General features: G+C 41.5%; 3 protein-coding genes across 3 annotated transcripts; all 3 read left to right on the forward strand.

The window, feature by feature from the left end:
• The first annotated feature begins 4,164 nt into the window (after positions 1-4,164).
• On the forward strand, positions 4,165-6,579 carry LOC134023826 (uncharacterized). Its single transcript, XM_062466183.1, has 6 exons — positions 4,165-4,271; positions 4,432-4,703; positions 4,793-5,013; positions 5,198-5,407; positions 6,162-6,321; positions 6,443-6,579. The coding sequence occupies exons 1-6, from the start codon at positions 4,165-4,167 to the stop codon at positions 6,577-6,579; spliced, it is 1,107 nt and encodes a 368-aa protein (XP_062322167.1).
• Positions 6,580-9,407: 2,828 nt separating this feature from the next.
• Positions 9,408-13,698, forward strand: creb3l4 (cAMP responsive element binding protein 3-like 4). The gene is made up of 10 exons (XM_062464900.1): positions 9,408-9,766; positions 10,351-10,509; positions 10,768-11,035; positions 11,192-11,340; positions 11,601-11,690; positions 11,911-12,017; positions 12,188-12,256; positions 12,433-12,517; positions 12,648-12,741; positions 12,991-13,698. Exons 2-10 carry the CDS (start codon positions 10,354-10,356, stop codon positions 13,320-13,322), a joined length of 1,350 nt encoding a protein of 449 aa, XP_062320884.1. The 5' UTR covers positions 9,408-9,766; positions 10,351-10,353; the 3' UTR covers positions 13,323-13,698.
• Positions 13,699-21,707: 8,009 nt separating this feature from the next.
• LOC134023079 (atrial natriuretic peptide receptor 1-like) lies at positions 21,708-60,250 on the forward strand. The gene is given in 24 exon segments (XM_062464901.1): positions 21,708-22,489; positions 23,072-23,310; positions 23,312-23,867; positions 32,779-32,966; positions 36,203-36,316; positions 39,745-39,880; positions 48,638-48,732; positions 49,529-49,664; positions 49,771-49,855; positions 50,007-50,127; positions 50,400-50,474; positions 51,420-51,497; positions 51,682-51,786; positions 51,870-51,941; positions 52,572-52,731; positions 53,123-53,278; positions 55,062-55,230; positions 55,557-55,703; positions 55,846-55,969; positions 56,294-56,362; positions 56,652-56,826; positions 56,978-57,076; positions 57,510-57,727; positions 58,871-60,250. Coding segments are annotated over 23 exon segments (3,303 nt in total). The 5' UTR covers positions 21,708-22,434; the 3' UTR covers positions 57,659-57,727; positions 58,871-60,250.
• The last annotated feature ends 10,790 nt before the right edge of the window (positions 60,251-71,040 follow it).

The following is a 71,040-nucleotide window of genomic DNA, read 5'->3' on the forward strand; positions in this document are numbered from 1 at the left end:
AGCCTATCATTTCACCCAGCACCAATATAGAAAGTAAATTGCACCAATATAGAAAGTAGACAAACAGCTGTATGCACCACCAGATAGATTCAACATTTCAATGAATCTGAGATATTGTAAGATACCCTACTCTACCTTATTATCTTAGTTTATGTCTATAACATAATTTCTGAAACATTTACAATTACGCAACCTCTACCTCCCACGAAGTAGGCTGCTTTTCCATCTTCACGAGCCTTCTTTATCGCGGGCCACAGCTTTTGTCTATTCTCTCTGTCCTCCTTAGTCAAGTCCTCTGTGAAGCGCAGTCCCTTGCTCTGAAGGAAGTTGTTATTCTTTGCAGCCTTCCAAATTGCATCCCTGTGTCTCCGGGATATAAATCTGATAATGATACCCCGGGGCTTCGGGTCATCTTGTCGCTGTTTCCCTACACGATGTGCAACGTCAATGGCATCAGGAAGCTTCACCCTCTCCTCTGGTAGCACCTTTTGGCAGATATTGATCACCTCTGCCCGCACATTTTCCTTTTCCACTTCGGATACACCATAGAGCCTTAAATTCCACCGACGTCCATAACGCTCCAATTTCCGACACTCGGTTCACACATTTCGTCGTAGTTTCCTCACTTCTCTCCACACGTTTTTCGATGGTGATAAACTTCTCATTCAAGCCCTTTATTTCGACACAGATGGATTCCACCATTTATTCAATTTTATCACTCATAGAGTTGATGAGGTTAATCAGGGTGCGAACGGCGTCATCTGAGTTAAGCTCACTGCCCAATCCAACATGAGAGATGGTCGTTTTTTTTAGCAATGGGTGGCTTACTTGGCGTTACCGGCAATGGAGGGAAATCTTCTTCGCTAACCCCTTGCACGTTACACTCCATCCCAACAACACACCTGCTAGCGATCATGACTATGTTCAGTTTGAGGTTTACCTGGAAAACTAACAGAAAGGAGTCACACATCACGTCTTCAGCACAACAGGAAGGTGAGTCAAACACAAACATACAATGTGTTACAATATTTATGACTCCCCTTGGAAACAATGAGTAAAAAGTGTTAACTTGTTTTGTTTTTTTGTATTAACTTTGTTGTAATTCAGATAAATGTCTGATACACACACATACAGACACATACATCAATAGAGGGCTGGGGTTAAACCCCAGATGGACCCTAAAACATGTATTTCTGTCAGAATCTATTTTAGAGAGAAGATGAAAAGGAGGCAACCTCCATTAACAGACTCCGGAGTGAGGCGGAGGGCACACTTTGCATTAGAAAAACGACTCCATGACATTGCAGACGACTCTCAGTTACCAGAACAGGTGGTAGAAAACAGGGCAGACTCATGTGTTAACACCAATGACAGCGATGGCAACCATGATTGTGACTCTACTCAGGTTGAGGATGACAATTCAGATGACCATCACACAGACATAGAATGGGGGGAAGAAGAAATGGTTTCTGAGTCTGATGCTGACACTGATGAAGAGCATGTGAGCCTTTTGGACAGCTTAGCCAATTGGGCTGTACAGTTCAGTATTTCTTTGGTCGCGCTCACAGCCCTCCTTACCCTGTTGAGGGTATTCCACCCAGAACTGCCAAAAGATGCTAGGACTGTCCTCAAAACTGAAATTACAAAATACAAGAAAAATGTGGTGGGTTGTATCATCATACAGGTATCTTGGCAGCGCTTCGTAACACCTTATCTCAACATATACGCAATGTTGCTGATGGCTTTAAATTCAAGCTGCAGATTAATATTGATGGGTTACCACTGTTTAAAAGCACAAATATTCAGTTATGGCCTATTTTAGGACTTCTGTTAACCCTTGTGTTATCTTCGGGTCATTCTGACCCATCAGTCATTGTGACCCACCGTCGTATTGCGACAGATTTACCGCATACAAAGACAAAGTGAAGCATTTTCTTTTAACCGTTGGGCTGTCTCAGACCCCCCACATTGCAAAGGTTAAAAGAAAATTATTTTAATTTGTTTTTGTATTGGGTAAAATTGGGTAAACACAACGATGGTTCGTTATGAACCTTTGGGTCATGTGACCCGAAGGCAGCACGAGGGTTAAGTGTTCCAATGAAGGAACATGTTGTCATAGGCATTTTTTGTGGCAGTAAAAAACCTTATCCAGCTGAAGAATTTTTGCGAGACTTCACATGTGAGTTACAACAGCTACAGAGAGGTTTTGATTTCAGTGGGAAAAAAGTGTTCCTTGAACTGGTTTCTGTTGTGTGTGATACACCTGCTAGGGCATTTGTAAAAAACACAAAGGCTCACAATGGATATCACGGATGTGATAAATGTTCCCAGCCAGGTGTTTACATTAACAGACGAATGACTTACCCTTTAAATAATTACATGTTACGGACTGACTCATCATTTTCAGAGAGAGCTGATGAGGATCATCACCATGAAGGACCTCATGGATTTTCTAATTTAGATGTTGGTATGGTAACTTGGTTTCCCCTTGATTACATGCACCTTGCATGTTTAGGTGTAATGCGACGATTGCTAAACATTTGGCTGAGGGGCCCTTTGATGTTTCGTTTGTCCTCTAGTCTTGTTGACAGGATTTCAGAAAGTCTAACTCAGATGCGTAGGTATATACCAGCAGAGTTTGCAAGGAAACCACGATCCCCTCGAGAATTAGATCGTTGGAAAGCTACAGAGTTCAGACAATTTCTCTTGTATACAGGCCCTGTTGTTCTGGAACCATATTTAGACAGTAATTTATATAACAACTTCATGTTGTTATCTACAGGTATTTCAATCCTTGTCAGTCCACAGCTCTGCTCTATGTATAGTAAATATGCAAACACGCTGCTCAGCACATTTGTTAGTCATTTTGGGGAGCTGTACGGCAGAGATGCCTTAGTGTATAATGTCCATTCCTTGGTCCACCTGTCTGCAGATGCAGATGTGCATGGTTGTTTGGACACTATCTCAGCTTTTCCATTTGAAAATTACCTTCATAAACTGAAGAGGTGTGTTAGAAAGCCTGAATTTCCTCTTGCTCAGGTAGTAAGAAGGTTAGCAGAGGTTCAAAAGATCTGCAGCATTGGTTGTCAAGAGGGTCTAAGAAGGCAACATTATGTTGGACCTGTTCCTGATGGCCTTCAAGCTGAAACACAGTACAGAGAGCTACATACTAAAGAATGGACAATGAAAGTGTCCACAGGCGATAATGTTTTTGCTATAGGAAGAGATATCTGTGTTTTACATAACATCACTCAATCTGTGGAAGGAATTTATGTAGTATTCAAAGTTCTCAAAAATGGAAAAGTTCTTCAACTATCCCATGGGCTCAGATTTTCTTAGAACATTCATTGTGTCTCAACCAACAGGACCTTTTAAGGTAGCTAAAGTGTCAGACATCTCCTTTAAGTGTGTCCTCTTACCCTATAAAGATAGGTTTGTTGTCATGCCTTTTTTACACATGCATAGTGACAGGGCATAGTTGGAGTGGTGGGTATAAGGAGGGAGGGTGGGGAGTTTGAGTAGTGGGAGACTAATGACTAATAATAAGACAAATGACTGCCAAGACCAACAGAAAAAACAGCACATTTACTCCAAATGAAAAAGGGCCCACAAAGGGTTCTGGATACTTGTGAATTTTAATGATGTAAGTATCTTCAACGAAAATGGTTGTTAAGACGTACAGAAACTAACTACAATAAGTGCACTCAATACGTGTTGAAAGTCAGACTCTAACAACAATACCTAACGACTACAAAGACAGACAATTAATGAATGGAAAACATTTTGGGTTATTATTTCCAAAGAAATTATGAAATAATGCTCATTTTAATCTGTAGCATTTTCTTTTTCAGATGTATATAGTTGTGGAATTTACTGAAACAAAAACAGTAAACATTATATCAGACTCGTGGTTTGAAGATGGTATGACTTGGTGGCCAAACTACAAAAGTGATGAACGCATCAATAGAGCTGTCCAAAAACGGGAGGAACCAGGACCAGACTGGAAACAGTATGATGTTCGAGTCCTTTTAAGAGCTGGTACGGAATCATTTAGAAAGTTAACTTAATAAGGCACTGAAATGATTAAATCATGAAATATTTGAAAGTTTACAGTTTATTATTTACTAACAATTCAGATTTTCAAAACTTTTATCAGGTGACTACATGAAGGCAAAAGAAAAGCTGAGGGTCTCACTGATCTGTAACACTTCAGAGTTACAAACTGATGACGAGGAACAAGTGATTATGAGGAAAAGAAAAAGTAAGCCAAGGTAAGAGAAAATCTGAGGGCCTCACTGATCTGTAACACTTCAGAGTTACAAACAGATGATGTTTTTAATTAGGATAAGTAATGAGCCAATGTTTTTCAATTCTAAACTAGTTTTTATGTTGCACATACCAGATTGTTATCTCTTTTGCTTTGCTTGTTAGGATCATTTTTGGTGATACAGACTCTGACAGTGAGGCAGATGAGTGGAACAAGAGAAGACGCACCTCCACTCCATTGCCTCCTATTCCTCCACCTACCCTCAATGAAGTTTGCCAGACCACTACTAGACCTCTGCCAGGCCCGAGGCATACTACAGCTCCTGCACCACTTGTCCCTAGCCCTCCACCTTACATTCTTCCAAGTCCTCCACACCACTTCTCTGCTGGACATCGTCCAGATTTGAGGAGGCAATCTGACCGTGGTTGTGACACAGGTAGGCCTACTTCAATAAACAATTTCATATCACAGGTCTTATCAAATGTCTTTGTTCTTAATGTGCTCAATTTACCTACCTGTCCTCAGCTCCAATGTCACTGGTTGACACCCCTACGCGTCTGCCCTCAAGTCCTGTGTGCCGGATCTCTGCCACCCCTCTGTCAGATGATGGCCAAGACCACCTTTTCGTCCCTAGCTTTAGACTGGGGAAGACCGGCACTGGACCTGTTCCTTGCTCCATGTTTCCCTGCTCCAACACACCTGATTCAATTAAATGGGTTGTTATAACGACCATTGATTCAAATCAGGTGAGCTGGATAAGGGAAACATCTAAAACATGCAGGACAGCAGCCCTCGAGGACCAGGGTTTGACACCCCTAATATATATCATACTTCATATGATAGATGGATAGATAATGAAGAGAGGAATAGCATGTAACAGCTAAAAGTAACACTTTTAATTGTTTCTTAACTCTTTCTGTAGCGGCTCAGATGCACATCCTGACCCTGCTGGAACACATCAAGCAGCAGCAAATGCAACTTGCTGCCGCTGTCAACAGTCTTGCTGCAAGAGTGGGTACAGAAACTCCAGTGGCTGAGATGCCGGACAATATGAGTTTCCCACTGGCCACCATGTCTGAAGTGGAGGAGTTGGAGGAGTGGCTGAAAGACTCGAGGAATTCTCATGCTAAGCAAAACATGGTATAAAGCCAACAACTTCATTGTCTTTTTACATCATCACCTTTAAAGCGACATCCATCACTGCTGTTTAGTCCAGTGGTTCTCAACCCTGGTCCTCAAGTACCCCCTGTCCTGCATGTTTTAGATGTTTCGCTGCTCCAACACACCTGATTCAAATGAATGGGTTGTTATCTAGTTATGCAGAAGCCTGTTAACGACCATTCATTTGAATCAGATGTGTTGGAACAGGGAAACATCTAAAACATGCAGGACAGGGGGTACTTGAGGACCAGGGTTGAGAACCACTGGTTTAGTTTACTGGGTGTTAACCCTTGTGTTCTCCTCGGGTCGTTCTGACCCATCAGTCATTGTGACCCACCGTCGTATTGCGACAACTTTACCGCATACAAAAACAAAGTGAAGCATTTTCTTTTAACCGTCGGGCTGTCTCAGACCCCCCACATTGCGAAGGTTAAAAGAAAAGTATTTTTATTTGGTTTTGTATTGGGTAAAATTGGGTAAACACAATGATGGTTCGTTATGAACCTTTGGGTCATGTGACCCGAAGGCAGCACGAGGGTTAATATTGTTTAGCTGGTGTTGAGTGCAGGTTTCTGTTCAGATAAACCCAGCATTTGATGCAGAATTGCAAACTTCATAGAGTTCACAAAGCAACATTTTTAGACCTGATTCCTTGAGCCAACAAAACTGTGCATAATTGTAGCAAATATTTTGTCTTTTGATCTAGAAGAAACCTTTTTTTTTATCTTGTCAGATTTCTGCGCTTGGTGCTGTAGGAGGACAGAACACCAAGAGAATATCCTGGAATGTTCTATCAAAGATTTTCTCTGACACAGTGGCCAAAAGAATTAATTGGAAAGGAGTAAATGGCAAAAAATGCTTCAAAGAAATGCTCACAAGAACTCTGTTAATAAGTAAGTATTGTAAAATACAGTAAAGTAGCTGTCAAAACAATGGAGAATTAGCTGGAATAAGTGGAACATTCAGAATCTGTTAGTGACAGTTTATTAAGTGATGGACAATCTCCCTCAACAGAAGCTGTAAGGAAGAATCATCAGAGTGCACCGGACAGTGAGATTGACTCTTGCGCCATAAGATGGTTCAACCTGGCATCTGACCGGGGAGGCGGCCACAAAGACAGGGCGATGGCCAAGGAGACATCAACCTCTTAAAGTTTGTGTTTTCTGTCTAACATTGTTCATTCCTGTTTTATGTGTGCATTTAGTATTGTTAAAGTGAATCATTAAACTAGGACATGGTTTTCTTCTTTTCTTCTTCTTTATCCATTTGATTTAATGAAAGATGTTTATTTGTATTTTATTTTTTTATATAAATGTGTGTTTTTTGTTATAATGTTTTAATTTTTGAGAATGTACATATATTTAAACTAATGGCTTGAAAATTAATAAAAGTTTTTGATTTGAAAATCTTCGTTTTTTTTTCCTTACAGAGAACTAACTGAGCATTAACTAACATATATGGGGAATATAACCTAAATCATTTGGAACTGGCCCAGTGTCGGTCCGGATGTGAACCACATCCGTAAAACGGATTCGCGCCGGTATTGGCCCATTGTGCCGTTGGACACCGGCCCGAGTCCGTTTTACGGATCTGGCCCAGACTTTATGGAGGCTCTGGGCCGGATCTGGGCCAGATGATTTTTGCTATCTGGGCAACTTTTCGCTTCAATGCTAGGTGCACTCGGTTTTTTCTGTACCGGTTTAGGCATCTTCGCAAATGCAAATCCACCTATACAATAAACTTTGTAAGTCAAAATGGTAAAAAAAAAGAATACTTCTACAATTTTTAAGAGCTAAACTTTAGTTCCATACTATAAAAAACTATGCATACAATAAGAGATAAGCAAGAGCTCGGAAAAAGTTGACTCGTCACGCCGCCATCTTGGCTCCCGGTCCGGGAGTCTCCCGCATTTCAATAGCGGCTCCCTGACGCCCGCAAATGCTGTACAATCTCCCGGAAATTGTATTTCGAGCGAGCGACTGTCTAATGGTAATTTTTAGGTGCATATCGCGCGTCCTGAGTGCGTCGGGGGGGGGGGGGGGGGGATGTCTGCATATCACTTTTTGACACAGGTCGACTTTAAAATTATGTAACTTCAGTTGTGATAAAGATATCTGACTGATTTAAACAGATTTGTATCCAGGAGAGTTTGTAGTTTCCAATATGTATAATACCCAGAAAGTAAATTTGCAATCATAGGGTGTCATTTATTGACAAGGTTCTTCATATGAAAATAATGAACTATTATTAACAACTATATTTACTCAGAGTATCGAAATGCAAATGTAGGCTACCTATACTGACTTCAGTTATTACAATTAATGATATACGCCACTAGGAGGCGCTGATAACAACACAACGATGTGCATTAGAGACGAGAGTCTACAACGGTGGCTCATGTGTACGCTTAAATTCAGTTACTCTGAGTAAAATAAATTGTTACTAATTCATTACGTGTGTACAAGTCTGCTTTACATAACAGTCACACCATTACACTAAATCGACTACTTTGTATGGTGAGCTTGTAGTGAGACATCAAAAGTGTGGTTTGGAGTTAACACGAACAGTTTAACTTATTTTTTTAAATAAAAGTTTATAGCCTGTTCACCTATTCTAAAATGGCCGCGGGGCAGTTACACGACAGTAAACAAAAGCTGCAAGACACCCAATGCAACTGCCACGAGACACTTGCGTACCACTATCAACAGAACAGTAACTGTCATGTACCAGTGGAGGCGCTGTCACGTACCACTAGCTACTGTCATGTACCAGCGGAGGCACTGGCATGGCATGTACTACTAGCCACTGTCACGTGCCAGTGGAGGCACTGGCATGTACCACTAGCTACTGTCACGTACCACTCGCTCCACTGTCACGTACCACTCGCTACAGTACAGTACAGTTTCGGTTCTAACCGCTACTGTTTTTTGTTTTGTTTTTTTAGGCTAGTCAGGCCAGGAAAAATAAATCTGTTTCCCTCATTCCCAGTAGTAAGTACGACAAGCAAGGCCGTAATCATAATATATATTTGGGGACACACATCCCCCCCGCCCCCCCCCCCTCCCAATATTCAATCTGGTCAAAATGTCTCCCCCCCCCCCCCCCCCCCCCCAATATATTGATATAAAAATATTAATAAAAATATAAATGTGCTACGCTACGACAGGCAACCACCCACACTGCCCAACATGATCATAAAAAATTTAATTTGTCCCTCCCAATGTTAACTCCATGGCTATGGCCTTGAGGACAAGGGTTTGGACACATTAATTAATGTTGAAATACTTGTATAGAACAGATTAGAATGCAGTTGTACACAGACTGGGAGAAGCAGGATTGCATGAGCTGTCTACCGCTGTTATAGGCCCCTCTTGCAAAAGCACTTCTGTGTTGATCTCTTCTGTTTTCCCATTGTTAAAGACGTATGACGCATCAACTTCTCTCTGCCTGGGTTAGTCACTGGAGTCAAATACTTTGACCCTGACGGTATTGAGTCGTATTAGACTGAAGAGATTCTTATGAAGTAGTAAAGCTCTCTCCCCCCAACGTTAACAGTTAAAGAAAGTAGGCTACACTTTGTAGCCCATAATATTAGACTTGACAGTGGACTTCCGTTCTCTTGGTTGAAATGTACTTAGGTCTGTAGGTCAAACTTCTCACAACAGAAAAAAGTGAAAACACGGGATATGCAATGTCATAAAAATCAATCATTATGGCATCCAATTGTGTGGGAATGCGTTTTAATGCTTTCTGACATGCAGTTTGTGTTTGCTTTTTCTAACAGTTAGCCTATCTTAAAAGTGGTATTCAGTCAATTTATGAAATTTATGAATATTTACATAGGATATAAAGAACATCAAGTCAAACTACAATGGTTCTGAACGCCTATTTTTACGCCCACTCTGAAGTCTATTGGTTACTCGGTTGACAATGCCCAATCAATGGCGTTTGTGTGGGAGGTTCTACGACTTTCGCAGCCTCTGGAGATAAGAGCAAGGATTTTGTTGAGCAACGTCAGATCCATTTGACTTTTTCTAAAATAGGCCTATATTTTTTCGACAAAAATCTAAAGGCTGAAGTGATATCGAGATTGTAGCCTGTGTCAGCGGTAAAATACAGTTGCGCCCCGATGACGCCACGACGTTCTCACTTGAATGATTGACGTTTTACGAAAGAATTGCCAGCTGGACTACTGGAGTTTGTCTTATGTTCTTCCCCCAAAATCATGAGAGCATAATTTAAATAAATTCGCATTTTGGTACCACAGGAAATAACTTGGGAATGTCTGGTCCGATCACTCAGAAGAGTAATCCTTTCTAAAAGAGTGATAGGCTACAAGTAAGTTGATCCTGCTGATACTTGAGAGGCTGTGCCTAAATACAATGTAACTCCTGTTTATCCGGCTTGACAGGGATCCTTATGTTGACGTGGTGTGACTTGGGGTGTATAACTTTAAACGCTCTTTGGGTTAGGTGCTAATATTGTACAATTAAGGCAATTTTCTTATTTTGTTGTCTAACGTCATACCGTATCTTAGGTATCATACTCACGGCAGCACGAGTTGCTTAGACTATTTTGTATATTAATCATAGACTTGATAAGTTATTACACATAGGCCTACCTGTCAATTTTGACCATGTGTGTTTTAGTGCGTGCGAGAGAGGGCGTGTGTGCGTACGTGTGTCATACCAGGATGCTGATATCCTCTTGCGAAAGAATAAGTAAAAGTGGCTCTAGAAAGGGCTGTCAACGTTGTTGACATTTTGACACTCTCTCTATAGTGCTCTACCATAATCACCACCACCACTACATTATTAGCTTTCAGCTAACTTTTTGGTCAGTAAAATAATTCATAAAGTTGACAGACTAATTTTGGTATTACTTGGACTGCATACAGAGGCTAAGACAATTTTCTTTTTAAGGACATGGATGCAGAGAACGGAGAGATGTTTTTCCACAACAGAGAGGAAGAGATCATCACAGGGGAGACCTGGAGTCTTGATGCCCCATTTTCTTGCTCCGATGTAATCTACACTGCGTCAGAGAAAGTCCTGGAAGAATGGAAAATCGATCCACATTGTGTATGTTTTTGCATCTTGACCTTTGTGTAATATATACCATATGAGCAAACATAATCCAACCAGTCTAATGCCTGAAGCATTGTAGGACATTATTGTAAAGATACTTCAAGAATAATCCAACCTTTTTGCGATGATCTTTGAACAATTTGAACAATTTAAAAGATTTAATCAGGTCAAAGAAACTATCAATCACATTTACCAATGAGTGATGTCACTTTATTCAGACTGATTTTACTACCAAATGTCTCTCCGTAACAGGGTTTGAAAGACAGTGAGTCAGAGGATGTACTTCATGCCATCAACCCAAATGATGTCTTTCCCTCCGGGTCCCCTGACGAGAGCCTCTCAGAAAGCGACAGCAGCCAGTCAGAAGACCCCTGCACCGAAACCACGGTGTCAGTAGCTACAGCTGAGCCTGCTCACTCCCCGAAAACTATCTATCAGGTGGTCTATGACATCAGCACCTTGGGCAACATAAAGGAGGAGCCACAGCAACACAGTGTTGATGTCATATCCATAGAACTAGGTGAGACATTTTTGTGCGCGTTTGAATAAACACCACTTGGAGTTTGACACATTTTTGTCACAAATTATTCAAGTCTGGAATTTAACTCTCAACCTTGTCTCCTCTCTCCTCCATTTTTCCTCTTGCATTCTGTCTCTCATGTAATTCCTTCCATAGATGAGTGGAGTTCACAGATTCTCATGTCAGACTCATGTATCGTCAACGAGTTGCCTTCAGTGTCTGCCATCCGGCTTAACCATGACAATGTTAGCTCTCTGACATCTTCAGCTTGTAACACAGCCCCATCCAGTCCAGACAGCCCACTGGTGAGACTCCCTGTCAAGGGACAGTAACTGTATGCTAAACAGGATGATTCTCTACCAAAATGTAGTCCGCCACTCTTTAATCCATAGGACTGAGGCATATTCAAAATGATTTAGGAAAGATAGACATGAGTTATCGTATTGAGATAAACTAAGGGTCTGGAAGGGTCTGGAAGCTTGAGTGATCTAGTCTCCCTTTAAGGGATTATAGGGGGGTGGGGGTGGGGTGGATTCTTCTGAAGCCAATCTTCTCCCCTGATCAGCTTTACCCAGACCTGCAGCTGACCGAGGAAGAACAGAAGCTGCTGAATCAGGAAGGGATCTCTCTTCCCAACAACTTACCCCTCACCAAGGTGAGACGTTGACCCTCTGAAGGAGATTGGAAAGAAACACGGATACCAACGGCTCAATAAATGTCATGCATGCTTCATACACTTAATATCTGATATAACAAAATTGTATATATTTTTTTTAAATGTCAGCGATTTAACAATGCCGCTTTATGAGATACTTCTCCAAAACGGACATTCTCACCTTACTAAGTGAAACATTGAACCTGATTTCAACTTAAAGGCAGAGGAGAGGGTCCTGAAAAAGGTCAGACGCAAAATCCGTAACAAGCAGTCAGCGCAGGACAGCAGGCGCAGGAAGAAGGAATATGTAGACGGCCTGGAGGGCAGGTACTGTACCTATGAAGCACTTCACTACGCTTCACTTCCTTGCGTTTTCTTTTGCACTGTAAGAGTTGAGATGTATAAGTTATGGTACAGTGTCTCTGAAGTGGGATCAGTCACTGTGACAGGCCCGTTGTTGACATTCGTCCAGTCAGCAATACTGTGTGTTTCTTCAGGGCGGCGGCGTGTTCATCTCAGAACAAGGAGCTGCAAAGAACAGTGGAACAGCTGGAGAAACACAACATGTAAGAATATAAAGTGATATTTTGACCTCAAACCAGTTTTACATGGAATGTGGAATGTGTGTTACTTGAATCCTCCTGCCTGTTAGTGTGTACTTTGAGAGCAAGTGAACTATGTACACCTTCAGCCTAGTATTATATTAAGTGTTCCGTTTAGTATTATATGTGTGCACACGCAGGTCTCTTTTGGCACAGTTGCGTAGGCTGCAGTCTCTGATCAAACAGACAGCCACCAAAGCAGCACAGACCAGCACCTGCATCATGGTAGGCTTGATGAAACACCATATTATTATAAAGATCCTATGTGTTAAGTGTCTGATCTTCATTACTTGAAGATCAAGATATTGATCTTGACCTACTGGTATTCTACACGTGTTTGTTTGTGGTCCCCCAGATCATCCTCTTCTCGCTGGGCCTCATCCTCTTCCCCAGCTACAGCCCTTTCAGATGGAACTCAGTCTTAGAGGATGACTATGCCCCAACAGGAGGTCATATTTTGTCTATATCTCCACGTCTCCAAGTGCAGCTCCTATGTTCAATCATATTTATATACTATTAGACTATGTGAAGATATGCTTTATAAACAAAACAAGTATCTCTGTTTACTGTACATAGGTCCATACTCAGTTCAGCTTGAATTTGCTTAAAACATTAATAGTTGACAAGTTATCAATACAAATATAACCTCGTAAATTTGTAATTGAATGTGATTTTGAATTCAATTTTCAAAACTTCAGTCATCTCTAGGAACATTCTCACCGATTTGGATTCATCCCTGCAAATAGCAGATGATGTGGACAACCCCACCATCCAACCAAATTCTTTACCAGTCTCCTCTGACATTGGGCAATCAAACTCACAGGATATCGCCAGCGTTCTCAAACCACCAATTGACATTCCAGAAATCACTGACTCTGAAGGAATGGCCCTTGAGGATAGCCAACCAGGGAACAGCTCTGTTTTAGTTGACAGACGGACTGAAACCTTGCCTTTGGATCTGATGTCAATCTCTGGCAAAGGAGGCACAAACCTTGACCCTACCAAACCAGCTCACGCTGACGAAATGTAAAAAGTTTGCATGAGCGTTCATATTTATGTCCAGCATTTTGCTGTGTTGTAAGGATCTTTACCCCATGCACTCTATTCAACTGCTATAACCATTGCCTTAATGCAGTCTTTGCTTGTGTGAGCAGGGTTTTAACCATCTGTCGTCATGGTTTGACAGGATATTTTCTAATTTGTGTGGGAAACTCACACAAAGATTTTTCTTATATTTTTTATTTAAAATGTTTTGGATAATGCTTGCAGTTTTGACCTTGTAAGTGTAAGTTCAGTTCAATATGCAAACCTACCGCAAGCATGTCTTCCTTCAGAAATGCAAGAGATATAGTTTTAAATACATTATCTTATCATAGTTGTGGGAATAAATCATCTTTGTAAACTTATTGTAGTATAAGGTTAATTGTGTTTATTAAAACAACCAATTTAGTAGTCTATATTACACGGTGATGAAAAACATGGACATAACTCTATATGAAGTGAAAAACAATGACCAATGTGGCTTTCTGGACTTCACTTGAGACATGTTTTGCAGTTCTCATATCTTATGCATGTGTTTATAAACGGTCTTTGGCCCGTAAAGCCTATTAGATAAATAGTGTGTGCAATCCAAACATGTCCTTATCTGAAGCATAACACAACAGTCTAGTACACAACACAGAACATGTTATCTTCATGTTTGTGGTGATGACCTTTGCGTCCTGTTTCATATTTCTTCAGTTTGTATATTTATTAAAGGGGAACAATTCTAAAAAGCCTGTTCTGTTTAATTGACTGAATTAAAAGGATTGTATTTTATTGTTTTTTATTAATAAGCGTAAATTTGCAGCAGCTGTGATCAACTAAATTGTTTCTACCACAGGGACATTTCTGTGTACGCCAAACAACCGACAAACCGATTCTTTTTTTCTTGACCTTCTTACGCCAATTTACTTGAGGTTACTGCACCACAATATTAAAACTAACCAAGGATCACAATGTTGCGAGTAATTAGAACTCCCACAATGAAGTAAGTAAATTGAACTTGTGCCTTGTAGTTTTTCAAAAAAAAAAAGACTAGGTAAATACACTGTTTAAACACTAGCTCAGTTAGTCATGACATTTCAACAATTACGAACACAAAATCGTAAAAGCTCATTTTATATTATGCTTCTACTTTCAGTGCGAGCTAGCGTTGCCACACCATTTGCCTGTTGCAGATATGGATGAGATGGCATTTAGGGAAGCTCTATGTAAGACAAATCTGGAGCTAAGTCCTACCTCTTCAGAGTAGGTGGCATTTTATGTAAACCTGTCACAGCACACATGGGCCTGGTGGTCAGCATGTGCTGTACAAACGATCAAGATCGTTCGGAAGTCAGAGGCGTGGAGGCCCCCTGGCAGTCTGAGACCCCGGGGCGGTGCCGGCCCCACTGGCCTGGTCCATAACCCATTGTATATGACCATTTATCGCCATAATTGACCGTTCAAATACACATTGATCCAGTCCCTACATGAGTTATGCTACTCAACCACTTGGTGGCAGCACTGTTTCATACAAAGGTTTTATGTGGTTTTGGTCTCCTCATGTTCTTTGAGACATGTTGATGTAGACAGACAAGTACTGTTCAGTTTTTTATTATGTGCTAACAGTTTAGAAGCCTATTTTAAACAAGGTCCATTCACTTGAAATGACACAGATTGGTGTCATTGCAATTAGGCAGTTTGCCAAGTTTTTCCATGTGGGTGAAAATGTTTAAAAAATGTTTTCCCTCTTGAAATTGGGCTCAGTAACGATCAACATCATTGACAAGCATATCCTTTCAAGTGTAACTGAGTGCGTAATTGTTCTGCACACATAGATCATAGAATAAAAGCCTATGTGGGGATTCTAACATGCCAAGTCTCTCTCTTGCTCTCATTAGATAATTGATGAAGTGAGACAGGTGGGCTCCTACAGGAAAGGTACCATGATAACAGGGCTCAGCGTAGCAGACCTGGTCGGCATTCTCAAAGAACTGAAGGCTATTGTCCACAATGCACCACACTTATAAAGCCACAATGCACTACAAATGGACCATTGAAAGTGCTGTGACAGCCATGCAATTACTTGATTCAGTGGAATATATTTCTTCATTAGCCTTTTTTATTTCCTTAGTGGATGTAGGAGTGTCTCTGGGAAATAGGGTTGTTCAGACCCTGAAGACATAGAACCCCTCAGAAGGTAAATCACAGGGTTGGTACATATAATGCACCTAAATATATCCCCAGAAATTATGATCTTAAAATCCAGCATCTGCAAAGTGTCACAGAAAACTCAACATGCAAAGTAGCAGCAGCTGCAATGTTTTTGTTTCTGTTTTGATTTGTTTCCATCAGGCTCCATCTTTTCATTTACCATAAAGAGGTGTGAGCGAGCAGTAATAACACACAGGTGTGTGTTCGTTGCTTGGCATACACTTGCGCTGTTTTATTTGGAGGGCCTCATTTAGCTTTACAGTGTTTGTATTGCTTACAAATCAAATACATGTTTGGTAAGTTGTGGGAGCTGAACACTGCACTTTGGAATACTCACAGACAGAACATTATACATTAACAAAGTACATAGTTACATTAAAAACAAGGACAGAAAATGAGCATTTTTTTCATTGCAAAGCCCATGCTTTCTAATCAAACAGTGTTTAGTAGGAAAGTGTAATGTAAACCCTATGGTGGTATGGGATTGCTTTGAGACAAGCTCAGCAGACACCACATTCACGGGGGAGGGGGGTCACCCTATCTGGTGATTTGGTAGTCTACGGCACAGATATTGCAATTTTCCCTTTTTGAAAGTGGAAGTGAAGGTGCTGCAGAGTTCCTTGGCTGTGAAGCACCCTCGCTGGTTTGAAGAGAATGCCTCCCTCTCCACGCAGGCCAACCCTTCATACACGTACTCAAACACCCACACCCTCTTTACATTCTAATTGTAATTGTAATGCATGTAGATTTTAATGAATACAAAACTTCAACTAAAGGTACACCACACAATCAAGGAGCAGAATCCTAGTACCTAGTTTTGATTATGAGAGAAAAAATCCTGTTGATGTTTAGCTAATGCTGTATGCCCTCCTCATGGAAGCAACAAAACACATTTCACCTCATCTCAGAATGTGTCTGTGCGTTCTCTGGTCCAACAGGGTGAAGGTAGTGAATCCTCTCTCTGAAAGACCTGAGGAACTGCTTTGAGGGATTTGATCCCCTAAAGCGCTGGAGTGTGTACCCTTTTGACATTTTGAACTCTTTGAATTGCATTGCTGCACTATGCTACAATGCAGAATCAATCTCAATTTCTCCTTGTACTTGTCACTGTTGAGGCCAATTGTATTTTTTGTTAAGTTGGTGCATTGTGCCAGAGTACAGGCACATGAAAGGACTTCCAATACTCAGTCTTGCCTTTGACAAGCTAAAGTTGCCGGAAAAAACGGGTTAATGGTTGGATCGCCCAGATGTTCTAGACTTCATTTTTTACCTAGGGAAATGGTGTAGATGTAGCCCCAAAACTCCACAGGCTCCACCAGTTCTTTTTTTAACAGAACAAGATTTTAACAGATCTATAACAACAAATCAGTGTTCAGATGTGGAATACCCATAAGGGCTGTTTGCCACTTGCTTGTTCAGCCTCAAATTGTCTTCAGCAAGTCCTCAGGACTTGGGAAAGCACTGACAGGTCGAAGTGCACGTGTGGTTTTAAAAACGCCTGATTGCTTCTTTCTCTCTCCAATTTTTCTTTTCTCCTCTCTATCTCTCTCTGACCAGGCCCACTCTGAAATCATGAACAACCCCAGCAGGCAACCATTACCCTTTACCCATTATGTGGCCTAAAGGTTCATTAGGCAACAGATTACCATGAAAACAGGTCGGCCCCTTGAGTGGGCCTACTCTTGCCTGCCTCACACACCCCTGTGAAAGGAGACACCACCCCTCTACACACCCTTTTGATGCTGGAGCAACAGGCAGGGAACCCTGCTTGTCTCTCACATATGTTTAGTCCTCCACAGATGTTCATCATACATAGGCCTACTGCCTACAAGCAAGGTGTGTAGCAAAGCATTTGTATGGGTAGTCCCAGAAATATACCCTCAGCATATGAGATCAGAATCCCTGTACCTGAGAGGTGTGACGTCTAATAATCTCTGTCCTCTCTAAGGGACACTTTGTTTTTGTTAGGTGGTGGTCTTTGCCTTGAGACACATTCCAAGTACGGTCTTAATTTCAACACACAGTCTGAGTATTGTTCAACCTTATGAAACCACATTAATATAGAATCTTCAGTGACAGGCTTTTTAGTGTAAGACAAGACTTTGGCACATAATCCAATGAAACTTGTGAGTTTTTAAACTGGAGGACTGTGTGTTTGACAGCCAAGACCTTGGTTAGGGTCCCCATCCACAGAGACAACCTGGAGATCTTGGCTCTTCATGGAGATTATATATGTTTACAGTATGCACCTTCCTGCCATAGTAAATTCCTTGTTTGTGCGAATGAAGCTGATTCTGATTCTGAAAAGGCAGTAGGACGTTCATCTCTCCCTAAGTAATGAAAACGTCTAGTGCCAGATCACAACAATTATGGTTAAATACAGTCATGGCAACTCTTTTCTTTCTGACCCCATCTTCATGTGAAGGCCACCGTCTAAGAGGCTCTTTGTGAAACTCCTTAAACTGCAGGGGGGTGAAGTTAGAGATGGAGAAGCGGACACCATGATTGACGAAGATTGATTCTGATCTGTCACCAGAGAGAGGTGACGTTAAGTGAGTTACACCAATTAAGATAACTGCTATCGGTTTCCTCTAACAACCCCTGGTATAGACATGCCAGTACAAAGGCTTGGTTTTTGGTCGATATCTAAGCCAGATTGCTTCTTGAAATTGTGCGGTAACTGCAAAGGTGTTATTTGTGACGATGAATGTGTTCAGAAGGCTTGAGCTCGAAAAATACTTTATTTATAATTGGGTTGCAGAGACTTGTAGATTTCATGTGATGTTCCCATACACCCAGTAAAGCTTGTGGACATGTAATGCTGGCTTCAGGGGGTTGGCTAAGGCTTGAGTCAACTGTACTTGAACTGACATTGTTCCTCTCCTGAGCTCCGAGAAATAACGTTTTTTAGTTTTGTAAAATATTTTGTGAAGATGATTCACTCTTAAGTTTTTTCTCTTAGCACAGTTCTTACTAGTTACTGTACAGTAAGCTTTATTTAACAACCACCCCATAATGAGACAGTGGGTGAATCATTTGTTTAGTGGTTATTTTAATATTTGCCTTGAATGTTGAAGGACTCGTTTGAAAATAAGTTTTCTTTTCCCAATGTTGTGCTTTCACAATTAGTTCATTGACAGAAGTTGAGAATGTTGTACATTGTTGTTGCCAATATATTTTATTATAAAAAATATAAACCAATTGATTTCAAAGATACATTATTTGAACTACTATGTGGATGCTACTGTACACACAGCTGACCTGCAAACTGTCCATAGTCCAAATGTCAAGCCAGTGCTTAGTCTGGGACAAAATTCTGCTTTTGTGTTGTTCAGACGTTTAGCAGACATAGGGCTGTTGTGTTGCTGTATACCTTTAATAACAAGGCCTTAATGAATTAACTTAATTACTCAGCGATGAAGCAAACAAATGTCATCATCAGTTAGAGGCACCGGAGGAACAGCTGAGAGCCGCGAGCGATCTGCAATTACGTTCTGTGTCCGGCTCATATAATTGCTCAGGTTTTGTCAGGGCAGGCGAAGAGATCTTTATCTTGATGCGAGTGATAAGGAATACCATCCCCTTTTTGGTAATCAGTGCTTTGACGTGATGGGTTTCGGAAATTGTCTCTTGTACAGAAATGTGTATTCAGATGGAGGAGTGTATGTTATTTTTGAATCAGAGTTGATGGTGTTGTTGGTTAGTGAACAAGGGGATGTATTCTACCACAGACAATGAACAGGTTTTTTAATATTTCACTTTTCACTTTAAATAATTGAAGTGTGTGAATATGCCTATGGTATTGTTGATTTGCCAGCTGACTAAACACAACCTGTTCAAATGATATAGGAATAGAGCAGTTAAAGCACTTAGGCTTTGTTGACAAGAGATTTACATCAGCACTTCCAAATGTTCTAGTCTATATCATTTTTATGGGAAGCTTATGAATTAAAATGGGGGTACCTGTTCACTCAAAATTAACCTGTGATAAAGATGTTCTGATTGCTTTGTACCACATGGGCTTATCAGTAACCTTGTCAGGTAGCCTTGTTTGAGAGTATGGAATGATGGTATTGTATTTTCATATTTGAAACACAGTATCAACTGGACTGTACCTCAACATAAGATTTTTCCATGGCCTTGATTTACTGATTGCAAAATGGGTTATCTGTGCATATATCTGTGAGGTATCTGCAATACATGGACATACAGGTATATATATGTGAGGTAGCATGGAGGCCTAATGTCACAGAAATCCTAAAATCCCTTTTGACATTTCCCAGCTGGCATTTGAAGGTTGAGGACATTAAAGAGAACAACAACCTCATTCCTATCTTTAACCAGTACATTCCCCATTACTATTACATCAACATTGCTGTCATGGATGAAATGTTGTGCTTTCTTTTTCTTTCTTTTTCTTTATTTAAAAATCCCTCGTCTATTCTAAGAATGGTTAGTGCTAACCCTGTTGTGTGCAGTGTAGTGGTTCACTATGTCCCTCCAGGTTTCCAAGATGTTTGTATTTTAAAACAAGTATACTAAACATTTTCTTCATATACCACGAGGGAAGGGCGTCTGTTTCTTTTTAGAAACATCTTATTGTCACCACAGTGGCTCTCAAACCATCTGGAATGGAATTAAACATTTATGCATTGAGTCTACTAGATAGTTTTCCATACTTACAGTTTTGTAGTTACATTTAGTCATTTAGCAGACGCTTGTAGGCTTCTGAGTATGATTGCCCCCCATAAAAAGGTTCTACGACATTCAAACATTTGAATGTTTCTGCTCCTGCTTCATGACTGTTTTTGTCAATTGAATTAGATTGAGAGTAATTGTGAATATAAGGTATAAAATGTGTGGTATGACCACAATGTGCTGAGTCAGATTTATCGACCTATCTCTCAGGAACCTTTTCCAACTGCTTTGGCAGTCAGAATCTTTTGGGGAGAACAGTGATAACAGAAGCATTTTACATTTTACCAACTTACGTTGGTAAGTTTCCTAAACTAGCACGATGCCAATCTGGTGCCAAGGAATATTAAATATGCCAGTGGAGTTTTCTTTTTCCAATCCAATTTCTATACCAGAAATAAAGTGCTTACACTGGAAAGGATGTGTCATGACTATGGATAATGAAAGGTAAAAGGTAAAAGAAAGCAGAGTTTAGGTAAAGACATTTGAGACTATGTTGCTTCCAACACAGACAGATCATCACTCCTTAAATTCCTTAAACCGTCAGCACCAGGCACATACAGTATAATATAATACACCACCACTCTTTAACCAGTGTCGAGGTCTAACCTGTTTGTTCTCTGAACTTATTTTCACTGTGCTTATGGATTTGCTGTAAAAGGTTTAGAGAACACCCGCCTTGAAGAATAGAACGGGAACTAAAGCCAATCTTAGACCCCACATTATATACAGAGAAGATAACATACAAGAATGAAGAGTATGCTACCATGGAATGCTATTATGTACAGTCACTTAACATCTGAACATGTTTCCATGTCAATGTATTAACGTTACTGAGTAACAATAAACACATACTAGGCTATGGTTTATCTAGATTGTTTATATAATTTGCTACAGTCATAAGTAATTTACTTGAACTAATAATGATTTTTTATAAGTCTGTGGATCAAACTTCTGCAGACATGACAGTGAAAATACACTTTACAATACAACTCTGTATCTGTGTCAATTGAAGCAGATTGTAAGATTTGCACATTTCAGCAATAAATGTTTATATGAATAATCGATAAAGTAGGTTTTATCTGGTATTATATGTGTAATGTGTTATAGAATGTAATAATCTAATGTGACGTGTAATATAACGTGCTATATACATTGGTTAAACTGCGTAATTTCCTTAGTTTACTCCCGGTAATTTTCATGATGTTGCATAAATATTACAATAAGGATCTTTAAAAACTATATAATATATACCCATATAATACCCATCTATCTTGAGTTCAATGGACAAATCCATCAAGCAAAATAAGCACAGTTCTTCAGGAGCGGAGGACTGGGAGAATATACTATTTTGTAAAGATCCACTTTGCTTCTTTGTGTCTCCCTCTCTCCTCATTCTCCTCCTTTCCTTGCCCCCTCTCACCAGTGGAAACGGAAGCCTGTCCCTGTGCCTGAGCGAGACGCTACCAATGAAGTGAACATACGCGCACACTGCTCCAGGCAGTCAGTCTTCTCAGACTATTCAATGCTGCCTCTAATGCACAGGCTAACCAGGGCACCACTGCAAATTACAGGACTTGTTCCACCGTGAAAACTGCAAGACTCCAATCCTGAATCACTAAACCTCAACTATATCATCTTGAGGCTTATTCTTAAAAATGTTGAGCCATGAAGATATTTATGTATTTCACCTGTAGCTGAAGATTTCTCAATCCATGTGTGCAACTCAACTCAGCTTGTTTTCTTTCTCCATCGGTTGTTGGATTCTGTTTAGGCCTTCCTCAAAAGCTGGACCTTTAATAGGCTATGCTCCAAAGGTGATGTGGCTGCTTTCATGGACTTTTAAGTTTTATCCTCCAAAAATTTAAAATGACCTTTTACGGATTTAAGATATACAGTTGTCTACCTTGTCTGTAGGCTACTGGGATTTAGATTTTGTTGACTTCTCTAATGCTTATTTTTGTTTCAGTGCTTAATTTCGTTCACGCAAATTTGTTGACATTTATAACGTGATGGTACTCACCGCTTAGCATATTGCTTATGTTACAATATTACGATCAGTCTTTTAAAAGTCAAATTAAAGACTAAGTAGACTGACAATTTTTAAGAAATTGAAAGTCCAGCTCATGGGAGTGTGTTTGGGCTAAATTGCATTCTGACGCGCGTTTTGCCTCTTGGTTACGTAAAACGGTCACAAGGTGATACAACTAATGTTCGGACATCGGAGGATAACGCCAGGTAATGGGGGAAAAAACCACTTCGAAGGTACGGTAAATCAGATTCATTAAAGTAATTTTCACTTACATATTTTAGGTCCTAATCATTTATTGACAGCGAGTTCTTGACTTCAGAGACGCTTTTGAGCACTCGATTGAATACGAGTCCGTTTTCTGTCCGCATGTTATTTGGCAGGCAAGTAAGCTGTAGTAGACTTCCGAAATTAAATGATGTCGTCAGATAAATGTTATATCTGCAATCTCAAAAACATGTTTCGGTGACATCTGGACACATCTGTTTCAACAGCAATTTACGAAATGTATAGGCAGATGCACTAGCTATCACTTTTTAATTATGTTTGCGTTCAGATGCTTCCTTGAGTCTCGCAATTTAATAAATAATCTCTAGACCGTGGTGCAAAGGCCACTCAAAAGCACTTGAACAAAGTTGTGACAGTCAACTCAACCATGACAAAGAAAAACAACTCTGCACTGAGAGACAAATGACTTCATTCTTGAGGTTAGGTTTGGATGTTTAAACAATAAGCATTGGAAATGTGTTTTACATAAGTTCTCAATGTACCTGCTTAATGCATGTAACCTCAAACGTCTCCTCTCTGTGTATCTTTAGGTCATTTGGATAAACTGACTTATCTCTGGTTCAAGGATGAGCATGCCCTGTTGTCAGGAGGGAGCCAAGCTGGTTCTGCTGCTCCTGCTGCTGCTTGGTCTACAGTGGGTTCAGTCCAAGTCCTCAAGGCACCATCACTCACGACGACATGCCCAGGAACACGGGAACCACCGGAACATCACACTGGCTATCATCCTTCCACAGAGAAACACTGCCTACCCCTGGGCCTGGCCACGAGTCGGCCCCGCTTTGGAACGAGCCCGGAGAACCATCAATGCCAACCCAGCCCTCCTCCCTGGTCATCACCTGGTCTATGTCTTTGAGAACAGTGAGAACGAGGAGGGTATCTGTTCGGAGTCCATCGCCCCGCTCATGGCAGTGGACCTCAAGTTAGCCCACGACCCCTGGGCCTTCATTGGACCAGGATGCTCCTACACTGCCTCCCCCGTGGCCCGATTCGCCAACCACTGGGATGTCCCCATGGTCACTGCGGGAGCTCCAGCTGTGGGCTTTGATGGCGCCAACCTCTACCCATCCATCACTAACACTGGTCCCACGCACAAGAAGCTGGGCAAGTTCGCCCTTCACATCTTTAAACACTTTGGCTGGGAAAAACACGTTATGCTCATGTTCAGTGACCACAAGGCAGACGATCGGCCGTGTTACTTTGCTGTGGAGGGCATTTACACAGAGTTCAACAATGCGAACATAACCACCATGGAGCGAGTGTTTGAGGAGAATCTACTACCAGTCAACTACTCTGACCTGGTCCACGAAATCCATCAGGAAGGGCGAGGTCAGTCCTTCTTTGTTGATGTTTCCTGTTTCAAGTTTGTGAGTTACAAAGTACAAACAGGAAACCATTCAGTTGGACCACATTTCAGAATAAGTATTCCTTTAACTAGCATTCCTAACATTTTTAGTTTGTTGATGTACAGGTGTATGAATGAGACAACTTCCTCTTCATCGACATTGAACATACTATGTTCCTACATTCTTTCAAGGAGTACAAATATCCTAACCAGCTGATTAGGGTGTATTTGAAGTTTCTGCTGTAAGTGTTTGGTTAATTAATGGCTGGACCATCTATTGGTCAAAAAGCCCTTGACATGGTTTCCCTGGTTTCCATGGTTCGTCAGATGAAAAGTCGGCAATAGCAGATTTGTGTGGGGGTATTTATATCTAATCAGGGTAACATAGGCATTTTTACAACCCTTTATTTCTCCAAACCAGGTAGGCAATATCATTATTGTCCCTTTATTAGGCCATTGCATGGCACACAATATATTTGTGTGCTCAATGGCACTTTGTTTATCTCTAAACAGTGATTCATTTCCCCCCCTGTGACTTTCTTCGGCCCCTGGCCTCTGAGAAGGATTCTCTGCAAGGCTTGTTAAGTAGGGGCATTAGCCGGTGAGCCTAGCTGCAGGGCACCATTGCACCAGTAGCCTGAGCCAGAAAAATGAACTAAATCGATGGAGGCAGAGCCCAGACAGTGCCGCAACTTCACTGCCTCAACAGACGGAAAATCTGTGGCAGGAGATGATACAGCAGTTTTGTGGCTCTGTCTGTTTTATTATTCCGGAGCCCATTTAAAGATCCCTCACTAGGAAACTGCACTCACTTAGAAACAATATAAAAACACTCTTTCGAGTGGATACTGTAGTGTTTCCATTGATTGGAAGCATTCTGGAAGGTTATAAATGGTTGTTCAGAGTATGTACCGTAAAACTGATTGTGCTATCTCTGAACCCATCTGTTTCTTTTTCAAGTCCAGCACGCACACCACAGATAGTAGCTTTTCAACTGGTTCCAAATGAGCTTCACTGTCTCGTTTCCCACAGGGGCATAAAAACGTCTCACTGAAAGACATTTATTAACAGAGGTCATGGGCCCTGCTACCTTATAAGGGAGCTGTGTTCTGCATATCAGATTAGTAGGTATTTCCTGATAAACATAATCCGTCATTGGGATCATTTCTTCTGGGCCTTCTGCTTTGTGGTATACATGCAATTAGTCATATCTAACTAGATATGAGCAAATAAAAGGTTCAATTAAAACTGGTAACCTGGGTACACATTTAGTTAGTGATATTTTTAAACTTGAGTATGCCACTAAGCTTGTGTAGAATACAAAAATAAAAAGAACCTCCCGCCCTCTCCTTTTATCAGCTTGATCCTGTGCCACCAACAACTTCATTTTATTTGCCGGATGCAAAGTCACACTGTCAGTCTTTGTAAACATACAGCTTAACCAAATAAGTAGAGAATGTACCTTGTGATCAAAGCATGCACCACGTCTTACTGACTGCACTGTTGGACTGCACTGTATTACATCAACAGCCATTGACAAACCTCCAAAATAATTTTGTAAGAACGCTTTTATAAACTTTAAGCCCTAGAGTGAGAATCATTACAGATTCACCTTTTATGGTGTGATCCTTTCCAGGAGAAAATCGTATTCAAAATGCCAAAACAGCACCAACACTCATTAGTTTTTACGCTGTGATTGGTTAGATGGATAATGAAAGGAAGTGAGGATGGTGAGAAACTGGCCTCGGGGACTGAGCGGGGTGTGAGTCTGCAGTGAGAGATAATGTCCTCTGTCCCCGACTGTCACACAAACACACGCACACACACAACACACGCACACACACACACGCCCCCCCCCCCCATACACACACACACACGCACACACCCATGTCCTGTCACCAGTGGTGCTGTGACCTTTTCCTCAGGATTCATCAACAGAGAGGAAATGTTTCACAATGTCCCTTTACCCAATCACACCCCTCTACTTCATCCATCCCTTGAGCCCCATAAATAAATACTCATCATAGCAGGCTCCCACTGGGGCCACACTGGTTTGGGGAATGGGTAGACAAAATTGTACTCTATTAGCACTGTACCACAGGATTTGGTTGTCAGCCATGTCTGCCTGAGCTACTCCCACTGACATTTAAATGATGTCTGACTGAATCCTCAAAAATGCAGGGAGAGGATTGACAATGTGGAAGAAAAAAAGATTGTTAGGTAGGAAAACGTGTCTCTTACAGATTAGGTTATCAGGGTTACTTGTCTGTGGAGAGACAATGAGCTGCCCTGCATTTAATGAAATGGAGAGGAGATTGCACTCGAAAAGCCCTTGAGCTTATTGTGAACTTTGACCCTACTTCCAATTTTTTACAAATTACAAGGAGCCACTACAGACACAGCGCTCTGTTCAATGCTCCGTTGATTTCGGGAAGAATGACACAGACCAGTATCTAAGAACCAAAACTTTTGGGAAACAAATCTATACCATAATTGAGCTTCACAAATGAGTACAAACCTTTTTTGAACTAGTCTCACCCACAATTGAGCTGAAAGCTTCACAAATGACTACAACTCCCAATAGTATTCCCTGGTGGGGCAGCTCTTCAGGCAAGATGGATGTTCTTTCCTTTGGTATCATCAATGTTCATGGCACTCAAAGCCAAGTCAGAGCATTGTTACATTCAGCTTCTAATGAAAGTCTGATTGGAGACAGAGGGCAAAAAATGTTTTGTCCAAAGCCTTTATAAACTGCATGTTTGCATTGCATTTGACTTGAAGTCAATGAATGTTTTGACAAATTGTAGATTTTTTTGTAGATCAGTTTTAGTGAAAGGATGGGATAGGCTAATGACAGAACAACTGGAGCATATCTTGTTACAAGAAATGTGTGTCACTAGAAAAGTAGCTGGTGGCTGCAAATTGGGGAGTGTCACGAGGAAAAGTAAATGCTTGGTTGGTCAGTTGGACATCTGTTTTCAGTTATTCATTTGGTTTCACAAGAGGTATTCATATGCATCTGTGTTCTGTACAATATACAGGCTTTATTTCCTGACTACATTCACAGTCTAACTTAATCGACATATTCATGGAATTTCTTAAAGGTCCGCCTCTAATTGAAACCCAGTGGACTGGGTGTGCATGACGACTAGAATTCTGTGGAGGCAATTTGTCGAGTTTGTTGCTTCAGTCGTATCTTGTATCTCGACACATCTGTTGTCTTGGACACCAGATTCCTAATTACATTTTAGTGTAGTCAACCTCATCAGGATTATGAACTATTTACTTTATGCTGATGAGAAAAGTCAGCTGAAAAATATATTTTTACTTGTAATGCAGAGTTGGGTCAGGAAACTTGCTTAAGCTTAATCCTGCACAGGACATTTTGAGTGTTCATTTAACACCAGGAATGTTTCTAATACAAACACTCATATACGTCCATCTCACTGAGAGTGAATCTCATGCTCAACTAAAAATTAAATTAACACTTAAAAAACTAGTATACAATAATGGCTAAATTATGCTATTTACGCTTAACACTTTGTGTAAAAATATCACTTTAAATGACACAAATTACATTTCATTTCCAGAAACAACTGGGTATTTAAGGTAAAATGTTCTCTTGCAAGGGAATTATATGATTGATTTCCCTGTCAAGCAAGGTTGTCTGCAACATTCTTATGTATGGCATACAGGTAGCTGGCTAGTCAATGTCTAAGAACAAAAGTTATAATATTTTCAGAATATATATATATCAAATAATTATTTTATTGATTTAAAATATTTTTTTTTGCTTCTTCCAAAAAATTGGCCGTTAGCGTGTATAGCACCATTTTATTATTCATAGCAACCAATCAGAAACGAGTACTTAAAGCCGTTTAATAAAGGTACATATGTATTGTATTTATTAGATGCATAAACAACAATCCTTCATACATTTCATTCATCAACCTCAACATTCTATTCACCTCCACCCCCACAGTCATGTGCTAATCAGGTATATTGTGCTCCAATCGTGCTGATGACAGACCACATGAAGCCACTCAGCAAAGGAAATCAAATTATGAAGGAAGCAAGGTAGAAAAGAGTCATGTTGTAAGTGAGTTTATCCTCTTTGGGCTAACTTGATGTTTACAAAAGTAAACTCTAAAAACATTATTCCCAGGCTCCAAAGAAGAACTGTGAGAGAAGTTGTAGAAACATATAAATATACTTACTGTAACCATAAACAGACTTACAAACAAGTGTAAATCCTGAAACACCCGACACGTGTCACTGCAAGCAAATCTCTTCAGCACTGTGTCAGAGGGCCTATTACTGTGGTAGCCCCTGATAATCAGCCTTTCCCCCACTTGAACCTCCCCAGCCTATGGCCCCGAGGCTTCCCAAAAGAGATGACGCAAGACCCCGGTCAACTCCTACCTATCTCATCTCCTGTCGCCATGGTTGCTGAGCCAGCAGGCGACCACGCTGAATTAAACTACCCACGAGGCCGTGCCCGAGCCTTCCTTTTCCTGCTCGTTTCCCTCTGTCCATCTGGCCTTAGTTAAAAATTAATATCCTGGAATCTGAAGAGCAAAAAAGGGAAGCAGGGAAGTACTTACAAGGATTCTTCACACCTTTGGGAGACACTGGTGGTACCTGATTTGCATGAATGCACACCAAATCCAAGCCCACGGCAGGTTATTTTAGTAGTTTCAGATCTGCTGTCAGTAAAGGGAAGCGAGAGCTCGTCCAAGGAGGGGGTCGACATGACTTTTGTTGTTGCTTGTGGCTTCGCTTTGAACATGTTGGTACTCTATGGAAATGTATTTGTGATCTGTTCATATTAAGATGGGAGTCACAGAGGAGATTGGGTTGTTAGTCTGCGTATTACAGAGGCAAGGCAGGAAGCCCCCAGCCCTCCATCAACGTGCGCAGACACATTTCTGCGTACACACAACACAAATACATAGACTAGATCATATCCACATTACGCATTTAAGTCCCAGTGGATGTCGAAATAGCAGACATTCCCTTCTGAGAATGATTGATTGAAAGAATAAAAAATAAAATTGGCCTTGGTCTGGGATGCTTTCTACATTCTCTCGCATTTCATTTAGATACAACTCTTGCATTCATGTTGAAACATTAGCAGTGTTGAAATAGCACTTGTTATCATTTCAACTGTGAAACTTAGACATCCAAGTTATTATGGGAAGTGAGATTATGTGAAGATAATGGTCTATTTTGCTAAATGATGGAAAAATGGAATGGTCGTTTTCTCCCACCGACTGAAAAAATAGTTATCAGAGACAACAGAGAGAATCAGTATTCAGAGTTTTTTGTTTCAAAGTGACAGATGTCTTGTGTGGGCTGAACTTTACTCTCATTATTTCATCATTTGTTACAAAGCTTTTTTCAAGATTTTCCAACTCTTTTTTTTCCTACTTTGATTAGACAAAGTTCTGTGCAGTTCTGTGTGTAGCCTGTACTCTTTTAAAGGAAACTACTTTGTTCCCTGAAGAACTGGCATATTGATAATAGTAGCCTTCTGTAACATATGCTGTGTTCTTGAGGAAAGGAAGAATAATATATGTAATATACTGTTGGAGGTCAGTAGGGTAACTATACTGACACACATGGGAAGATAGTACTGGCGGAGAGGAATTCATAATTAAATACTATTAAGTAAAGGGAACTACAAGAGATGTAATTAGAGTGGCAACATGCACTTGCTGTAGTAACTCCATGCTCCCAGACACAACAGTCTGCCTAGTGCCAACCTCCATCCCTACATCCAGACTCTGGTACTGAAAGTATTTAGCTCGTATACATTCATGTCTGCTATCAGATGAGAAATGTGTAATTATGATGCAATTATAGATCTTTCAGTTAGCCGTATAACTTAATTCAAGCACCAGGGATATACAGCAGACACAAATTGTGTCTGTTAGGCTATTATTTTGGGGAAATACTTTTGAACCAGGTGCTTGTAATACTTGTTAATAAACAAGTAATACGGGCCTTATACACTTTACATGTGTTAATAAGACTATATAAGTGTTAATAACAGAAGTGAGGGTTAGGACTAGGGTAAGTGTTATCGTAAGTGTTAGTTAATAGGTAATAAGGGCCCTATAAGATGCCTAACAGAAATGTGTTAAGAAAATTTACTAACTTACTAAGGCATTATCACTTATTAACTCATGCTTATTACAAGCACCTGGATCTAGAGTTTTACCTGTTTTTGTTCTTCCAATTGAAACACTCAGACAGCTTGTTTGGTATGTGAATGAGTGACAAGATAATTCTGCAGAATTGTTTATCTACATAGAAAGGTTGAACGAAAATCATTTGTTCTTAGTGGGTGAACTCTACAGAGATAGAACATCTTAATTCAAGTATTATCAAAGGTAACAGGTAGAGTAGAAATTACATAGTCAGTGTAACCTGCCTGTCATACATTCCTGCCAGAAAGATCCAGGATCTCCGAATTATGATAAAGTAACCAAATTGTTCAAAGTCTTTAGGAATTTAGTTCATAGCATCAAAGTGTGACTGAATCCACTCAAGAAGCCTGACCTTCACCTACAAATCCCTCAGGTGGAAACGTGGCATTCATTTGATACCTCTTACAGGAAGAGTGACAGAACACCTGATCCCTAGAATTGACTTGACCTGAGATTGAAGATACCAGAAATAACCCAGATGTCTGGTAGAAAAGCCCCCATTGATTGCCGTAACCTTCTTATGAAAAGATAGCGATACGGAGGAAATTGGCTCGATTCCTTTTCTATCAATTTCTCCCCTCCTCCCCTCTGTATTCCTCTTCATGGCTCCTTCCTTTTCGTGACCCATTTCCTTTCAAGCAAGGTTATACGTACCATTTGAGTCAAAAGATGAGAGAGGAAAATCGACTTCATTTGACTGCCAAACTTTGGTATCTGGCTCAACTGGAGATGTTTACTGTTTGAACAGCATCATTTACGTTGAGGAAGTAAGGAATTTATTCTACACCCATAATGGAGGGACTGGTATTCATCTCCTGCTGAAAAGGATGTCGGGCACCAGTTGAAAGAACTATGTTAATCACACAAATACAAACATCTTTCAGATGAAAGACATTTCATATAACAGCCTCCCAGCCTCTTACCAGTGGATATGAGTTTCAGTTTCAAGGGTTTAATCCTGAACTCTGCTCGTCTTGTGAAAGAAGTCCCATCTGTGCTTTTCAAAAAGTGTCGTCTTTTAGCACATGTAGGTACTGGTTTACAGCGACTTTAAAGTTTATGTAAAAGTCACTGTATTCATGTTTTGCGGTTGAAATTGAATACATTCTTCTAAATAATGTAATCATAGGTGTAAGACTTACTAGGTGCTTACTAGGTGTGAGACAGTGCTAACATAACGTTCCTTCACGGAAACCCTTGGATCATGTGGTAGTTATAAGCTGAGCCTCTGGGCTCTGACTCTTCTCACCTACGGTATGGTGTTTCTGATCTCTTTTAAACCTCAGGGTTTGTTGGTGTGGTTTCACTCTTCGCTTCCTGCTCAGGGCCATTAAAACCTGAAACAATAGATTTGCTAAGCCAGGAAACGCAGACTGCAGGAAAGTCATCTCGCCTCTTGAGACTTCCTAAGCCAACCAGCCAGGTTCTGTGAAGCTAGACTGTACCACACGAGACAAGATAAAACAGATAGATGTCAGAACAAAGGTTTGCTGGGACACAACACTGAAGTGTTTGATTTTCAGTTTTAGAAATACATGTTTCCCAACTGTAATCTTAACTTTAGCTAAAGTGTTGCTCTTTCAAGAAAGCAAAAGTATAGATAATGAATCCTTGGTTTGTGATGTGCACACTCTTACCATAATCATAACACAATGCCTAACGCTGTCTTAGCCAGAATGGTCCCTTTTCACATTTTCCTTCCAAGCACGTTGCCAGCACTTACGGCTCCTAGCCAGCCCAGCTTGGTGTGGTTGCATGTAAAGGTTACAAGCAAGAGATAAAGTTCAGGTCCAGCGCACTCCCAGTTCGCACTCCGGCATTGCCTCAGTGCCCAGCAGTCATTAGCAGAGCTAATGTCAGGGCGGCCGGGTCTGGCTGTGATCTCCCCTGATCAAGGCCCAATGGAGCCCCTCCTCAGCTGGGTCCTCTGACAGCTCTGCTGCTCCTCGCCACAATTAGCCTCAGGTCACACACTGTGTATACCCTGTCATCTCTCTTGTAGACCCCCTCCCCCTCAACCCCTCCCTCTCCCAAGACCCCCCCCCCCCCTCCCCCAGGTCAAGTCCACCAGGCCTGGTGAGTCACAATCCCTCCTCATAATCACGTCCAGAAGTAGCTGTGACGGGTAGCAGATAGTAGTCTAGGTGCGAGACAGACAAGTGGGCGGCTTTGGCATGTCCCTACAGTAAAGAGCTGTTTACATTCTGGCTCAGCGCAAGTATCGTTTAATTGGAACCGTACTTCAAATGTGTTGTATTAAGAATGACATTTGTTTCCAGCAAACAGACCCCGCTGTGATCACTGGCACTTTGCATTCTGGAAGCCTGCTGAGTCAATATTGTTTCTTGCATTTTTTAGACCGGGTATGCAAACGAGTCATGTCAATCTGGCACACTCCTAATGTTAATTTCTCTCTAACTTTTGGACTTTCAACTTTGTTTCATAAGAAAAAATGGGGGAAATGTTCATGAAAGCATGAATGGGAGGGTAATGGGAACACTTGTGTTTTAAAAGTGTGTCTAGAGGGTTAGATTGACAACCTCCTTTGATATTTGAATGATGTTTTATACCATCTTTCCCTCCCTCCCCCTCTCCCTCTCCCCCTCACACTCCCTGTCTCTCTCTCTCTCTCTCTCTCTCTCTCTCTCTCTCTCTCTCTCTCTCTCTCTCTCTCTCATCCTAGTGGTGTATGTGTGCTGCTCCCCTGACACCTTCAGGCAGTTGATGATTCACTTCCGGCGGGCGGGGCTGCCCCAGGAGGACTACGTCTTCTTCTACATTGACGTGTTCGGGAACAGCGTCAAATCCCAGCATGCTCAGCCCTGGGCCCGAAAGGATGCTGATGATGCTGTCGCCAGGGAAGTCTTCCAGGTAAGGATTAAGAAAGCCAGAGATGCATGGAATTATGATTTCTGCTTCGTCCAAATCAACCAGGAAGGGTTGACTCAAAGGAACCTGTAATTATTATTGCTCGGTAGTCACAGTCAGCAGTTTCTCCCTTGTCAAGTGACAGGAATGTCACAATAACCCATCTTTCTGGTAGTCTGTTTAATCAATGTTAGAACATGGTCGGATGACCTCCAAGCCCACCCTAATAAAGACCACAGGCAGTGACTGTCATTCTAGTTGCCTTGGCGAGAAATCCTTAAGCTCATGCTGATACAAGGATGTTTAAATGGAGTTAGAGGGTGGTGATAATCAAGTCAGTGTTGCCATGGTCTTCCCCACGCAGCAAATAACTGAGTTAACAATGTGGGTTGAAAAACATTTACTGTCTACATACTGTAGATTTATTTTTAATTACCAAAGGTACATAAATAGTTTTATGAATTAGCCTTATTCTTTGATTAGTAATATATACAGTAGTTAAGGATAAGGATTTTTATTGTCATTCCAAAACATGGTAGGCCTACATGAGCTGGAACAAAATTAGTTACTGTGGTTAAAACCACTCACAAATAAATAACTAAACTACTCCTCATAAATAAATACAATAAATACAGATAACCAATCATACACACACATAGGTACATACAAAAAAAAACTGAGAAATCAGCAGCATAGTAATACAATGCAGTGTAACTTTTAGGACAAAAGTTCAGTTTGTCAGTTCTGGAGTGTGGCAGAGTTAATAAGTCTGACAGCTTCTGGGAAGAAGCTGTTCTTTAACCTGCTTGTTTTGTTTCTGATGCTGCGCAGCCTCCTGCCTGAGGGAAGAGGGACAAATAGTCTATTGGCAGGGTGGGAAAAGTCTTTCATAATGCTGGTAGCCCCAGTCCTGCATCTGTTGATGTATGTGTCACCTGTCGCCGGGAGTCTACATCCCATAATTTTCTCTGCCGTCTTAACCACATGCTGCAGGGCGTTCCTATCTGTACCAGAGCAGTTTCCATACCACAGTGTAACAAACAAGGTGAAAAAGCTCTCCACTACACACCTATAAAAATATGTAAGGACTGTAGTTCCCAAACCAGCCCGTTTAAGCCTCCTCAGAAAGTACAGCCTTTGGTGAGCCTTTTTGACCAGGCTGCTGCAGTTGGTTTTCCAATTGAAGTTGTCGTTGATATGCACTCCAAGGTATTTGTAGCTGGATACAACTTCCACCTCAGCCCCCCCAATGCAGATGGGAGGGGAATGGTTCCTGTTGGTTTTTCTGAAGTCCACAATCATTTCTTTCGTTTTTTCCACATTCATGCAGAGATTATTATCCCAACACCAGGCCACCATTTGTTTCACCTCTGACCTGTAAGCTGACTTGTTATTCCGAGAAATGAGTCCCACCACAACAGTATCGTATTGTAAACATACAAAGCCAGACAACCCTTAGAGTAATCAGGAAGATGGGGTAACATTGGTCAAGTCTCGAAACCACTGGTTTGCTTACTGTCTTCAAAGTGGGTTCACCGCAGGACCAGCAACAGCAAACCATTTTTAGCAGCATGCCAATAGGTTTACTTCAGATGGCGTACCCTTGGGTACAGCTTAGGTGAAACAGTGGTTTTAAGCTCAATGCTGTCATTAGTTTGGAAAGCGCTGTCTTGCTGGGACAAGCTTACGATATCTCCAGGTAGCTACTGTAACAGTAATTGTGTTATGGTTGCATTTTACCAGGGTGACTCTGTAGCGCTTCTTAAAACCAATTTCCAGGCGTGACAGACACCCTACCCTGTCTTAAGTCTCTTTGTACCAAACCTGGAACAACTTTTCTCTCTCGTTGCGTATGGGAGCATTTGGGGTTTCATGTTTAGTCCTATTGTCTGTAGCAAGCTCAGTTAGAAGCAAGTTACATTGCTTGAATCCTTGTTCGACGCCACCGTGTCGACATTAATTAAATTAGTAAAAGGGGTGGCCAATGAGATTTTTTCAAGCCCCAGATTTGTGTGTGAATAATTTCCTTCATATTGTCTTCTTTTGCACAGGTATCAGCCTTGTTTTTCTCCCACCCGGCATTGGGTCCCCAAAGCAATCATTGTCTGATTTCTCTCACTTTCCCACTTGTCTGGAGCAGTGTTGAGTGCATCGGCGGCTGGATTATATGACAAATCAAATCTTGTTTTTTTCCCCCTCCTCTTTCTCATTGCCCAACGTGAAGCGCTTTCATTTTCGTCCCAATTCCACTGCGAGTTACTCAGTCTACAGTATCTTGAGCATAGTGGGATAAAGGTGGCAGATTTACTTGGGGTTAGTGACATCTCAGTCCTGTGGATTTGAAATGTACTTCTCAAATAAAAAGCAAGAGCAAAAGGGTGTTGTAATAAATGTGTGAAATAGAATATCTCTAGAGATCTGCCTTCTGTCATTTCATTTAGCAGACGCTTTTCGAAAGCATATTTAATTCAAATTACATTTCGTTCAAAAGTGAAATCTTTATTGTATGGTTGTTAAACACCGACAAATGTGTCTGGGAGTTTGCTTCAGTTCATGTAACCCATTAAGGACACTTATCTCTTCACTTGTATTATTATAATTATATTGTTACCTTCAGAGATTTTAGTTTTCTGCTCCACTGAAGTGGATCAGTGTCTACACACATTTTCTGTGGGAGAAAGGACCAGATGAGAGGTTTTAATGAAGGTTATTGGGAGTCTCAAAGGAGATCCTATGGATGACTGGTTGCTTTGACAAAAAAATATAGGAGGAAGCAGACTCTAATAACACTTACCTGTTTGGGAAGGAACAGGATTATTTCTAAACAAAATAGCGTGTTTATTTCTCAGATAAAACACTGGTCTTTCAATATTCATAACTAAGACTTTCTTTATTCTTGAAAAGCCTTGATTTTGTGACTCATTACTTATGTTTTACAAATCTTTTCCTTCTTGGATCCAAGTATTGAAGGCTACTGATTGAAAAAAATATTTTTGGCTGATTGCATGCTGGTTCAATGTTGTTGCTTTATATGGAAATAGATTGTTTATTTGAATACACTGTAGTTTTACCTGGTTATGTTTTGAGAATAAAAGACTAGGTTGATTAATACAGAGAATTAATCTTACATTAATTCCTTACATAAAAAATCCTGAATACAAATCTAATTGCCTACATTCCTGTATCATTTTATCACATTCAACCACATTCACCCTCCATTTCGTTCCTTGTATTTGCAGAGTGTGAAAATATTGACCTACCAAGAACCACAGAACCCTGAGTATAAAGATTTTGTCAACCACCTGAAAAAAGATGCCAAGAGAATGTTCAACTTCACTGTGGAAGACTCGCTGGTAAGAGGTTTGTGTGTATGTGTTCTGCATTGGAGGGGGAGGGGTAGGTTGCTGAGAGGAAGTGTGTGGAAATAGACGTGAGGAGGAAGGGAGCAGGGGAAAGTTAAAGGGAGGAAGAGAGCTGGGAAAACAGCGGAAGAGCCGGTGAAAGAAGAGAAGGATTGTTTCCCTTTATCCATCCAGAGGAGGGGTAATTGAGATCAAAATTAGTATTTATAAAGATTACACAGAACACAATATTGATGTTTAATTTCAAGCATAGGTTAGATTATCTGATATTTGGAACTAATTTTGCGGCAAATGATAAAGCATGGTTTGAAAATCCAGTACAAAAAGAAAAACTGTAATTTCATGTAATCTTTTAGATAATGTACCCAGTTTCCCCATTTGGCAAAGAGAGTGCTCATTTAAAGCTTGTTGTCAAAACATTAAATGACTGAATAGGCAAAAATCCCACACTATGCTATTGCTAAGAGGTTTTGGTTGATGTCATGCCTTGTTTAACATTAGAATTACCAAACTAGCTCAAACCATCAAGAATGAAGTGGCTTATAAAGGTCACTCAACCCAGTCATTACATTTCACTCATCCATGTAGTTGCACTTACTTGGTCTGCACTCCTGACTGCCATTTTATCATACAGACAGACAACAGACTGTAAACCACAACAAATAGCAATGTATATACCATGTATATGTCTGCATTTGAGTGAGGTGCTTTTTAGAGAAGTAGATGGCGCAGATGAAAAGCCTTTGACAAATTGACTGTGCTGTGCTAAGTACATTTAACGGCTAATGAGCTTGTGTACAACATCTGGATGATTGATTCAATTTAATTTAGAGGAGCAAGCTAATTTTATTTATCAAGGCTTATCTTCTCATTATGCTTGCCACAAAGGTGCAGGGTGGCATTCTACCATCAACGGCACATCTCTAGCTGAATCACTGATGCCTTACAGACAGCTTTCATATCCCGCACAGAGAGAAGACTGACATAACTAACACATTCGGCCTCGGATAATTAAGTAACTTTTGACATTTGTCTGGGTTAAACGTTCTCAGTTTGTTTTATATTGAGACCGTTTTTTTTTCCTGCATGAAATGTTTTAAGAGAAGGAGAAAAGCGTTTATTACAAGAACTAGGACATTTAATCAAAAACAAATGACTGACTTTGTACATTGGAAATTGTAAAATATACCCTCACGTTATCATCACACAGCAATCACGGCAGCCTCTCTCCATTCAAAACATGCTTTTCCAGCTTCTAAAAGCAAATTGAGAAGTGGCGTCACTAGCAATTTAGACTTCAGGAGAAGAGGCTGAAGAAAAACACAGACCTTGTGTTGACGAGATTGGACAGACCTGACAGGCCATGTCATCCCATCCCTCCCATCCCTCTACCCCCTCGAACACACAAACACACACACACACGCAAACGGATCCAAACGTGTGGGGCTGTAATTTCATACTAGAATGAGAGGATAGAGGCGCAATATAGTACTTTTCCGACAAAACAGTTTGGCACCTCTTCAAAACCAATTAATTCCACATCGTAGACAACCATCGCATCATCCCAGGGTTTAGAAATACGTGTTCTATTGCAAGATATAAAGGGCAAACAAGTCTTCAAAGTTATCTTTTTTTCCAATGTCTTTGTCAATGGCAAATAGACAACACCTACATAAACTTGCCCAATCTTTGCATATTCAAGGGAGCGAATGAGAGAAAAATAGGTTGTTTTTCACTCTTATTATATACTATGAATGGATAATCACAAAAAGAAAGGGACATGGATGGCGAAGTCTGGTAGCGTATACATCAGACAGACAGAGAGCATATGCAGTCTTTGCATATTCAAGGGTTCTCTCAGAGTGATTAGTTTATTTTTCAGAAGGTTTTACTCAGCATTTGATGATCTTGTCTGAGAGCTTAATCCAACCATTTTCTGATTGGAGTGCTCAGTTCTATTATATTTAGGGCACTTGACACAAGATACACATGATGGACAAAAAATACATCTTTAACCTTTTCCTGCCTAAGCCAACATTCCAAACATTCCATATGCTGTTGAAATATGATATTCATATTAATATTCAAATTTTATGAATTTTAATATTAAATGATACACCTTAACTGTTGACACCATATTGAAGAAGAGAACTAGGGGATTTTTATGATGTGAATAAATATATGATTACTTAAGGCAAATCATATTTTATCAAGGTGATTTCAGGCAGCCATTTTTTACAAAAACTTCTCCATCCACCATACCTCATCAGACAACTTCATTTTTAACCACTTTAATTACAAGATGGAGGAAAACTTTGATCAGGTGGAATATCCACAAATATGTGGGCAATGTAGAACAGAAGACAGATTAGAAATATAATATTTTGATTAAAAGTTATGACCATTCTAGTGACTACTAGTGGAAACATGGGGGAACGGAAATTTCTCTGCCCCAAAAGTAGCTAGCGCTGTGGCTGGATACTCCTCTCGATAACTAAAAAACGTTGGAGTTTCTTCCACAATCGACCGAATTGGCCAAACAAGGCATGAACATTTAGCTTGCAGTGTATATAATCTAGCTAGTTAATGTTGTTTTTCTAAGTTTTTTAGAAATCTGCTCAAATCGAGGCAACGTCATAACCGCCATAACCTGCCGTGTCCGGCAGGACAGGCGGTTATGACGGTAGTAGCACTGTTTAGCGGCAGGACAGGCAATTCTTTCCTGAAAAAACTCGCGTCACTCCCACAAACAAATTCTTCGTAAGTAAAAAGTTTAGACTTTTAATAGACAATATTGACAACACATATTAAGAAACTTGTCTTTACTCATAATATCGTCTCCGTTTTCAATTCGAAGCTGTAAATCTAGCACTGTAGGCAATCTCCCATAGTATCGGCTCTGGCTCCGCTTCGGAAAACAATGGCTGCCGTTGCTGACGATACCTTTATTTTTGACTGGCAGTAACCCCTTAACCAATGATATGTGCTTTGAGCTTAAATTGTCATGAGTATCTGGCAGTTTTCAGAAATAAAATCGGTTATTGGACGGCAAAGATATTAATTGGGGTCTTATGGGTCTTTTTAGACCCAAATTTGAATGGTCCGGCTGGAAAAGGAGACAGCTAGAGAATGAGAAAGTAAGAAAAGATTTTAAAAAGTATTGGTCAAATGGAGAACTTTATTAGAACACAAGTTGGGAAGCAAATTTGAAATAATATTGCAATTTTGGAAACAGTTTGAAACACGAATGGACCTGTTTCATCCCTGTGATACACAATACGATTAGAATATAAATCCCCTGTGTAGGTGTGGATAACATCGTTCAAACGTGTCGAGGAGAAAATGAGGGAAGACATGGACAGTTAGGTGCGTGTCTTGAGACAGATGATGATACTACTTTTGTCTCCCTTGTTTGGCAGATGAACATCATCTCCGGGGGATTCTACGACGGCCTGATGCTGTACATCCACGCCCTGACCGAGACCATGGATGCCTCGGGGGCTAAGCCTGTAGGGAGCATTGTGACCAAACGGATGTGGAATCGCACATACCACGGTCAGTCCTTCGAGAAGCATCCTCATTAAGAGTTTTTATCAAGCTTGATTTGGGTAAAACAGTCCTATCTGTGCATTTATCAGCAATGTGCATATTTGAGTCTGTTCCTTTGCAAGATGGCATGGGTTGTTGTTTCGTGTATCTTTCTGCTTTAGAGGAACAACGTGTTAGATGGATAAACTGTGGTTTTCCCAATTTGTATTGAATGTGTTGTAACCCAACACATTCACTATTTCAACTTGAGAAGTCACATTTTTGACAGCCTGTTTGAATATTTGGACTACTTGCTGTGATGTCATTAATGCAGCTCCATATTCTCTGGTTTCTCAGTAATAAGGCCATGCAGTGTGACTCACAAATGAATCAGTTAAAGATAGACGTGTTCAGCCCAGAGGTCTGTGTTTGTGCCCACAAGATTAAATAATTGGTTCAAATTTTATTAGTTTGAGACATTTAATCTAAATTTCATGTTCAATAAAAATCTGCCTTTTCACATAGGACTGCACTCCCGTCAGAAGGGAGATGGCTGATGATTGTTGACTTTGAAGCTCTCAAAATCTAAGATGCAACCTTTTGGTTGTGCAGCAGTAATACAGTATATATTTCATAACTATATGGGGGTCTGTGTTTTGTCTCAAAGATGTCTTGGAGTGGTTGTGTGTGTGTGTGTGTTTAACTCTAATGGTGTGGCAGGCATGTCATGTATATTATTTCCCTGGACAATTTTTGGCTTGTGCGCCCTGAAAATAGTGCTTTGAATTATAATGAGGTTCTGTGTCCATTAGCAACGGTAACTATTTAGCCGTTGCTTTAAAGCTTGATAAATACCACCCATGTCAACTAACTTCTAACCTCTGTAACGTTTCCAAAGCACACAATCCATTCAGCTATCAGGTGATCAATGAGGTCATAAAGAGCCCGACATGCTGTTGTCCCTGTCTCACTCCATTAATACAGTTGACTGCTGTCTTTAAATGTGCTTTTCATTCGCTGTCTCTTATTGAACTCACTCGATCATAGGCCACACACTTGACCATGAGGTCACTAGTCTACATTCTGAGTTTCACTAGAGTTGGCCAGATTGCCATCACCAGCGCATAGCGAGCCGCCATAGCCTGTATTTTCCATCTCCAGTTTCCAGTAGCTTTTGTTGACCTGGACTGAGAGCGTGTGTGCTTGGGTTTTAGGAAAGCAGTTGGTTGTTGCTCTTTTGTGGAGAGAGGCTCCAGGTCTGAAAGTCGCTTGGGTGGAAGGAGAGGGCTGCACTGTATGAAGGATTTGGAAGGGACGGGTGATGGCTTAAACTTGTTTGGGAGGTCACTTGTCAGGTGGTCACTGTGTGTTTATGCTTGAGGTAACAGAAGTGACAGGGACATGAACTCAGGTGAGGGTCTGTACTGTTTGTACAGTTGCTCTCCTCCTGCTCTCTCCCCATCTTCTTCCCTCTTTCACCTAATTTCTTTGCCATCTTTTTTCATGCCACCCATTTGTTCTCCATTACGATTCTCCACCTCCTCTTCCTCTCTCCATCCCATCTGCGGACCTCAGTTTCAAATGACCACGTGTTGGTCCTCAATCACAGCCGGACATGAGCAGACAAACAGAGGAGGTAAACACTTCAGTGAGACAGCCGGAGGGCAAGATCCGCTGCATCCAAAAGCAGATGGAGAGGTACTCATTCAGTTAACCCGTCCTAACGTTGCCAATAGCAAGCCAAGGGCCTTTAGCATGTTTTATTGCACACACAAAAATGATTTCCTGTTTGGTTTTGTGGACCTGACACTCCAATGCCAAGCATACAAAATTGGGTGTGTTCTAGAATTTAAACTTTTTTTAATTACTTAGTTTAAATTTCAAAGTTATACATTTTCTTGGTAGAAATCTGTATAAATGTGGTATGTGGACATCATGAGAGAGAATTCCTAATACTTCCGTCTGCTTATTTTAGATTTTCTTAATTCCTTCTCCTGACAGCTTCCCACTGCCTTGTTCGTCTGACTCAGCCCGTTGCTATTCATTGTTGCTCTCATTTCTTCTTTTTCCTCTCCTCCTTCCGTTCTGTACTATTTTATCACTCTGAGCCTCCTTCAATTTCTCATTATTTTTCTGTCCCTGTCGTTTATGTCAGTTATTTGGTGACTCACTCATCTGTCCTACCTCGCCTGGTCTCACCTGCTCTCCTGTCATCAGGGGATTCCTCCTTCCCGACCCCTCGTTCCATCATAATATTTCTCGGACCTATTGCTTTTCTGTCATTCCGAAACCATCTATTCTGGTCCCTCACCAGTGACCAGGATCTCCAATTTCTGTTCTCCCTGTTGCATAACAAAAAGTCTGCAGGAAAACACCTGAAATAGAGTTGAAATCTAATCAGGGGAAACCAGAGCTCCCTCGGCCATTTGAACAGGAGCCAGTTCTGTCAATTTCTCTCTGACATTAGCCTCTCTCCTCTACCCTGTCCCCCATATCTCCCTTTCTCCATGTGCTTCTCTTCCCCCCCCCCCAACCCTCTCTTTGCTCCCTGATATCCATCACTGTACGTCCTTTTTAGCGTCAAGCTTTTCTGCTGCCCAGAAGGCGACTGCTCTTCTCGGCTCTGTAGCCAGGCCTGGGTGTGCCTGATAATGGAAGGAGTGCATTTCCGATGCCTTGTCATCGTCAGAGCTATAAGCTTTAAGCTCTCTGTCACCATGGTTGTCTGTCACTTTAAGTCTACTGTGTGGTCTGTAGGCGACAGTAGATGGGAGGTGTTTGGTCTCTGGTTTTAAGTTGGGAGTCATAAGAATCATTATCAATCATTTATACTGTACCTTGGAATGAACCTAGAAGTGCCCCTAGAACACAGGGAGTGAATGAAGTCACCTGCCTTGTGAATCTGGCAATCCATCTCATGCTCTTCATGTCACATTGCCATGATACATAAATATTGCCAGTATGTACATTGTCATTACAGTATGGAATGAATGAATGAATTTATTTGGCATCAACAATAATGAATACAGTAATGTTTTTATCTTATTGTGTCTGTGTGAAGGCAGTATATTTGTCTGCCGTTGGCAGTCACCTTCTGAACACCTGCTCTGATGGTTAGACAATGTCCGTGACATTTAATCATCTCATTGCTACTCCATGCATACACATACTCCAGCAAAACAAATGGACCTGTCTTTCTACATGCCTTTTTGATGTTCTCACCAGAGCTTAGTCGACAATTAATTACTATTTCAACATTGCATCCTGCCCATTCGCCTGCGATTCAAATCTGGATTCCCACTGAGATCAATTTCAGCAAACTTTGGAGATATTTTCAGGATCCATTAAGTACACTGACTAGTGACTGTTCCGTCACTCTGTCCTCCCCTGAGGGTGCTAGGACAGGCTGTCACCTCCTCTCCCACAGGGTCTCCTTTTCAGGAGACTTGATGGTTTGCCACACCCCTCGCAGAGATCAGCACCATGACCAGCACCATGATACACTGGTTGCTGAAATATGTCTACTGACCATACACATTTTTCGAGGAATTGCATCTCCGCTGCTTTACGGTCACTTTCTCTGAATGCTCCGTGGAATGTTTGTTTTACAAGGGGAAAGTCTGTCCACTGTTGTTGCGAAGGAAGCGAAATAATAGATATTTCAGGAGAGAACAGACGTAATGAAGCTTGAAGACCTCCTGGCCTACAGGGACAAGGCCACCTGCACGTTCCATTCATAAGTCCAGAATACCTTCTCAGACATACACGTGCACACTCCCTTTGAAGAGTGTGTTTCCTTTTCTTAACCCTGCCAAACTATCTCTCATCCAGGGAATTTTACATTAGAACATGGATTGAACATCAAAGCTAGCATATTGTGAGCATTCTTCCTTTTACGCATTTTTAACAAAGTCCGGGTATAAATGTACTTTGGAGATACAGCACATCTGGCCAGCAATGGAGGGGACTGTTGAGTGGATGCTATTGATTGAAATTCACATTTTGTCCCCTGGAAATGACAGAATGTTTTTTGTGGGCTTGTCACTGCATGATTCCTGGCAGTCTGGGTTTCTTTTTCTTGTGTTAGTTCCAACAGGATTAAATGAAGCGGAGCTGGTGTCCTGTGGAGATTCATTTTCTATCATTTATAAAGAACTGGGCTAGAAGGATGGTCTAGAACAGCTTTGTAAAGCAGGTGAATACAGAGCTGGACAGCTACATGATGCATACTACTAAGTACATTATATCAATGGACAGACCAGAGCATTGTTAAGTTATTATCACTCATTCATCCTTCCTGTTTTGACGTAGCAAGGGAGCGCTATGAGAGAAAAATAGGTTGTTTTTCAGTCTGTTATTATATAGTATGAATTGATAATCACAATAAGAAAGGAGCATGGATGGCGAAGTCTGGTAGCGTATACATCAGACCGACAGAGAGCATAAGGAGGAGGTGGAGGGATCAGGTTTCAGCAGCGGTCTTTTCACTTTAGCTCCTGGTCCATTAACTAATGGAAGGTCGTAACCAGTGTGGATGCTTGTAAATGTGTCTGCAGTCTTTTCACAGATCTATGTTCAGCTTAGTTCAGTCCAAAGACTTGATGCCAAAGTAATGGATAACATCTTACCTTACGTCAGCAATGAAGTCGTTTCTGCTTGGCTCAAACTCAAAGTCAATCTAGCAGGTATCACTTACGACAAAGCCAAAGGAAAATGTCCGCCTGCGTGTAGGAAAACATTTTCTATTCTATTCTATACTATTCGTTTCTATAAAATGTTTCCTGATGAGAGACAGTGCTAGCCAGGCAAGTTGAAGATTTGGTAATGTATTGTTTTAAGCTGTTGTTAATCCTTCACCAGCTGAGTTGCATATGCTCTATGCTATATGAAAATGTATCTCAGGCTCATTTTAGAGGGTTTAGGTCTATCTGAGGTGGTGCTGTCAGGCCAAATAGTATCCTACCAGGGAGTCAGGTGGCTGAGCGGTGAGGGAAGCGGGCTAGTAATCAGAAGGTTGCCTGTTCGATTCCCGGCCGTGCCAAATTATGTTGTTTCCTTGGGCAAGGCACTTCACCCTACTTGCCTCGGGGGGTATGTCCCTGTACTTACTGTAAGTCGCTCTGGATAAGAGCGTCTGCTAAATGACTAAATGTAAATGTACCTGACGTCACAATGCCGTTCCGATGCAAGGACGCGTCCGTCGCTATGCCGACCTTAAATTCCTGAGATACTTACGCGTGCTAGCAGGAAACTGTCATGGTTGCTATACTGGTTACTACGTAGGAAGTTTTGTATTTAGGCTTATTTAAACCAGTTTATTCTACTCTACGATTTAAAGTTTTCACACGTTCGACATTCCCAAGACAGCAACGCGCGCAGGTAGAATCCTATACGTGTTGCCTTCCCGGTCTGTTAAAATTGATGCTTAATAGCTAGTTGTTTTCGACGAAAACAACTAACTAGCACTAGCTATCGAAGGAGTAAAAACTTTAAATCTTAAGAGTAAAATAAACTGGTTTAAATAAGCCTAAATACAAAACTTCATACCTAGTAACCAGAGCCATATGGCTCTGCTAGTAACCAGTATAGCAACCATGACAGTTTCCTGCTAGCACGCGTAAGTATCTCAGGAATTTAAGGTCGGCATAGCGATGGACGCGTCCTTGCATCGGAACGGCATTGTGACGTCAGGTAGGACAGTATTTGGCCCTAGGACACTATTTGGCCTGACAGTGCCATTAGTTACTTCTGGGTCTGGAAACTCTGATGACCCTTATAGCTCCCCAGTAATACGCGCAGACACACAAATCTTTGTAAAGAACAGGGTGATCTTTATTCCATCGTTGTCGATCATCAATCCCGTGAAAACTGCAGATGAAACAATACTTACAACAGTTCCATGCAGCAACCTCACTATACTAACTAGCGATAGGCTAAGTTAGCTAAAACAGGCAAGTATTCTCAACATACCTCGTTGGCAGCTTATCACAATAAGGAGCTAAACACAGATCTTGTATCTTCAACGGCCTTTTCATAACTTCAATGTAGTAACTTAACAGGTACTATTTACATGTTTGATTGAGGAATGTCTCAGTGTCCCACACAAAAGGTCCCACAGACGTGTACACAAATTAGTTCCCCCCCCAAGCTATTTAGAATATATATTATATGCAGGAGACGTAACATTTATACACATACAACTGTACAATAACCCACTACATAAATTAAACCTAATGAGACAAACATGTTAATGAGCTAAGGGCAGTTACAACCCTGTCTCCAACCCTGTTCCTGGAGAGCTACCTACCTGTAGGTTTTTGCTCCACCACTAATTTGGCACACCTGGTTCGAATAATGAATCTAATTGAATCAGGAACCTTCTGTTTTGTATTATTGTGAGCAATACCTATAAGCAATAAGTGTGGGTAGTGTCCCAAATTAATTAGGAATGTGACTTTGCATTTTTTAAGCATACTTCTAGTGCTGTAGTACATGTTCTATTATGCCTGTTCTCTCTGGGGTACACTATTATACAGTGAGCATACAGTACAGTCTTCCTAGTTACAGTTATGCAAAGCCATGTTTCCAGTAAATCGTTAAACTGAATATGTGTTTTTCTAACTGAAGTCAGCTGAATGTTCAAGACTGCATTTATGACTCAGCTGCCTTTTGCCAAACGGCACTCAGAAAGACACACATGTATACCCACACTACTGGGGGTTTTAATTGCTCTCCTGCTGAATTATTGGTCGCCCCCTTTGCTTTTCACTTCCTGTCCTTTTGAAATCAAATTAAAAAAGGCTGAATGGCCCCTTTCTCTGCCGGTGGCAGTCCAAAGAGACTGCTGGTCTGTTATCAGCGCGACATGCTACAATGAAGACTTCCTTGATCACAGATCATATTTGAGGCTGAAATAATCCCCTGCTCAGATTAGCTCCATGTTGACCCCATGCACCTTCTCCCTCAGGCGACGCCGGTGCTGCATGAAGTCGAACACACCTATTGTGTAAGCTAGTAAAGTCCAGCCCCTTTTGAGGGCTGGCATTAGTTCCAGGCAGAGAGGTGAAGTCCGGCTCTGATTGCGAGCATATTGTTTGAATGCCCCCTATGGCTCACTTCTCTGCGGCACAAAGGAAGACTGTAACCCAAGTCCCTTACCGAGCAGGGAGAGCTAACACAGCTAGGTTCATCCACATCAGGGAAACCACGAAGAAACGAATGCTACTTTATTGTCATTCAAATTGATTATGTATTTAAACTTAAAGTAAATCATTGAAGTGTCGGTGAGGGTTTAAAGGTGGCTGTATGGTATGTATTAGTTATTTTTCGTCAGTATTTGTATTTATTTTTGTGTTGCATATTTTGCACCAGTTTTCCACAACTTTGCAGTCATGGAGGGTTTCAGTCCTAGTTGAGTTAACGGTTAGTGGATGGGCACGCCCATCCAGTAACCCCCCCCCCCCCTCCCACCTACCAGTATTCCTGGAAATCAGGACATCATCTACCTACTATAGTGCACACATTACTCTCTGGTCAATGCTAAATGTTTTACATCTGCTAAGTATTTGCTAAATCATACCCCCCCCCCCCCACCCCGGCACCACCGCAACAGCCCCAGACGATCAAACATCTCCAACCGACCAACCAACCTTAACGTAAACAGCATTGTTAATCATTTGCCCATCTGTGTGTGAGACCTCTTCTAAAAGAGAAGTCATGTGTGAGAGACAGTTTATTTTGTTATGGCCAATGAGTGTCAGTTTAAACCGGGGTCGCTTGTGTAATGACAGAGGTGTGTGTTCATCTTCAAGGGGATTGTGTTTGCTTATGCAGATATCATGCATGCTAATAATAACGTGGGTGCAGACACTGTATGCGAGTGTGTGCACTCAAATACACGTGTGTGTTTATGTACCGCCGTGTTTTTGTGTGTGACCTCCCTACCGCCCCATCTCCATCTGTCTAAACAAGCCCTTCATATCGCTGGCGTCTCATCTCCTACACCTTCACTGGCAGCCACAGCACCTGCAGCAGTTATTTATGGATGCAATAACCTCATCTAGATCTGACATTTTCTAACTGCTAATGGCTTAGCTTGTCACAACTCCTCAAATGTCACTTCTTCTCTCTCCGACATAAAGAAAACCCCTTGCAGTGTGTGCTCAATAGGTTACTGGTGCCCTGGTGGTCATTATCTGGGACACGACCGGATGGTTATCCGGCTAGGAAATTAAATGGTGTCTAGATAGTTGAGCCCCTAGGTTTGATATGCATGATGGGAAAGCTATAACCCTGCCATTTCACGTGATAAACGGGCCAAGGCGAGGAAGATGTTGGCAACAAGACAAAAGACTTCTCATCTCATGATATGTGCCTGTGTGTGTGTTTTAGCTCATAACACAAGGCCTGCACAGTGTGTTGCTTTGTGTGATCTCAAACACAGGTGCGTGTCCTATTCACCGCCACTTACAGAGATGTTCTCTTGATGACAGCGTTTGTTTACGTGTGCTGCTGTCCGTTTTACACCTTGCTGCCTGTTTGTGTGATTAGCCGGTGAAGGTGATTCACTCTCTCGTGTCTGCTAACATCTCCCACTCAGCACTCTTTTGAAATGGTAATCTGAGCTCCTGCGCCAATGTTCCGTTATTATAGGTGCCTAGTGGCTCCTTGGATGGAAGGTTTCATCTGTGAGCGTTCTGCTTTTTGATTAGGACCGATCGGTTTCTCTCTCTGTCTTTCTCTCATTCCCTAAGCCTCTGCTTGTCACCTGTTCCCTCTTTCCAGGTGTGACAGGACTGGTCCACATCGATGAGAACGGAGACAGAGAGACAAACTTTGCCTTGTGGGACATGGCAGGCACAAACCTCAGTACCTTCCAGGTACCTCACCCTGCACAGACCTACAGCACACACACAAACTCAAACAGACTTCTTTTCTCAGCAAAACTCAAGGGTTATAGCACTCATCCATGTGCTAGTCTTATTACACTGTTTGTGCTTCACAGATGGAAAATTACACCTGTCAACTCAGGAAGACAGCTTAGCCTTCCAGTTAGCTGTAGATGCTCTACATAGACAGACACTCCTGTGAATTGAATCGGATTAGATATTGCTCTCAAAAGATAAATGTTGCAACATTTGGAGCGAAACTGTGTTTTTCTGTAATTGTGTAACATGACATGACTAAGATAACAAAAAGGGCCTCTGATGCTTCTAATGGTGCCAGGAATCAAGAAGTTCTTTTAATTAAATTATATAAAGTGCATTCATCTCAAGAACCCCTTTTGCACGCACACACACGATCCCACACACACTCACCCAGACACACACACACACACAAACACTCTGAAGTTAATGATTGATCCATCAGGAAGAGAGACAGAGTTTGCGGTTTTGTGCTTGTGTGCGCGTGCGTGTGAGAGTGCTGGTTGTGTGTGTGTGTGAGAGTAACTCACCAGTAGACTCAATAATCATTATCCCTATATTGTATTGTGGACAATAAAAAATAGCTGTGGTTTTACGGACAAAGTTGTGAGTGTGTGTCTGTGTTGTTCTTTTTCAGTCGTTTCTCAATACATAATCTACAGTATATAGAGTCAAATTCGCCATAAAGTAACCATAAAGCCAGCCACTAATGTTGGTCTAATCCACGCCATGTTGGTTGTGCTGGTGCCAGATCGTGCTGGTGTACAACGGCTCTGAGAAGAAGCTGAAGCCTGTGCCGGGGACGGTCATCCAGTGGCCAGGGGGCGCTGTTCCCCGCGACGTGCCCGCCTGCGGCTTCATGAACGACAACCCTGACTGCCTCACAAGTCAGTGCCCAAGCCTGCCTCGTGTTGAAGTGAAACTTTGAGTCTCTTTTATGAGACAGTGAAACTGAACACGCACAGTGTGTCACTGTGTTTTCTTCTCTCCAAGGAACCATAACCATCCACCAGATGGTGTCTATTGTGGTGTTCTTCATCATTGTCATCATCCTCACTATCACAGTGTTCATTTACAGGTGAGTAGGATCCTTCCACAGATTGGACAGATGTGTGTGATGGATTTGATGACAAATCACCATTTATTCTTCTTATACTTCATTCCTATTGATTTGTATTTGGTACATTTCTGTCACACAAATACACACACACACACACACACACATGCAGGAAGTTGAAGCTGGAGAATGAGCTGGTGGCCCAGCTGTGGAGAATCTCCTGGGAAGACATTCAGATGAGCAACCTGGAGAAGGTGCTACGAAGCGCTGGGAGCAAACTCACGCTGTCTCTAGTGAGTCGGCATACACACACGCACACTTTCACATGAACACTACACACACACACACTTTCACATGAACACCTTACACACACACACTTTCACAGGAATACTCCCCCCCCCCCCCACACACACATTATACAGTAATTATCTCTCCTTTCAATATAAACATACTTCTGTCCTGTACCCCCAGTGGTACACATCCTTTCGAGATTATCCACAAACGGTACACACACATGCACACAAACTCATACTGCAACCATGTTCCCATGTCTTTTGCTCTTCAGAGGGGCTCCAACTATGGTTCTCTACTGACAGGAGATGGAAACTTCCAAGTGTTTGCCAAAACAGGCTACTACAAGGTTAGATCCTGTGTGTGTGTGTGTCTGTTGGTGTGTGTGTGCCACAGCTTTTGATATCTATGATATGCAGTGTTGGGAATAACTCCACTACTTTTGGCGGTAACTGGTATTGTAACTAATTACTTTTTTCAATTAAATAACGCAGTTACATTACAGAAATTTAAATGGGCTCGTTACTCGTTACTTTTTTCTTGCATGAATTCCCCAATTTCCTGTTTTTAATCTAACTCAAACAAGTTTACGGCGACTCAGTGTATGAATGAATCAATCCGCATTTTAGACTAGCTCACATGGCCGACAGTTCGGACCATGCAAGCTTTTTGTCACGGAAATATAGACATTATTTTCCCCCTGTCCAGATCAAGGATAAAAATATACTGGTTAGTTGTAGTTTGTGTGCAGGTGCGAGAACTATCCACTGCGAAGAATAGTAATTATAATCTTCACAAGCACCTAGTAAAACAACACGCTTCTACAAAGCTAATCGTAAGAACCCAGTGCTAGCTCCGTTGATCAAGCAGTCGGAGCCACTTCATCAAAACAGCCGAGGCTTGATTTTAAACAGAAGTATTTCCAGTCTCTAAGCCAGGCAGAACTAAACAGACTGATTGCCAGGTATGTTGTCAAGACGACCTATGTCAACAGTTGAGTCCGTTCGTTATTAACTAATTATCAACATACAATGATATAACATTTTACAGTTGTCTTGTCCCACACTGCAACACTAAAATATTATAACTAAGCTATCTGTGTGCGTTAATTTGATAATAGAAGCAGGAATTAAAAGTAACGCAAACGTTACTTTCCCTTGTAACTAATTACTTTTCTATGCAGTAACTAGTAAAGTAATGCAGTTACTTCTGAAATAAGTAACTGTAACTAATTACTAATTTTCGGTAACGTTCCCAACACAGATGATATGTAATATGTCCTTTCTTTTTGCAGGGCAATATTGTAGCCATAAAGTACATCAACAAGAAACGGATTGAGCTGACAAGAAAAGTGCTGTTTGAACTAAAACATGTGAGTTTTATGATGGGTGTTATGTAGCGTTACATTGTGTTTAATTGTGTTTGTCATTCTGTACTGTATTCCTGTGTGTACCTGTTTTAATTCACCAGCATTGTGTGTGTGTGTGTGTGTGTGTGTGTGTGTGTGTGTGTGTGTGTGTGCCTGACCGGTTCTACCCAACATCTTCCTTCACCAGATCCGTGATGTCCAGAATGAGCACCTGACCCGCTTCATCGGTGCTTGCATCGACCCCCCGAACATGTGCATCATCATGGAGTACTGCCCTCGGGGCAGCCTGCAGGTATTTGACCCCTGACCTCTGACCATCCTACTTGTTGAACGGAAGGTGACAGAGGTGATTGTTCCATGTGTGTTCTCCTTCAGGACATCATGGAAAATGAGAGCATCACCCTGGATTGGATGTTCCGATACTCCTTAATCAACGACATTGTCAAGGTATTTTTCCCCACAGGCAAATACACACACACAAACACAACCAAGCATACACACTGAAGCTCATGCTATTTCGCACAATAATTGTTTGTGTTTCAAAGCTCAGTACTGGGTACACACACATTTTGTATTCCCTCAGGCCACAGAAACTTAATATAGATCTATCTTTCACATTGTCAGCAAAACTATGTTTTCTTCATTGGTAATTTGTAGAGGATTTTTATTTTTTCAAGGCTAATAGCTTGGCCGTCTCCCATTGGCTGTACACTGTCTCTTTTGAATTATAAGTCTATACCTCTGAATCTGTCCCCTCCCTTTGTGCTATATCTATCCCTGGCTCTATCACCATGCATCCTTCAATCCCGCTCTCTTCTATCCTTCTATCTAATTTTCTCTCTCCCCTCTCTCTTCATGCGACCGCTCTCTGTCTCCTCTGCTTCCCCTCTCTCTCTCTCTCTCTCTCTCTCTCTCTCTCTCTATCTATCTATCTATCTATCTATCTATCTATCTCTATCTCTCTCTCCCCTCTCTCTTCATGCGACCACTCTCTGTCTCCTCTGCTCTCTCTCCTCTGCTCTCTCTCTCTACTTCCCTCTCTACCTTATTCACTCTATCTCTCCCTCCCTTCCCCAGGGTATGGCCTTCCTCCACAACAGTGTGATAGTCTCCAATGGCAACCTCAAGTCCTCTAACTGCGTGGTGGATAACCGCTTTGTTCTGAAAATCACCGATTACGGCTTGTCCAGCTTTCGCACGGAGAGCGACAACGAAGATGCCCACGCCTATTACGCCCGTAGGTTTCTCTAGCACAGCTTCTCAACTGTCTTAGGAGAGCTGCCATAGTTTCACAGAATGATGGCATAGAGTTACACACATTACAGGCAGACTGACAGACTGGCTGGCTGGCTGGCTGGCTGGCGGAGGGAGGGAGGGAGGGAGGGAGGGAGGGAGAATGTTCAGTTCCTATACATGAGCTTCGTAGAAAGATAGATTTTAAGATTCTATTTCCATACATTCCCTCTCTCGATAGCAGTTGCGCTAACTGTGTGACAAATTGAAATGGACCGCAACATGATTGGATTTTTTGTTTTGTTTTGTTGGTCGGAAAGATAAACATGACCCCATCAGCAGCTTCCATCCCTCTCACCCCCATGCCCTCCCTCCCTCTTCCTCTCGTTCTCCAGGGAGGTTGTGGATGGCTCCTGAGCTGCTGAGGCTGGAGAGCCCTCCTCCGGCCGGCACCCAGAAGGCTGACGTCTACAGCTTCGGCATAGTTGTCCAGGAGGTGGCACTGCGCCGCGGAGCCTTCTACCTGGAGGGGGAGCCACTGAGCCCCAAAGGTGAAGCCCCTGGTAGCACACTCACAGTCTTTGAAGGAAAGCATCTGTTCACTTCTACAGATGCAGTCAAGACAGAATGATCCAAACCCATAACTGTGTATGTTAATACATGTTCCGTAAAGCTTCTGGCTTACAAGATGCCCTGAGCAAGGTATTTCAGCGGGTCCACCATTGCTAGTGTAGAGTGTTGAGCTTACAGTTCTACTGGAGTTACCATGACACCCTAGCTGGTGTCGCTGTATAGACCAAATGTGAAATGACTTAATGTACTGTGAGTCTGGATATAAATGTACAGGCTAAATTTGCACAATAAGGCAACAAAAACTAATTTTGCGGGAATTAAAGAGGCGATGGGAAGTTCCTGTGAAGCACTCGCTGTGCAATTAAGGTAGTTAACTCCTCAGGAGACCTGTTTGTTTTCAATTTTTACATGCACGCCGCTCACGCAAATACACACACACAAACACACACGGTTCCCACGGTACACACATGTATACACTCACATACTGAACGCACACATACGATAAGATATGATCAACTTGTCTCTAAGATAAGGGGACTTGGACACATCTGTTGTTAAAGTACAAATAACATTGTACATACATACGTTACATACACTCATGCACATGCACACGCAATACCATCATTAAATGCATAGACTTCCAGACACGCCCACACACACACAGATTTGATCAATCCAGTTGCTTGTGTTTACACCTGGTCGTGTGATGAATGGAAAGTTGATTGACAGACAGGTTAATAGACCATCCTTTTCATCTGCCTGGTTGGTGTTCAAAAGCTAATCTTTTCTCGTGTCAATCAGGACTTCAGATTGCAATTTGAATTTGTCTGTGACACACCGGAAATGACTGCTTCATGCTGACAGAACTGTATGTACTCAAGCATACATGACATGAGTTGTAGGCTGAGGCAGACATTCACTCGTCGGTTTGCATTGTCTTCAGAAGTTTCTTGATTGAATCTTTATTGCTACATCGTGAAAATGGGTTGAGTTATTACCAGAGCAAACCGAATTTGCCATGCAAAATCCTCCTGATCGTCTTGTAGTGGATAACCTCAAGCACACTTTCCTCTTCACACGCACGCACACTGAACAGCAGTCTTTCAACCGACTCTGAGGTTTACAAGCAGTGGAAGTAGCAAGGGAGGTCAAAGGAAGCAAACTGGCACAATCAAAAGATAACAAAATCTCCTTGAAAATGATGAAAGCGGAAGAAAAGATCCATATGACAGATCACAACTCCAGAGAGCCTTTTATTGTTTGCTTGTATTTGATTGTATTTGATGTTGGGTACAAAGTGAAAAAGCAAATTTTTGTTACTTTGTTCAGAAAGGACAGCCACTGGATACCTACAATATATATTTGAACTGTGAATAGACCTGGTTTGCCACTTAGTGAACCTACAGATGTTCAAATGGGGGGGATGAGAGCAAAGTGATGCTGGTACAACATGTACATACTCCCACCAGGTATTACTCATCCTCACTCCCCTTCAACCCAAATATATTCTGTTTCTTCCCTCCCCCTGACATACCTTTTTCCCACCTACCCCTCCATCCATCTTTCCCTCCTCTTCCATCCTTTTATCCCTGACCACCGTCCAACCCCATCTTTCTTCCTCCAACCCCCACTTCTCCTCTCACCCCCCCAAACACACACACACCACCCATCCTTCAACCCCCACCTCCCTTCCCCATACACACACACACACAAAACCCACCCGCCAACCCCCACCTCTCCACCCGCCTCCCCCCTTCTCAGAGATCGTGGACCGGGTGGTGCTGGGCGAGTGGCCGTGCCTGCGGCCTACCGTGGACCCCCAGAGCCACAGCGAGGAGCTGGGGCAGCTCATGCTGCGCTGCTGGGCTGAGGAGCCCTCCGAGAGGCCTGAGTTCAACCAGATCAAGCTGCTGCTCCGGAAGCAGAACAGGTACCAGGACGCACCGCCTGCCGATGCTGCCACACGGCATAACCGTCTGCTTGCTTTGCTACACAGGATGGGGGTGCATCAACATGTTGTTTGCTTTGCCAGTCATCTAGAAACTAGGTTGACTCATTCAAAAGCTTTTGTCAAAATCCACGTTACAAACCGTACAAGTTTAGTTACAGCCCCATCACAGCCACTGGCATTGCTAAGAAATATCCACCTAAAAATATCACAAGAATCATACCTTGGATTATTGTATCATTTGGTTACATCAACTTAGCTCTAGATGATAAAAAGCTGATTTTTTTCTTGTTTGTGTGTGTGTGTAGGGAGTGCAGCACTAACATCCTGGACAACCTGCTGTCACGCATGGAGCAGTACGCCAACAACCTGGAGGAGCTAGTGGAGGACAGGACCCAGGCCTACCACGAGGAGAAGCGCAAGGCTGAGGCCCTGCTCTACCAGATACTACCCCAGTAGGTCCACACACACACTCTCACACACACACATTCTCACGCACAGCTGCTAGTAAGAGGCTCCGCGATATAGCACTTGCATTGCACCTGGGCGATCACACGCACACACACTTCTCACACAGTTCTGATTTGGTCTCTGCAGCTCCGTGGCGGAGCAGCTTAAGAAAGGGGAGACAGTGCAGGCCGAGGCCTTTGACTCTGTCACCATCTACTTCAGCGACATCGTGGGATTCACAGCCATCTCTGCGGAGAGCACACCCATGCAGGTGAGACTGGCTATGCCAGTACACGCTCAGTGTAAGACAGGACACCTGTCTCACGCTCAGGACACCTCCACCGTGTAAGATTTCACTCAGACACCCACTGGTGTGACTACTCTCTTTTGACGGAAATCGCACCATCATTCTCTCGCTTTCATTGTGCCTCACCTCGCGCTTCCTTGTTTGTCGAACTGCCTTTTGCATTTACATTTAGTCATTTAGCAGACGCTCTTATCCAGAGCAGATTTAGTTTTGCACTTTCACCTCTTGGTATGTATGGTGTAATATATGCTTTGTAAGATTGGGGTTCAAATTGTTCTTTTTTTGTAGGTTGTGACCTTGCTCAATGATCTCTACACGTGTTTTGATGCCATCATAGACAACTTTGATGTTTACAAGGTAAAACAGCAGTCTCTCTCAACAGACACATTTCTCTTTCTCTTCTGTTTTTCGACAAACATCTCTTTTTCTCCTGTGGTTTTGAATATCTTCTGATTCTTCTTCACTGATGGGGTTTGATCAGACAAGAATCTAATGTAATTGAATATAATTAAACAGAAGTACTATTTATATAGTCCACCTCTCTGAGAAAGTGATTTAAAAGCCATTTATTGTCAACAAACTCTGCATCGGTGCATTTGAGATATGTTGCACCCTCGTCGTCCGGATGACTCTCTGGCGCCCCCAGGTGGAGACTATCGGAGATGCCTACATGGTGGTGTCAGGGCTGCCGGTGAGGAACGGGAAGCTGCACGGGCGCGAGATCGCCCGCATGGCCCTGGCGCTGCAGGACGCCGTACGCACGTTCAAGATCCGCCACCGGCCTCACCAGCAACTCAAACTGCGCATCGGCATCCACAGCGGTAAGGGCGCCTGGCAGCAACGTGAATACGGACTGTCCAGACAAAAGGGTGGTTTACCTGTTGAAAGGTTCAAATGATTCCATGTTTCCAGCTTTCCTGCTGACTGCTTGTTTGTATGTGTGCGTGTCTGTGTGTGTGTCTGTGTGTGTAGGTCCAGTGTGTGCAGGTGTAGTAGGACTGAAGATGCCCCGATACTGTTTGTTTGGGGACACAGTCAACACCTCCTCTCGAATGGAGTCCAACGGAGAAGGTACACCCTCTCCAGATAATGCTGCCCTTCAGTTCCACACACTAACACTCAAGCATACACACACGATCAAAACGACGGAATATTCTCAAGTGATTTAAGTGCTAGTCAATCCAATATGGCAGTCCTTCAGACTGTTAGCAGTAAGGAGACCTTCATGATTTTTCCATAAAGCACAAGTTATTCCACAGTATCCTCTTTCTCTCTTGACTGAGCAGTAGCACTCAAATTAACCTAAAGGTCAACTGATGACGTGGGCTGTAGAACATGAGAGAGTTTGTTTGATTACATTTATAAAGTACTAAGCAAGAGTAGTGCTTTGAGGCCTTTTTAAAAAGAATAGCGAAACCAGCACGGTGGAACGTTGCTAGCTTCGTAGCAAGGACTTCTTGTGAAGAACGGTGACATGAAACTGTGACTTCTCTGTTCTGTGCAGCGTTGAAGATCCATGTGTCAGCGGCCACGCAGGACGTCTTGCAGGAGTTCAACTGTTTCCAGCTCGAGCTGAGGGGAGACGTGGAGATGAAGGGAAAAGGCAAGATGACCACGTACTGGCTGCTGGGAGAAAGTAAGGGCCAGGAGTGAAGGAGGGAAGGAGAACAGGGAAGGAGGGTTGGAAAGGAATGGGAGACCCGAACTCAGGACTAGGGATGCGTATTGATAAGATTTTAGCGATTCCGACTCCTTATCAATTCCTGCTTATCGATTCGATTCCTTATCGATTCTCTTATCGATTCTCCCCTCTACAGCCAACTAGGTCTGTCCGTCCTGCACCCCCCCCCCCCGCCCACACACACACTCGTTCTAAACGAATTTTTGGCTTTGACTGGTTCTGAAATGAGCTAATACCTACCACCTCTAGGCCTGTTCAGGCCTCTGTTTTCAAAACAAAATCTAGTCGGAGATAGAAACTTTCAGTTTCCTTGTGTTCAAGCTTCTATTACTCAACACCAGTAGGACTTACAGGGGTCTTAACAACAGGGGAAATAACTTCAGTGTCACCTTTCAAAAGAGAACATTTACATGCATGTACTCCAAATGGTTCAACAACAGCTTTCAATGTACTTTGGGTATGTTGTTTAGGCGTTTTCAGGCACATTTAACAGGACTATTGAAAGGTTAAACAATTAAAATGATAAGTTTAATAATGGATTAAAAATCGATATGCTCAGTTTTATAATGGGACACGCGAACGTTTGCTGATAACACACGCCGCCCCGATAACGTGAAATGATCAATAAGATCAATACTAATGGGAGACGAATGCCGGAGCTAAAATGTATGCTTCAAACGACGGGACAGAAGATAACTAGATCGACTACACACAATAAAGGCAAATTGCTTCACACAGTAACAAGTGGTTGTGATCACTTTTGAGCAGTTTAGCTCTACCTTAGATAGTTAGAGATGAAGCGCGAACGTTAGCGGCGCTGCTGCATGCATCGAACACATGACGTTCCAGTAACTTCATTCCATGCTGTGTTCAAATGCTTCTTCATATTTGTAGTATTTCCTCCCTTCAACGAAATATACTTTTTACACGCGTTACAAGTGGCGTTGTTGTCATTTTGTCGTGTGAAATACAACCAAACTTTAGAATGCTTCTTCCTAGTTGCCATGTTTGCTGCAGTCTGTCTGAATAAACTATAAAAGTTTGCGCATGCGCAACAGCACAGAGAATCGTTAACAGAATTGTTAAGAAATTTTGCTAACGATTCCAAGGAATCGATCCAGTGGGAACCGGTTCAAAACAAGAACCGGTTCTCAATACCCATCCCTACTCAGGACCCTAATGAGGAGGGGAACAAGGGGTTGAAATGGAAGAAGCAAAGTGTATTGTAGGAGAGAATAAATGGAGCCAGAGGTTCCAGTCATGGAACATGAAGATGAAGCAGAATGAACATGGTTTGGAAAAGTAGAATACCGTACATCCCAGAATCAAAGAACTGTGCTCTCACACCCATTGGGGAATCTTGAGAGTGTGTCAAATGTTGAGTGTGTATCTTTTCTATATTAAAGATTTTTTAAAATGTAATGTTAATTTGATACAGCACCACTAGTACAGTTTTATTTTTTTACCCTGTGACCCACAAAACTGTAGAGTGATTGTGGATGTTGCAAACTGTTAGTCACATTATGTAACTTGAATATGTATCGACAGTATGTCCATTCTAGCCTTGTAAAGGACTTTAACTTGATTCCTGTGGTAAAGTTACAGTAGTATTGTTTTGCCTTGTCTCAGACCTGACCACTTTAAATGAGCCTGGAGATTGGATTTGTTTATTTGAGTGGGTTTGAGAAATCTAGTAGGGGGAGGAAAAGGAAAGGGAGCAAGAAAGGAAAAGTGTGCGTTAATGCCATGGATGTGTGTTTGCAATGTGAGTGCCTATAATTGTGTCATATGAGAACACATTATTACATTTATTCGTCCATTATTTTCCCAAGGCTTCATGGGCAAAAGAACTGCACCTACATTGCTACACTTTGGTCAAATAAGAAAATATTACTCCACCTCAACAACACTCTACAGTACTTAATATTGTTACTCTCACAACAAATGTTTTTAATAATTGCCTTTGAAAATAGTCCCGCTTGTTTTCAACATAGATTGCACTCAAATATATTCTACACTCTGCAAATGCAACTTGGTACTGGCAGCAGTTATGCTGCTTTGTGACTGTACAAGACAGTAGTCAAAATGAAAAAAAGTTACGATAACGGTTTGCAATGCATTACAACAGCAGTGCTAGATTTGTATTACATCAGGTAAAATTTTGGCAGAAGAAGTTTGGTATTTGACTCTGCGAAGTCTAACACCCAATTTTCTCCAGTGGACTGCCACTCTGAAAGCACACCGGAATTTTCTATTTTTGTGACATGTTACAACAAACTTTTTAAAATCTTGTGAAGTATCGGCATAGAGGATGTCTGAATAAACTGAAGAACTCATACGTAGGATGCATTGAAGTGCCATATTTTGTTTTGGTGGTCACAATAATGACTGAGTTTCATACTCAAAGTGACTGGTCTTAGTGGTACCAGGTTTTAAGCCAGCAGTGTTCACTTGTACTGAAGCATCAGACTGATTAAGTATGTATATTTCAGATTGTACATGTCAGTCCTAAATGTGTTTCCCTATGGTAAGTTTTTTCTCCTTGAATCAATAAAAATTATATACATGTGTGAGTTTCTTCCTTTGTGTTTCCCTCATAATGTGTGCTTGGTCTCACATACTGAATGATATTGATATGTGTGTAGCGTTACACAGTAAAACATTTAACTCTATTCTGTTCATATCAATTGAGCATAAACAACATCACCTTAACACACAAACTTCCTCTGCCAATTATATATATATAAAAGGACTAATGACTACACTTTAAACAGAGAATTGTTGGACCAACTTAATTGAATTGGTAACACACAAATGAATTACGTTTTTTGAAATAAAGTTAACAAGTTAGATTAACACAATTGCTTTCAGTCCCATGATTTCAAATCAACGGTTTACATTAATCCAACTTAAAATAGAGGCAAGTCAACTTAAAGCCAACTCAAGTATTTGCTTTACCTTAATGTAAAATGCTGCTCATTTACAACCTAATAGAATGGTTTCAGGAAAAGTAATTTTTGCAGTTTGTTAAACACAATTATATTACTGTCCTACCAATTACAATTTGAAATTGTCTGGAAAAAAAGCAGTTGAAACTAGAAAGGTACATTTCCTGAAGAAAATGTGTGTCTTTGCTGTTGAAAAGTTGAATAGTGAAGAAGGTTTTTAAAAGTTTTTAAAAGAGGTATGTGCAATAAACAATGTGAGAGTATGTTGTGAAAGTATAGGTGAGAAAAAAACATTTAATGTCATCACGATAGAAACATATTTACATATGCATTTCAATATTTTCTTACTGTTGAAAAAGGCGTGATGAAAAGAGTATCTAATTGACTTTCATCAGTTTAAAAGCGTTAAAAGTATTCAAGCAAATATAGTGATGTTAAAAGTATAAAGCAGACGGTGACCTCATCAAAAACAGGTTTTATTTGTTTACATTTAGAAAACATTTTGTGAATCACAATTTTGAAATAATTAGCACAGTAGTTAGTATCAGCATGTCAAAACTAACATGCAGACAAGCCTCATATATTGCACATACAAACAAAAAATCATCACATCTCTCCATGAGAAAAAACAATAGTAAATATTTGTAAATAAATGACACAATTGTATGTATTTCGTGGCTAAAAAAGTGACAAATTTATCAACACAGAGTTTTCTGAACATTGGGCCCTTTGTTTGATATTTATGAATAAATATATTAGAATGTCAATAGTTTACAATATTGTTCATTTCCTACAATCAAAGGCTTTTCACATTGTTTCCAGACCTAGGTTAATACTCACAGAAGTTCAAGACTTCAAGGACCAGTAGCCCTGGGGCCCGTTCTCCGTACGTCGCTTATTACATCCGAGATCAAATGACACATCCAAGATGACATCATCTTGCTTATCATGATCTGGCTAATTCGGTTCTTCGAACACACTTGTTGTTTATGATTAGTATAGCTGGATTGAGTTATACGGTGGTCTAAAAGGGGGTATGTATCGATAGTAGAAACCTTGATCAGTAACGCTGCTATTGGCTGCTCACATAAGTCTATGGCTGCTCACCGTGGCCAAAATGAGCGCCCTGTTTTTTCCGCAACAGAGCCAACAGAGCAACAGCTTGTTCGAAGGTTACTCCGAATTTGAAGATTTTATCAGAACGCCAGGGAACACCTCAAAGTCTGCAAAATCCAAGAAAGAGGGCTGGCAAAAAGTAGCAGACCAAATTAAACGTAGAGGAGTGACACGTTTTATCGCTTATTACAGTAAGCTGGGCCTATGTTTTTTTTTATTTTCATACTTTCATTTATCATCTTTAATGTCATATGATGTGGTTTCAACAAATGTATTATGTAAATGACACCCTCACAAAAAAACGATAGGCTATCCTCTCAAAAAGTATAGGCTAGCATAATATCGCGCTGTGCTTAACCCTTGTGTTATCTTCGGGTCGTTCTGACCCATCAGTCATTGTGACCCACCGTCGTATTGCGACAACTTTACCGCATACAAAAACAAAGTGAAGCATTTTCTTTTAACCGTTGGGCTGTCTCAGACCCCCCACATTGCGAAGGTTAAAAGAAAATTATTTTTATTTGGTTTTGTATTGGGTAAAATTGGGTAAACACAACGATGGTTCGTTATGAACCTTTGGGTCATGTGACCCGAAGGCAGCACGAGGGTTAAGGAGCCTATCTATCACGCAATGAGCAATTAATTCGGTTTCATGTTAAATTCTGCTAATTATTCTTGCACCTTCTGCAACAGGTCCCTGTAGTAAAAACGGACAAGACATGTCTGTAACAGACTTCCTGTATCACCTCTGCTTGTAAAGCCTCAATCTAATCGTGTTTACATAAAATAAACCTGCTCCCGAGCAGGTTTAATCTTACGGACCTGTTGCTATGACAGCAAGTCCAGGATGAGCTTCGAAGAACCGAACAATCCAAGATAATGACAAATCGTCAACAATCAAATCCAGCTAACTGAGTTAGCGACGTACGGAGAACGGGCCCCAGGTATGCAAACAACACATCAAAACTTGATCTGCGTACATTCCCAAGGGTTCAAAGTATCTAACGATGTAAAGTAATTCGTCCAAATACAATGTTTTACGTTCATGAATAGCCATTATCCTTTGTTTCATTATGTAAGTTAGCCGACGGAAGAAACAACTTGTTCACATAAAAGTGTTCTTTTCTCCGGTTAGCATCAAAATGTCCGTTGAACCCTCCCCTTTCGATTGACACCTTGTTTGACCCAATAGGAGCTTCCATGCCCCGCTGACAGCCCTCTAAAGCCAACTAGCTAGGTCTGTGCGTCCTGTCCATAATACCTTTTTATCCTAAGTATTTGACCTTGGTTACAAAGGGTCATTTTGGAGTCTCCAAAAGGCCCTTTTAGAAAACGCCTGGATGTACTCTTATAAAAACATGTGTCAAATATGAATATATTGTGGTATTATGTTTGACTTTTGATTTGAATTGGGTAAGGCTTCAACCTGTGGTCCAATTTAGTCTTCCAGCTAATACCTACCACCTCTAGGCCTCTTCAGGCCTCTGTTTTCAAAACAAAATCTAGGCGGAAATAGAAACTTTCACTTTCCTTGTGTTCAAGCTTCTATTACTCAACACCAGTAGGACTGACAGGGGTCCTGACAACAGGGGAAATAACTTCAGAGTGTCAGCTTTCAAAAGAGACAATTTACATGCATGTACTCCAAATGGTTCAAGAACAGCTTTCAATTTACTTTGGGTATGCTGTTTAGGCGTTTTCAGGCAAATTTAACAGGATTTTGAAAAAACTGACTGAAAAGGGCAGGATGACATGAATAATAAATACAAGTAGTAAGACCAACAGTGATTTTTTTGTTGTGGTCAAAGAGAGATATTTTACAAAGGACGTGATAACAATTGTTACCTTTACAGCTGGTTTAGGGAGGAGCTTGATGCTGCACAAAGGTGGGGCTGTCACTGTGACAGTGATGACTGACTGATGACTGATCTGCAGCAATTTGTTTCCTTCCAGTCGTACACCTGATCTCTCGCTTAAGAACCAACTGTAGTTAGTCTCTACTGAACTGAACAGTGCACAGCAATGGATGCACAAATGGAGATGGAGGGTAGGAGGACAGAGCTGGTCCTGACAAGAGAAAACAGGAAGCTATTGTTATAAACTAAAGTCTGAAACTAAACTTGCTAAAAAGGTTTATAATTCACAATAATGAAATACCTTCTTTTCTGCTGCAGGGCAGATCAACATGTATGTCCAGTACAACTTAATACGGCTGCATGATGTTCTGCTTCTTTTATGTGTTTAGCCTTCTGCAGTCCTGAGTGTCTTCACTGTGAAGTGGATGGATCACAGAGGAGGAAGACCTGAAGGAACAAGTTAATATTACAATGTTATATTAGATGTACAATTAGTGTTATTAAAACGATTGCATTGATACAACATTAATACATGAATGAAAACAGAATTAAAACAAAACATTGGGAATCACATATAAAATGAAATAAGAAAACAATACCTTATTATCTGTTGTGAAGAAACCTCGACACTGGCAGGGAGAACATGTGTCTCTGTGGTCCAGCAGTGATGTGTCCACTGTTGATGAACAGTTAAGATAGTGCTCCAGGCCAAGACCGGCACGGGTCCTTACATATTACTCACAGGAGGACTATGTCTTCTGTCCATCCGAAAGGAAACTTAACATTGCAGAGGACACAGGAGGACTGTGTCTCCTGTCCATCAGAAAGGAAACTTAACATTAGAGGACACAGGAGGACTGTGTCCTGTCCATCAGAAAGGAAACTTAACATTACAGAGGACACAGGAGAATTAAAATGAAATGAATGGGGATGGAAGTGTGGGGTTTCAGCTGGTAGTTATATCCGTACATCAGAAAGTATGACATCTAGAACACATACTTTCTGATGTATGTCTGCTACACTAAACGTCAACAGATGTGTACAGCAGCTGTGTACAATGCTGTACACAGCTGCTGACAGAGTTTTGGCCTGTGCATTTATCAACCCTGACCCAAACCCACCCTGATAAATGCACAGGCCAAAATGTGTTAAAATATTGCTAAACAGAACATGGTTACCTGGAAAACTATATGACCCATAATATTATCCAATACTGTGAACACTTAAAGTGACCCTAAAAATGGATTGAAAATGGATATTGTGCAACAATATATATATTGAAAAATGGATACAGTGCATTTTAACCAGATGATTAGGTTTTCTTTACATCAGCAGCTACATGATCCCATATTAACAACAATGTGGTATTGTTCAAAAATACATGATTCTCAGTGGATGTTGGTCTTACCTGACAATTCTCAGACCTGTTGGAGGAATGTAGACAGAAAACATGATTGTGGCAAGTGATATTTTTTTAGTGTACCAGAATGAGACACATTGTAATTTGTACTACTTTACACATTTGTATCTTGTACTTTTGTACAAATTACAATTAAACAACATCAACCTCAAAAGTGCAAGAGTGTACTTTACATTTTTCTATAAACTCAGCTGATACCTTTATGAACTGTTAGAGGACATGACACAGTAGACAGGGTTGTGATAACTGTAGTAGGTCTGCAAAACACCTGAATGGACCAAATGCTGTGGTCTGGAAATAAAAATGTGATCGAGCAGAGTATTTTTCTCAGTGGTGGCAGATTGGATCAGCTGTGTGAACCCTCTACTATGTAACAAGTCTGAGATGGGCTTGCTTGTGTTGGCCAACAGGTCCTCGTTGAAGTCTCCACAGACAATGACTGGGTGGTGATCCAAAATCTCCATAGAGTCTAAGAGGTTACGCAGGTTTGGCAAGAATTGAGTCAGGCTGTAATCTGGGGGTCTGTAAACGGTTGCAATTAATGCCCTTACAGGGGATTCCACTTTAAGGACAAGAAACTCTAGGTCGGTTACACTCTGCATGTATTGCACGACATGTGCTTTGAGGTGGTTTTTAACATACATAGCTACTCCGCCACCATTTCTGTTGGAAAAATGCTGATAGTTTGTGTAAGACAAATGCCTGTTGCGCTTAAACATCATATAGCCATCTAGTTGGAAATTCTCAGCAACAACAGATCCTGACAAGTGAGTTTCTGTGAAACACAAAACGTCGGCAAGGAGCAGTTCATGATGACTCTTGACATCATTGATATGAGATTGGAGTCCCTCTGTATTGTGGTGAATGACGGTTAGCTTTGGTGTCTGGCTGGTTGTTTTTGCATCCTTTAAAAGTGGCATAACGTTGTCCATTGTGGCTCTTCTCATGCTCTCCAAAGTGGTTGAGATGTCAGGATCGGCATATATTTACTTTTCATCAGAATCAGTGATGCGCAATCCACCAAGTGAGGTTGTTCGGCTGAGTGCTACATATGCCATACCAGGTTCAAAAATACGCTTACATGACACAACTGCAGACGTGGTTGTCATCCCTTGAACCTTGTGTATAGTGCATGCAAATGCTAGTTTCATGGAGAACTGACGACGAACCACACCATTTCTTCTCAATCTTTCCTCTGTTCTTTCAATGTACACCAAATTCTCAGGTTCCCCAGGTATTTTATTGCGGTGTCTCTGCCCAGCGCCCGAATGGTCAAGTTCTAAACCAATCATTTGTACAACAGTCTTGCCATCTTGGACACGGGTAACTATTCTACATATCTTGCCAAATGAGCCGTTCACCAATCCATCCTCCACATCTATGTTTCTGGTGAGCATTACACGAACACCAATTGCAGTTTGTAGTGTGTCAGGGAGATCTCCTTTGTGACCTTTAAATGGTGAAGCTTGTCTCTGCATCTGGCCTGTTTGTGGATCCTTTTTGTAATCCTCTGTGTCAATGTTTACAATTTCAGTATATAGAGCAGAAAGGATGGCTGAATTGTGTTGGTCCACCTCCTTGTTGGTAGGAAAAATATGCAGTACATCCTTTGATAAATCTGTTGACTCAATCACAGCCTGGCAAATTAGTTCTTTGTCTGCCACTGATAAAGCCTCCTTCTTTTGTTTAGTACGGATTCTGTTCAACAGTTCTGCAAAAGCAACATCCTCTCTCTGTCGCATAATTTCTGTAAGAGTGATCATCTGAAAGTGGTCTTGCCAGAAGTCAAGGATGTGCTCCTCAAGTACACACAAAGGTTTAGCCTTTCCAAGAGGTGGCAGCTGATAGAAGTCTCCCACTGCTAGTACAGAAATACCTCCAAAAGGCTTCTTGCTCCCTTTGTTTTGCTGTAGCCTCCACATATGCAAAAAGAGGTTTTGAAACCATTGACACCTCATCAATGATGATTATCTCTGCATTTGACAGTGTTGCCCTCACTTCATCTAAGCAATTTCCAAGTCCTTGGTATGGAGGCTTTAAAGATCGAGGTAGTTTAAGGATGGAATGCAGAGTTTTGCCTGAAATGTTGAAGGCTGCGGTGCCAGTAAAAGCAGTCATCAGAACGGTGGGCATAGACATGTAACTTTCCTCACGGACTCGGGGGAGTTTGCAGAGTATCTTTGATGCCTCTGTGTGGATGCACTTGATAATGTGTGATTTGCCAGTGCCAGCGCCACCCGTTACAAAGTTGAAAAACTGATCAGGATTTTGACCACAAACGCGTTTTGTGCACCAGTCTCGGACTGTATAGAATACACTGGCTTGTGTCTGGTTCAGGCTTTGGTACATCTTTCGCATTACTGCTGGGTTTATTTGAGGAACTTCCATTGCTGCGGTACTACTTCCTCTATCTGTGGCATTAGCGCTATATTCGGGAACATCATCTTGTTCGTTATGTTCGTCAGGGTGTACTTCCTCCCATTATGCAATGCTTTTCAACCGAACCAACTCTGTTGCTGGAGCCAGTGTTGTCCACGCATCATCAATGGGTCCATTTTGTTCAAACTCCTCAATGGCCTTGTCTACTGCCGTTTTGTGCCTTTCGTACTCGGCCCTGTTCATGTTGACTATATCAAACACAGACTGCAGGTACTCTGTTCCTGGAAGCTGCACAGAGGCGCCAGTTAAAAATGATTCATACGTTGGGAAACGTTCCGTTTTCAGTTGCAAGTCTGAGCGATAGGGAAGGTACAGTTTTAGTAAAGTGCCGTAAAACTTCTCTGGGTGCTTTTGCTGTGAAAAACGTGCATATCTGATGATTGCGGGTTTCCCGTGTGTTCGTTTTTGAATGGCTCCCATGTCATTTAGAAGGGACAATACATTTTTACCGTTCCTTTGTCTTGAGTAGATAATCCTGTAGGTTGAAGCAAACTCTGCCATGCACATGGTTTCAAATTCAATGCCTTCTGGCCTGGCTTTGTATTTATCTGTCAACCCCGACATCCACACATCCTCAGAATCAGGTGTTTTGTTATGTAGACTGCTCATCGGAAGACTCATTTTTAGCGCATTGTCATCCGTCGGTATGAACACAACACTTCGTGTAAACATCTTAAGCTTCAAACTGCATACGCGGGCAACGGCCTCTTGAGCACTGACCTCTCTGTTTTTAGAGTATGCCTGCATGATCTGTTTCATTTCTTCACGGTCAGTTGTGTCGGCTTGACTCGTGTCTTTCATTATTGTTTTGAGGTATTCACTCATCTCGTGTTCAGCCTTTGAAATGTAGGATAGAATGTACATGACACAGCAGTAGGGATTCAATATGTATTGGATGTCCATGTTGGCATTCCATGCTCTTAGCAAGTGTGGATTATATCCATTCACCCAACAGTCCTTTGGATCACGCTTCATGACAACCACGCTGGAGTTGGTCAGAGACTACACATTGTTCGTATTCGTCATATCTCAAGTTGCACTGTGCAAGCAGCTGTGCAGTGTTTTCAAAGGATTGGTTAGGGTCTGTCAGCAAATCCCACACTGGTTTTAACTTCATTTTAGCATTGTCTGGGGTCATGATCGATTCAGCACTCGATTCAGCCGCCACTTGCTTCTCTGACATCCGCTAACAACGGTCGGGTGATCATGGTTTTCTTCACAGGAGGTTTAGGAAATCCGAACCTACAGTGTTTATTACATTTTTTACAAGACTTTGAGTGATTTTTGCTGTGAGTCTGTACTTCCGTTACAATTTTGTAAAGTTCTGGATCAGTGTTGGGGTTCGGCAGCTGACATGTTATGTGCCTATCGACAAATTCACAAACCTCCTGATCAGAGTTCTCGCAAACATAAGTGGGCCCATTTTGTGTCTTTAACTTGAAGGAGGATATAGCTTGTTGCATTAACCTATCTTCCACTTGAACCACTGGGGTTTGATTTTCATTTGTCAGTTGTGGGTTGATGTGTACGTGCCTTTGGTATTTTCTTCGTATGTGTACCGCACACCTCATTTTGTGCAACATTCTATAAAATGGTTCATTAACATATCTGTAATTTGAACGAAGTGTGCAACGTTTAACGTGATTGTGTTTGAAATGTGTGTCTTTTCTGTACCGGTTAAGAATGTACAGTTTTTGTTTTTCTCTGTATTGCATGTCATTTGCATATCGAGATGTGATATAGGATTTCAGTTTCCTTCTGAATGCCTCATCTTGACTATAGCGGTCTGTGACACGAGATTTCAGTTTCCTTCTGAATGCCTCATCTTGACTATAGCGGTCTGTGACACGAGATTTCAGTTTCCTTCTGCATGCCTCATCTTGACTATAGCGGTCTGTGACACGAGATTTCAGTTTCCTTCTGAATGCCTCATCTTGACTATAGCGGTCTGTGGCACCAGATTTCTGTTTCCTTCTGAATGCCTCATCTTGACAATAGCGGTCTGTGGCACCAGATTTCTGTTTTGAACGGTATTGTATGTCATGTGAATATGTATGAAGTACTGACTGTTGTTTTTTCACTCTGTACTTAAGACAACTTGCATATTTGTTCCTATCATGCAGCAGTTTGTTTTTATATTTAGCAGACTCAAACATTTTTTTCTGCTGTTTAAATGGGGAATCTGCATATTTTTGTCTACATTTCTGCTTCCTTGACTAATTTCTTTGTTGTTCTCTCTGTTTTTTCATTGTCTTAATTCTCTTCTCTTTGCTCAATTTCTTGAGGGGGTTCAATGTTGGAGGTTCATCACAGTTGATGCACAGCTCCTGAGGATTAGATGTATCTTCAATCGCAGGACTCTGAGGATTGGATACGTGTATGTCTTGGTTGTCATTTGCGTAGCTTATTACGCTCTGTGGCATGGAAAGTGGCATGAAATCATAGCTGCTGATATCAGACACATCTGAAAACATTGTGTGGATCCTATCGATCATTTCACCTAAATGTTTGAAAGTGAGCATTATGGCCGTACCATTCAGACATGCAAACCCCTCAGGCGTTCTTGAGTGAGGATCAAAGATTCCATACCTTCCAGAGCTGTCTCTGAACAGAGAAATTGTGTTTGAAGCCAGTGTGAGCAATGCATAGTTAGCACCTGATGCCAAAGACTCAAGTCTTGTTGAAAGATTAAGGTACCACTCCTCCATCTCTTTACTCGGGGCAGAAGCTCTCATGTAACCATTTATAACAGGTGATTCTAATACAATGTACTGATGTCCATCAGTCGTTACTCTGCATGGAAGTTCATCAAATGCCAAATAATTAGATACAAGTTTTCCCTCTTTCATCTGCTTTTTCTTAACCTCTCTGTACATGGCACCACCTTTCTTTAATATATCATCAAGGTCCGGTCCTTGCAGGTGCTCATTCTCAAAGTGATGGACAAGAAATGTTAGCGCATTACAAGTGCACTGTCGATTATTGGAGAAAGAACCGTACTTATTATCACTCTGACTGTGGGAAGCTTGAACACTTACAACATCCAGTCTGTGAGTGTTTTCTGCATTTTCAATGTGAGTGTGCTGTACCACCTGTTGTCTGTTCCAAGGACCTTGCATCTGATTCTGTAAATCTGGCATGTTTACAGTTGTGAGATCCAACTTCGTCCAGCGCTGCTTTGCGGCTGCAGATCTTTTTCCTTTCCTCGGCATTATTGTGCAGGAGATTAATGACAAATGGTAAACCAGCAGTTTTCTTTTTAATGACAGTGAAATATTTCGATAAGTGATTACAAAAACAAAACAGATGTATTAGTACAACTACGGCAATACAGTAAGAACCAATATTCTATAATTCACAAAAAAGTACAGGTCTCGAGACTGTGTGACCTAATTCTGGTGGTTGTGGCATGTTCTGGGACCATGCTATAGGGTTAAGAGCAGACCGGGTTCCCCCTCCTTTTTTGGTTCATTCTCCATAGAGAATGAATGGGAGCACGACTCCTTTTCTAGCTGGCGCAGACCTGGCCTTGAACCGGCCAGTGCGTCAAGCTGTATATCATTGTGACCGTACAG

The sequence above is a fragment of the Osmerus eperlanus genome, chromosome 7 (assembly GCF_963692335.1).
Source record: "Osmerus eperlanus chromosome 7, fOsmEpe2.1, whole genome shotgun sequence".
NCBI lineage: Eukaryota > Metazoa > Chordata > Actinopteri > Osmeriformes > Osmeridae > Osmerus > Osmerus eperlanus.

Bases quoted from the DNA above. Each gene is read 5' to 3' on its own strand.
- creb3l4 (XM_062464900.1), top strand. From the start codon at position 10,354: ATGGATGCAGAGAACGGAGAGATGTTTTTCCACAACAGAGAGGAAGAG. The intron at 11,341-11,600 runs GTGAGACTCCCT...TCCCCTGATCAG, and splicing joins CCAGTCCAGACAGCCCACTG to CTTTACCCAGACCTGCAGCT. The intron at 12,257-12,432 runs GTAAGAATATAA...GTGCACACGCAG, and splicing joins CAGCTGGAGAAACACAACAT to GTCTCTTTTGGCACAGTTGC.
- LOC134023826 (XM_062466183.1), top strand. From the start codon at position 4,165: ATGAAGGCAAAAGAAAAGCTGAGGGTCTCACTGATCTGTAACACTTCA. The intron at 4,704-4,792 runs GTAGGCCTACTT...ACCTGTCCTCAG, and splicing joins TGACCGTGGTTGTGACACAG to CTCCAATGTCACTGGTTGAC. The intron at 6,322-6,442 runs GTAAGTATTGTA...CTCCCTCAACAG, and splicing joins CACAAGAACTCTGTTAATAA to AAGCTGTAAGGAAGAATCAT.